The sequence below is a fragment of the Nicotiana tabacum genome, chromosome 7 (genome assembly GCF_000715075.1).
Source record: "Nicotiana tabacum cultivar K326 chromosome 7, ASM71507v2, whole genome shotgun sequence".
NCBI lineage: Eukaryota > Viridiplantae > Streptophyta > Magnoliopsida > Solanales > Solanaceae > Nicotiana > Nicotiana tabacum.
The window spans coordinates 109,096,081-109,168,169 of record NC_134086.1 but is presented as its reverse complement, the minus strand read 5'-3'; positions in this window follow the sequence as shown (position 1 = coordinate 109,168,169).

Sequence of the window (72,089 nt, the reverse complement as noted above, 5' to 3'; positions counted from 1 at the left end):
GCTGGAAGAAGCAGAAGCATCGGGCAACAGCAGGTGAAGAAACAAGAACGCAGCAGCAGCAGTCCAACTGGAAAATGCAGCCATGGCAGCAGCGACGCGAAGGAGACGAAGAAGCAACGAGCAGCGGTGCGACATGAAGGAGGAGAAGCATCAACGGGCAGTAGTGGTGGCAGAGCAGCAGCAGCGACGGGCTGGCTTGGTTGAGCTGGGTTTCGACGAAGGTTTTTCGGCGACGTGACGACGACGAAGAAGGTGAAGACGAAGAAGATGAAGATGGGGCAGCCATGGGAGCTGCGTCCATGGCCGAGCTTTGAGGGTGGTCGTTTGCTTCGTACGTTTGATGTGTGTGATGTGTATGTGTGTGTATGTGTGGTGTGTGTTGAAGGTGAGGCGTGAGGGGGAAAGCAGCGAGGGCAGCTATGGAATGGCTAGGTCGTTTGGAGCTGGAGTTCGAGAAGTAGAAGAAGAAGAAGAAGAAAATGCAGCAAGGGCAGCCATGGGACGAAGGTTTGGAAGGAGAAGAAGAAGAGGGGAGGGGGGCGAATAGTTTAGGTTTTGTTTAAGTTAGGGTTTTCTAAAAAATAAAAAATGGAAAAAAATGGGAAGGTAGGGGTGTTGGGTTTTTAGGTTATGGACTGGGTCAACCCGGTTTGAAATGGACCGAGTCGTAGGGGAAGGTTGGATATTTTTTGGGCCTGTGGTTTGAAATTGAAGAAGAGACCCAATTCCGATTTTCTTTATATTTTTGCTCTATTTTCTTTTACTTTCTAATTAATAAAACTAAAATTCTAAATTAAATTATAAACTAAATTAACTTATAAAAAATACTAATTAATTCCTAGCAACAAATATCATACATAATTAAACACCTATTAAAACAAAATTGCACAATCTGACATTGAATGCTAAAAATGTAAACGATGCATATTTTTGTAATTTTCATTCTTGTAAAACAAACTTAATTATTCCTAATTGTAGAATTAAATCCTAAATGCAAATGCGACATATTTTTGTATTTTTTTTATTAATTTAACAAATAAACATGCACAGACAAATACAAATAATTATCCAAAATGTCACAAAAATTCTCAAAATTGCACTCCAAGGAAAATCATTTTATTTTGATTTTTTTGGGAGTAATTCTTTCATAGGGCAAAAAATCACGTGCTTACAGCTGCCCCTCTTTGGCCGAAGACACGAAGGGTTTTCGTGCAAAGATAAAGTGAGCGATTTTTGCCCATCCGAGTACTCCGTGTGAAGCATTTTTTTGAAAGATTTGACCGAACCTTTGCTTCAGAGGTTTCCTACATATCCTGGGCTAAACAGGAATCAGGTCAATGTAGTTCGGGAAGTTTTGGTAGCTGGGACTACCATGAGACTGCAATGTTACTGCTGTTACTGTTGCTGCATGATGTTATTACTACTTACCGATCTCCTTATTACACCGTGCTTAAAAGAAAAATCAAGAAGCTAGGCTAGATTACGGATTACAAGATCCCATCTATCTTCCATTTGTTCTTGATGCCTTGCTTTCTTGTCACCTTGCGTCTATTTCGGTGCTTCTTTCTTCCGAGAACTGACGGGGATGACACCGACCTCTTGCTTTCCTGAACACCAGTTTGCATCATTTTGTTCTGTCCGCTTGAGGATGCGGCTTCCTGTATTATGCTGTGGATCTTTTGTTGTAACCTTCTGCCTTTCGGTGGGTTAAGGATTTCAAGACATGAAATGTAAAGACTGAAAAATATTCCCTCGTTATACAGGTGGGCGCCTAATGCAAAAATATGAAATGTATTCCCTCGTTATACTGGTGGGCGCGTAGGACATGAAATGAAAAAACAGAAATGTATTCCCTCATTATACTGGTGGGCGCCTAGGACATGAAATGAAAAAACAGAAATGTATTCCCTCGTTATACTGGTGGGCGCCTAGGACATGAAATGAAAACAGAAATGTATGCCCGCATTATATTGGTGGGCGACCTAGGACATGAAATAAAAAACAGAAATGTATTCCCGCATTATACTGGTGGGCGACCTAAGACATGAAATAAAAAAACAGAAATGTATTCCCGCAATATACTGGTGGGCGCCTAGGACATAAAATGAAAACAGAAATGTATGCCAGCATTATATTGGTGAGCGACCTAGGACATGCAATGAAAAAACAGAAATGTATTCCCGCATTATACTGGTGGGCGCCTAGGACATGAAATGAAAACAGAAATGTATGCTCGCATTATACTGGTGGGCGACCTAAGACATGAAATGACAGGCAGAAATGTATTCCAGCATTATACTGGTGGGCGACCTAGGACATGAAACGAAAAAACAGAAATGTATTACCGCATTATACTGGTGGGCGCCTAAGACATGAAATGAAAACAGAAATGTATGCCCGCATTATATGGTGGGCGACCTAGGACATGAAATGAAAAACCAGAAATGTATTCCCGCATTATACTGGTGGGCGCCTAGGACATGAAATGAAAACAGAAATGTATGCCCGCATTATACTGGTAAGCGACCTAGGACATGAAATGAAAAACAGAAATGTATTCCCGCATTATACTGGTGGGCGCCTAGGACATGAAATGAAAAAACAGAAATGTATTCCCGCATTATACTGGTGGGCGCCTAGGACATGAAATGAAAACAGAAATGTATGCCCGCATTATACTGGTGGGCGACCTAGGACATGAAATGAAAAAACAGAAATGTATTCCCGCATTATACTGGTGGGCGCCTAGGACATGAAATGAAAACAGAAATGTATGCCCGCATTATACTGGTGGGCGACCTAGGACATGAAATGAAAAAACAGAAATGTATTCCCGCATTATACTGGTGGGCGCCTAGGACATGAAATGAAAACAGAAATGTATGCCCGCATTATACTGGTGGGCGACCTAGGACATGAAATGAAAAAACAGAAATGTATTCCCGCATTATACTGGTGGGCGCCTAGGACATGAAATGAAAACAGAAATGTATGCCCGCATTATACTAGTGGGAGACCTAGGACATGAAATGAAAAACTGAAATGTATTCCCGAATTATACTGGTGGGCGACCTAGGACATGAAATGAAAAAACAGAAATGTATTCCCGCATTATACTGGTGGGCGCCCAGGACATGAAATGAAAACAGAAATGTATGCCCGCATTATACTGGTGGGCGACCTAGGACATGAAATGAAAAAACAGAAATGTATTCCCGCATTATACTGGTGGGCGACCTAGGACATGAAATGAAAAAAACAGAAATATATTCCTGCATTATACTGGTGGGCGCCTAGGACATGAAATGAAAATAGAAATGTATGCCCGCATTATACTGGTGGGCGACCTAGGACATGAAATGAAAAACAGAAATGTATTCCCGCATTATACTGGTGGGCGCCTAGGACATGAAATGAAAACAGAAATGTATGCCCGCATTATACTGGTGGGCGACCTAGGACATGAAATGAAAAAACAGAAATGTATTCCCGCATTATACTGGTGGGCGACCTAGGACATGAAATGAAAAAACAGAAATGTATTCCCGCATTATACTGGTGGGCGCCTAGGACATGCAATGAAAACAGAAATGTATGCCCGCATTATACTGGTGGGCGACCTAGGACATGAAATGAAAAACAGAAATGTATTCCCTCATTATACTGGTGGGCGCCTAGGACATGAAACTTAAAGACTGAAAAGTATTCCTCTTGTTATACAGGTGGGCGCCTGTCTTCAACAACTTGAAAATAAAATGTCATTCCTTTCTTTAGGCTAACGAGATTTAAACAACTTTAAAAATAAAGCGCCTTTCCTCTCTTCAGGCGGGCTCCTGACTTCAACAACTTGAAAATAAAATGCCATTCCTTTCTTTAGGCTGACGAGATTTAAACAACTTTAAAAGTAAAATGCCTTTCCTCTCTTCAGGCGGGCTCCTGACTTCAACAACTTGAAAATAAAATGCCATTGCTTTCTTTAGGCTGGCGAGATTTAAACAACCTTAAAAATAAAACGCCTTTCCTCTCTTCAGGCGGGCTCCTGACCTCAACAACAACTTTGAAAAATAAAATGACATTTCCTTTCTTTAGGTTGGCGAGATTTCAACAACTTTAAAAATAAAACGCCTTTCCTCTCTTCAGGCGGGCTCCTGACCTCAACAACAACTTTGAAAAATAAAATCCTATTTGAGGGCGGATGAACCCAACATATCCTATTTGAGGGCGGATGACCCCAACATATCCTATTTGAGGGCGAATGAACCCAAAATATCCTATTTGAGGGCGGATAAACCCGACATATCCTATTTGAGGGCGGATGAACCCAACATATCCTATTCGAGGGAGAATAAACCCAACATGTCCTATTTGAGGGCGGATGAACCCAACATATTCTATTTGAGGGCGGATAAACCCAACATATCCTATTTGAGGGCGGATGTACCCAACATATCTTCAAAACTTGAAAATGTCTTACCTCGAAACTTGCTGGGGATGAATTTTCCCTTTCTTCCTTCCCCACTCTGGGTTGTCCGACCCTCTTGAAACCTGGTCGAAACTCTGTCGAGGATGCTTCTACATCTCGATGATCTGCTGGGGATAACACTGCGAACCGCTGAGTAACACTGCTTGGGGATAACTCTGCTAAGGATAACTCTGCTGAGTAAAATATGTTATCTTACTCCTTCCAAAACTACTTCCTTTTAAGTAGGATGTTTCATCCCTCTGCAAACTGTTTCCTTTTGCAAAACTAGTTTTTTTTTTGCTAGCTTCTTCCTTCGAAGACTACCTCCCTTAAAACTCGTTTTGCCTTTCCCCGAAAAATCACTGAGTATACCGATTTTCACCAAACTTGTGTTGGACTCCTCGAAAATTTTCGAAATGAACGAAAATTTTCTGCCCCAGTTTGACAATCTTTCTTGCGGCGCATCTTTCTGTCATCGGTAGCATTCCCTGTCCCTGCTTCAAATCAAAGAAAATTTGGTCAGTTTGAAACGTGGGGGTTGGTTGTGATACTCCTGCTGGGAATGCCGTCAACCATTCTCCATCTATGCGTTGTCTGTCCATCTTGAAACTTGGGCTGATACCTTCCGCCCTTCTTGACGATTCATTATTCCCAAACCTCTTAACCATTTTCCTAGTCTCCTTATCTAACCTCACGCATTTTCATGGCAGCTGATGTAACTTGAAGATCGTGCATGTTCATTGAGATGATCTGCTGGGGATAACACTCCAAATCTCTGTTTATTCGTGTCATTGAAAGCAACCTTTTCTGTTGGGGATATCCTTCTTCTTTTGCGGCATAGCAAGTGAAATTGGAAAGCTGATGGCAGATTTTGAAGTCATTTCTCACTTGTTCTGACCAAACAGACTCTACTGGGGAGTTTTTCTACGGAAGGAGAAAGATAAACAAAAAGGGAACCGAATAAAAGACAAAGGAAAAGGATGACTCTTTAACAAGAGAAACTATAAATAAAAGCCTATCAAAAGCAGATACCGACTCTACTAATCATAACATGCACATGTGGCCTATCCTCTGCCGTCAGTCATCTTTCAAGATCTTCATTTGGCGATTCCCCATCTGATTCTCAATCTTATTCAACTTGTAGTGCCCGAAGGGTTTTCATTATCAAGCCTCTCTCATTTTGGTTTTTCTCTCAGCTTTCATCGCCTTATGGTGCCCGTGAAGATTTTCACCGATAAGACTCTCTCATTTGTATCACTTTCCAGTTGGGGATTTGGAGTGTTGCCGATATGACTCTTTCTGCTGGGGATTAGAGTCCTTTCTGCTGTGGATCAGAGTGTTATGTTCACCGGTAAGACTCTCATTTGTCTGACTTGGCATCTTTTGAAGACTGATCAGAAGGTCTTTCTTTGGACTGTAATGTGGGTTTTTGGATAGGCTAGAAAGAAAGGGTATTAAAGGCTCAAAAAACAAGTCAATTTGGGGTTCAAAATTACAACCTTCAGAACCATATTTGTCTACACCAAGCGTAACCCTTGCCCCAGTTTCTTGCTTGGGGATTATTATTATTATTATTATTATTATTATTTAATTTTTGTTACATTATGACCGAACCGTGAGGCGCCTACGTATCCTTTTTGAGGAATCGGGTCAAACTAGTTCCCAATTCCTCTTTATTCTTCTGACTTTCTTTTGTTTGTTTTTTTTTATGATCATTTTTCTTTACTCTTCTCCTTTTTTTCTTCTTCTCTTTTTTTTTCTTTTCTTTTCTTATCTTTTTATGTTTGTGTTTCTACTCTTTTCTACTGATTCCGAAAGAGGGGTATGAAAGAAAACAAATAAGGCTCAAAGGGTTAACGAAGGATAAAGTGTTTAGATAGCAGAATAAAATGCCTTCGTCATTCCAATCTTCAAAACATGTCAAGTGTAAACAACACAAAAGATTTGTAGCCTCTTATGATGGTGCTGGAATTGACAATTATATTCACACATTTGCTTTTTCATTTGTCACCTTGAAAGCACTGTTGGGCAACACTCTCACTCTCATTATCATGAACGACCCACATGTCAATTTGGTGAATCTTGCTCTTAACGGTTTTCTTTATGTTTTACTTGCCCCAGTTCCGCATGACTCGAGCTCCAAATAATCTCAAACCATTCTTATTTCCTTTAAATGTTCTGATCCCCTCTCCAGGGTTTTATGATTAACTTTTAAGATTAGGCCTAAACTATGTGCGCATGTCATGTCACTAGAATCGACGCTAAACGAGGTCAAAACAAAAGGGATAAAAAGAATTAAACAAAGAAGATGATTGGAAATAATAAAAGGCCGGATTTTGCATTACCGGTGAAATGGTTGAATAACAAAATAAACAAAAACAAACCAGAATAAAATCCTGAAACGACATGGACAAAACTTAAACAAACCGCTATGACAAAATGGAAAGATAAGAAAGTTTTACACAAGACAACTTCTGTATTACAACCCTAAGAATAATCTGGAGAACAGAAATGACAACAAAACAAGCCACCAAAAACTTCTCTCCTGCTAACCAAGGAACGGAGCGTCCTCCCAATTCTCGAACCTGGCATCTTGGCCACTGAGCTTTGCATCAATATTGCCAAGACCATTACCAACTTCAATATCATCAACCTCAGTCAACAAGTTCCCAATAGGATTCGAGTGCTCCATGTCACTGTCCTTGATCATAATCAGATTTTCCTAGATCATCCTTTCTATTTCTCTTTTCAAATTACGACAGCTCTCAATGTTGTGCCCTCTGACATTGGAGTGGTATGCGCATCGTGCAGCAGGATCAAATTTTCTTGCACGTGGATCTGGAGTATATGCGGGGAGCGGCTCAATCAGGCCAGCATGCCTTAGCCTTTCAAACAGACTTGCATAAGATACTCCGATAAGGGTGAGAGCCTTTCCTCGCTTCAGCAACCTCTTGTTCTTGATTGGACCGGAAACCTGATCCAGGGGGCTTCCGGTAGGCTTGTGAGGGTGGATAGACCTTTTGTGGAGCTGGGTATTTGGAAAGTGAAGCATGTCTTTGGGAGTCTCGTGGAGAGAAGTAGTGTTGGGGAGAGGAGTAGTGTTGACGAGTGATGGAGCTACTCGGGTAGCTGGGAAAGCTACTATAAGTGGGTTGGGATGGTGAGTATAGGGGATCATCCGTTATGGTGTTGGGTGCTTGGGTAAGGACAGAGTTCAAGAAGCTTGGTGGTGGCGGGGGTGGTGATTTCCCAGTCATCCATGCCTGATACATGTCTGCCACATGCTGTCTCAGCATTTACACTTCTTCTACCAACCCGTTGTTCCGTTCGACCAGTTGTTGTCGGTCATTGGTACCGACCCATTCGGTTCTGAAGTTTTGTGTCATTGTCTTTTGACTTTGCTTTGCAGGGAGGAGTTACCACAACCAATCCACTTTTTTGATATATGAACACAACAAAGTGAAGCCATCGTGTTAGTGTTATGACATTTGACAGATAATCATATATCAGAGATGCAGTGCACCTAAGCAGTTAAACCGTTCTATCACGCATTCACTTCAGTTACGCGCGTCATTCCGGCTTCTTGTAATTGTGCCCCTTTGAAAATCTCCCGCACTTTCCTTTATTTCTTATTCTTTTTTTTATTATTATTCACTTTTTCAGTGGTAGTCGAATCTTATGGAGATTGCCTACGTATCATGACCCCGCATGAATCAGACCTTGCATAGTTCGGACACATAAAAAGTAAACAACAATAAAACATTTTTGGAATTATTTAAAGACGAACAACAGGCTCGAAAGTCAAACGGCCCACATTTTCTAATCCAAAAAAATACAAATTCAAGCAAAATAAAAATGACAGATTCCTCCCCTTATATGCCGATTTTGGCCAAACGACTGTTTTTGCAAACATGGCCCCTTCCCAATTTCAAATGAATTTTGAGGCCGGGAAGATTATTTTATGACATTTCACAAACTTGTCTGTTCTTTTACGAAAATAGCCTTTCGACAACTGAAAGATACTCTAAGGCTATTTCGGCAAGAACGGTTTAAGACACTGCCGTAGCCGGCTTGGCTTATTTTGACTAAAAATCCAAACGGTATTCACCTGGACGCTGACTCTTTTTTTTTTAAATGTAAAATAAAAGACCTAGTGTTGCAAACACAGTCTTTCAGCGTCTCGGGGACAAAGATTTTAAGGCTGCGTTAGCTAACTGGTCAAAATCCTAAAAAATGACCCAAGGTGGCTGTTTATACAAAGTCAGCCTTCCGGGTATCCTAAAATATGACTCTCTCATTCTCACTTTTGGTAACATTCGGTTATTTTTGACAAAAACAGCATCACCCGACTTATTTATGACTCTTTTTATTGTTTTTCAAAATAGAAAACTCAATATTGCAAACACGGCCTTTCAATGCCTCAGGGACGAAGATTTTTAAGGTTGTGTGGGTCAACTGGACCAAATCTTAGACATGACCCAAAAGGTGGCTGTTTATTCAAAGTCAGTCTTCCGGCGTCCCTTTCGGGAACATTTGGCTATGTTCTGACAAAACAACGTCACCTGACTTCTTTATGATGAAATTAAAATTTGACATATATATATATATATGTTTTGACAAAACAGCGTCACCTGACTTCTTTATGATATTTGACGTATTTTTTTGTGTGGCTATTTTAGCAAAAGGGGAGGTTGGACCCGATTAGGGCTGCCTACGTATCTCACATCCGGTGAGAATCAAACCAGCGTAGTTCGCCCATAAACTGAACTTTGTAAACAATATTCCTTTCTTTCCAAATAAATCAAACTAAAAAAATTCAAAATTTTGGCAGGGTTTTGACACTACTTGCCATTGTTTTATATTATTATTATTATTATTATTTTTCTTAAAAATAAGTAGTTATCTCCCTATACTGCTATATTCGTTTTTTTTCTTTTTCTTTTTTTTTTCAATTTTTTTTTCAAAAATTCCCTATTTCAGAAGCCGGTCAGCATGCAGATCTGAGGCAAATAAATGTGTAAAACAAACAAGATGCAGCAGGATGGTCTTTTTCATTTCAGGTTGCTTGTCCTAGACGGACCCAACCCATGTGTTGAGTCCCCTAAGCCAAATGCAACGTGATGCAAATAAGCGTTCCTACTAGGGATCCGGCATGAACACGTTATTCTATGTTCAAACCTGGGTCGGTGTTCTAGACAGTGTACCCGAGCGGACAACTCGAGTTGAGGAAGGAGCTCCTTTTCGGGAACCAAAAGGCCAGCCGACTTAGAAACTATCCGAGCCTCTTTTATTTCAGGGTATGACACTAACAGAATAGGGAGTCTCAACCAGTAAGCACATTCCCGGAGGTGAGAAGAGAAGGTTTTCGGCACAGTTTATATACAATTCAAATAATATCAAAGCAGTAAAAAGCATCATTTTGCATATTAAGCACAGATCATATGAGAATATCAGATAATAAAGCCAAAATACAACAATTTATCAAGCTCGAATTTCTAACCCAACCGGTGGTTCTGGGTTATAGTCCCCAGCAGAGTCGCTAGAGCTGTCACACCTCCTTTTTCCGCCCCCGCAAGGGTGAAGGGGCGCAGAAGGGAGTTTTTTCCAATTAAAGGACAATCGAAACGAGATTTATTTATTTATTTCAGAGTCGCCACTTGGGAGATTTAGGGTGTCCCAAGTCACCAATTTTAATCCCGAATCGAGGAAAAGAATGACTCTGTATTACAGTCCACGAACCAGAAATCCGGATAAGGAATTCTGTTAACCCGGGAGAAGGTGTTAGGCATTCCCGAATTCGTGGTTCTAGCACGGTCGCTCAACTATTATATTTCGCTTGATTATCTGATATAATACATATTATAATTTATGTGCTTTTATCAACTTTAAACCGCTTTTATTATTATTTTTTTTAGAATTGCAACGTCGTAAAAATGCGTTTCGAACCACACCGCAATCAATGCACCCATGGTTGTTGACACGTTTTGACTCCGTTGAGATTTGGATTTGGGCCGCATAAATGCGCACTCGAGTTTAGGGATGTAGTATTATTAAAATCGTGCCTAAAGAATCTAACGCTTTATTACTTTGGAGAAGGCCATGAAATTTGCTAAACGGGCCATCTCGAAATCTAAGTATTCAATTAAACATTTATTGAGGGCCCCGCAATTGGTGCGTTTTATTGGGCGAGGCTCATCTCATTTATTTTAAAAGGACAATCCTAAAATGCCTACATTTTTCTCTATTAAATTTGTCTCTACAAAAATGAAAGAGAAAAGGTCTTAATTTATTTACATGCTTGAGTTGTTATAGTTGGGTTTCGAATATGATTCATAAAATCTGAAAATGATGCAAGCAGGGCAGTCCGTTGCCAATGCGGGCCCAGGCCCAACGTGTATGTCATAAAACAAGACCTGGGCCATCTTATTCACATGTTACTACCTAGTTACATTATATTAGACATGATCACAGTTTGTCAAATTTAAAAAAAAACTTAGCAATCTAATTTTAATCCTAGACCATTTACATGCTGAAATTAACCAATAGTATTTAACTAAACAATATTCCTACAAGTTCCGAAATGGTCTATTCGTTTGATGAACTAACGTGCTTTTTGAGACATGGTAATCATCCAACAATAATGAATTAACTAGACAGAGTTACTACACCGTTTATTTATTTTTAGGCAATATATAGATAGTTCGTCCGTTAAGCTGTCGTCAGATGTTCCACTATATATATTAAACAACTACATGATTCTGATTAGAATAAGCTAAATAATTTATATATACAAATAAAATTCAGCATATAATTAAATAAATTTAGAACTTCAACTCTTCATTTTCGTATTCATGCTTCATGTTTCAGTTTACAGTAAACAACATGTCAGTTGTGTACCTGATATTGGAAGCAAAAGAAAAGGGAGATCAATAGAAATTCGGTAGCATACAACAACAGCAACACCTAGCAACCAGTAACAACCAGCAACGAGAAATTAGTGACAGATTTTAAAATGAAGATAAAAATCCAGAAACACCGACAACAATCAACGGACAGAAGCCAAGGGAATCTTTTCATATTTGAAAGACTAATTAATGTTCAACCCTTAATTTCTAAATCCGTATATCAGAATATTTAAATTGTATATCAGGTGTATACTACTCTCTCTTTTAATTTCCAGAATATTTTTATTTGTATGTTTGGAAGTCTTAATATTTTCGGAATTTTTTTTCTCTCTTCAATATTCATCTCCCTTTTTTTCTCTATCTTTTTTCTGTCCCCCCAAAATCTGATCAAGTTTATCCTATTTATCTCTCATCCCCAACCCTTTAATCAATTAATCAAATAATAAAACAACCACTTTCTCTTACCAAACCCACTACTATATAAAAAATACAATTTTTATTTACTTAAACAACTTTTCTTGAGCCCCGCAATCCCACTGTCTTGTTTCCTATTTTTGATTAAACAAGTGCATTATTCCCCACCATTATGTATTGTCTCCCATTATGAATTATTTTAATATTATTAAAATATTATTTAATCTTAATGGACAGAGCACTTAAAATAAATAATTGTTCAGATTTTTAATTCCAAAAATACCCCTATGACCTTACTGAAATTACCATTTTAACCCTAAAAATACTGCATTTCACCAATCTACCCCGTCAGCTATAACCAATTCACCTAATCAATACTAACCAAAATATAGCAGCTATAATCAATAAATTTTATGAACAAATTCAAACTAAATGATGAACAACAAGGAAACAACTTGAATTATTTTGACTGAACAATATTTTTAAACAACAAACCTATTTTCAGATTCACCAACAATAACAAACAAATATATTCAAAGTGTGAGCTCAAATTCAAATTAAACTTAAACAAAATAAATAAACAGATTCAAATCACTAAACTCAAATAATCAATTGATCTTCAAATTAAATCCAACAAAATTACAACAAAGATACATGATTCAAACTAAATCAAAAAATTAAAAAACCAAAACATAAACTCACATTTAATCACTAGATTAAAAACGAACTTCAAACAAAAAATAAACATGAATTAAATCTATATTAAACAACAAACATGGATGATTCAAGCGATTAAACTGACATATTTCTATATTACAACTAAATTCTTTTAAACGAATAAAAACAAACCAAAGAAGAAATAATTAATTGAAATTCAACTTGAATCTAACAACAATAAAATTAAACTAACAATTTCTTTTAATAAATAAAAACACATGAACAAACTGAAAAAATTAATTAATTAAATTTCAATTTGAATCTAATAACATTAAAATTAAACTAACAATTTCTTTTAATAAATAAAAACAAGAAAAAAATGAGACAAACTAAAAAAATAAAATAAAAAACGATAAACATGAAATTAATATCAAACATATCTAATTTCAGATCCGAAAATATAAAACAAATTACGGACAAAAATGAAACTTAAACCAACTAACCGGATCGGAACGACGATGAACTCGAACGAAAACAAATCTGCCCGGAAACAAATATTGCACCAAAATAGCTCGACGACGAAGATGACCGAAGAAGAAGCAATTGATCGTGGCAGTCGCGAGGATAACGAAGAAGAAAACGCAGCCATGGCAGAAGGAGGAGAAGCAGCAGCGGCCCACAGTGGTGAAGCTGGAAGAAGCAGAAGCATCGGGCAGCAGCAGGTGAAGAAACAAGAACGCATCAGCGGCAGTCCAACTGGAAAACGTAGCCATGGCAGCAGCGACGCGAAGGAGACGAAGAAGCAACGAGCAGCGGTGCGATGTGAAGGAGGAGAAGCAGCAACGGGCAGCAGTGGTGGCGGAGCCGCAGCAGCGACGGGCTGGCTTGGTTGAGCTGGGTTTCGACGAAAGTTTTCCGGCGACGTGACGACGACAAAGAAGGTGAAGACGAAGAAGATGAAGATGGGGCAGCCATGGGAGCTGCATCCATGGCCGAGCTTCGAGGGTGGTCGTTTGCTTCGTACGTTTGTTGTGTGTGTTGTGTATGTGTGTGTATGTGTGGTGTGTGTTGAAGGTGAGGCGTGAGGGGAAAAGCAACGAGGGTAGCCATGGAATGGCGAGGTCGTTTGGAGCTGGAGTTGGAGAAGTAGAAGAAGAAGAAAACGCAGCAAGGGCAGCCATGGGAGGAAGGTTTGGAAGGAGAAGAAGAAGAGGGGAGGGGGGCGGATAGCTTTAGCATTTTTAGGGTTTTTTGTTTTGTAAAATGTAAGATAGGGGGTAAAATGGGAAGGTAGGGGTGTTGGGTTTTTGGGTTATGGACTGGGTCGACCCGTTTTGAAATGGACCGGGTCGTAGGGGAAGGTTGGATATTTTTTGGGCCTGTGGTTTGAAATTGAAGAAGAGACCCAATTCCAATTTTCTTTATATTTTTGCTCTATTTTCTTTTACTTTCTAATTAATAAAACTAAAATTCTAAATTAAATTATAAACTAAATTAACTTATAAAAAATACTAATTAATTCCTAGCGACAAATATCATACATAATTAAACACCTATTAAAACAAAATTGCACAATCTGACATTGAATGCTAAAAATGCAAACGATGCATATTTTTGTAATTTTCATTCTTGTAAAACAAACTTAATTATTCCTAATTGTAGAATTAAATCCTAAATACAAATGCGACATATTTGTGTATTTTTTTATTAATTTAACAAATAAACATGCACAAACAAATACAAATAATTATCTAAAATGTCACAAAAATTCTCAAAATTGCACACCAAGGAAAATCATTTTATTTTGAATTTTTTTGGGAGTAATTCTTTCATAGGGAAAAAAATCACGTGCTTACAGTGAGAAAGGATTTCAAAGCTCACTACCAACTTCCAAAATTGCAAAGCACAGCGTGGTCAGAGCATACTAAGGATAACATGATGTAAAAGGGGGTACAAGGAATCATCGAAAATTTCATCGGTGGAATGATTTGGTAATGTCATGGAAATGCAAAGGTTCAGATAAAGGGGTCAGAGGTGTGAAACAACAGCATGGGTATAGAACACTTGGGCCGTCAAAGGTCAGGGGTTTGAAAGTTAGTCAGAAAGTCAGGCGGTTCAAGGCCAGTGCGGGGAAGACAGTCAAAACAAAACAACGCAGTGGAAGGATCTTCAGCACGAATGCCATCAACTAACCACCATTTTAAACTGACAAAATGTTCTTTGATTGAAATAGGGGCAGAAAAGTTCGTTTGCTTTGAAGGAACTCTCCGCAAGGAAAGGCAGGCATCAAACAGGTTTGACAGTAAGTTTCTGGACCCTCCTGAAAAATAGGACCTAGTTTAAATTTTAAAACAATCATGAGTAACATAATTTAGCACAAATGTATCCCCAGAGGAATATAAGTTAGTCTGCATGTTTAAAATAGGATTCAATTAGGAGTTTTCAGGACTCTCCTGAATAATGTGACCTAGTTTTAAAGATTTCCATTGGATCACAAGATGTAGCATAAAATTCTGTCATAAGGTAGTATAGTTCAGTCATAAAAGTGTTATTTTTAGGACAAGACTTGATTTTTATTTTCAGGGCCTTCCTGGAAAATAGGATGTAGTTTAAAACCCTCTTAGATAACAGGACTTAGCGAAAGCAATACCTTTAGAAGATATAGCTTAGATCTATAATTGTCAGTTGTCAGGACCTCCCTGGATAATAGGACTTAACTTTCAAATTCTTAGTAATAGTTGGTAGAATGATTCAGTTTAACACTCACCCATGTGCCCAACCACCAAACTGGGGCAGAAAATTTTCTTTGTTTTGTCGAAGTCAGGAGCCCGCCTAGAGAGCAGGGAATACCTTCAAATGCAGCAGGCAGGAGCCCGCCTAAAGAGCAGGGAATACATTTCAAGTTGAAGTCAGGAGCCTGCCTGGATAGCATGGGAATACTTTCAAGTGCAGCAGTCAGGAGCCCGCCTGGAGAACAAGGGAGTACAATTCATGTTTTAGTTTTCAAATTTGTTGTTTTGTCTATTTTGAAGTCAGGAGCCTGCTTGGATAGCATGAGAATACTTTTCAAGTTGAAGTCAGGAGCCTGCCTGGAAAGCAGGGAATACATTCAAGTTGAAGTCAGGAGCCCGCCTGGAGAACAAAGGAGTACAATTCAAGTTTTAGCTTTCAAATTCTTTGCTTTGTCTATTTTTGAAGTTAGGAGCCCGCCTGGAGAGCAGGGAATACATTCAAGTTTTGAAGTCAGGAGCCTGCCTGGAGAGCAAGGGAATACATATTAAATTCAGCAGTCAGGCATCCACCCGGAGAAAGGGAAACATCTCAGTTTACAATTCAAGGCGGCAACAAAGGAATTTCACCAAAAGAATACAAGACAACAAGGCAACAAGAAACACAAGAGCAAGTTTGAAGATCTAGATAGGATTTTGTAAAGCATAGATCATAGTCTAGTTTAGCTTCTTTTATTTTTGACATGGTGTAATAAGGGGTTCGGTAAGCAGTAGCAGCAATAACAGCAACAGTGAAATCACAGCTTCATGGTAGTCCCAACTACCAGACATTCCCGAACTACACTGACCTGATTCCGCTTTAGCCAAGGATATGTAGGCAACCTCAGAAGCAGGGTGCGGTCAAATCTTTCAAAAATGCTTTATACGGAGTATTCAAACGGGCAAAAATCGCTCGTATCCGCTTACTTATCTTTGCACGAAAACTCTTCGCGTTTCCGAGCAAAGAGGGGCAACTGTGAGCACGTGATTTTTGCCCTATATGAATTACTCCCATAAATTCAAAATAAAACAATTTCTTGCAGTGTTTACAATTTTGTGGATTTTTGTGGCATTTTTGCTAATTGTTTCCATTTGTCTGTGCATGTTTATTTTATTTAACCAACAAAAAATACAAAAAATACTTTCCATTTGCATTTAGGGTTTAAATTTATATTTTAGGATTAGTTAGAAAATTAATTATTTCATAAAAAGGAAAATCACAAAAAATTAGTTTAATTTGCACTTTTAATTTTAGCTGTGATTATGAGTAGTTTTTCTGTTAATTTGTTTTTAATTAATTGGGTTAATTATCATTTTTGGTTTAATTAGTTTTTTTAGTTCTAGGAATTAATTTTGATTTTAATTAAATTTTGAAAAAAGAGAAAAAGAAAAAAAAAGGAATTTTGAATTAAGTTTGTTTTGAAATAAAAATGAAAGAGGATTTCATATTTTTTGGCCAGCCTTCAAATTAAACCCCAGGCCCAAATTTTCCACCTCTAACCTGCAGCCCAGTCACCCCAACCCGGTCTGGTCCCCTGTAATAACCAAACGACCCCGTTTTGCCTATAACAAATCCCAGCCGTCGAGGTTCCTTGATCGAAGGGCTGGGAAGCTGGGGTTATTTAATATATAACTGTCCTAATGACCCTACCCTCCCAAGCCCGTCTCTCTCACCCTACCCCTCAGAGAACCCCCACCGTCTCCGTCGTGCGCCTCCTTCAGGAAATTGCCTCCGCCGGCGGCGTTGCTCCGATCAACCCCAAAATTACACCCTAGCTTCTTCTCTTTCCCCTCCTTCCAAATCTACACCCCTTTTCCCTCAAATCCCAACCAAAATGCTCGAATCTTGAATTGAAGAGGAACGACCAAAACCCTAAATCGTCCAAACTGCCCCAAAATCATACCCCACAATCTCCTCATCCCCCTTATCCTAAATCCACATTCAATTCCCTTCAAATACCGCCAAAATTACTCGAATGTCAAATCTAGGGTTCTAAAGTGTTGAACCCTAAATCGGTGCATAAGAGTTTGTCTCAGGCATGAGGTTATTTTTTAAGGTCTCTTCCCTCACTAATGCTACTTACTTGCTCTTACAAAGAACAAGTGGGTGACATTATTGAGGACGAAACCAACAGTTTGATGTCCGTCTCAATTCTGTCTAAATAGGTAAGCATTCTTCACTTCTTTTAAGTTTTCTTTCAAGTTCGACTCATCTTCTTCCTCGCCTCTATCCTTTAATTTGAAGTTCATGTTAATATTTTAGACTTGAATTAATTTTTGTGCCTGTTTTCTCCTGTTAAATCTCGACCCTTCCGTTCTATTTTAATGGTTAATAAGCTAAGTGTTCTGTGTTGTTTAATTTAGTTTAAATCATTGTTTAGCTTAGTATTGATAAGTTTTATGACTGAGTGTTCTTGTTTAAATGTTGGTGTGAATGCTTGAAGATTTGATTCATGTTTTAATTTGTTTTCACTAGATTTTCGGCGTTTTCTTTAAGAACTGATTCACAGTTTGATCCGTTGGATGTCCTCTGTGTTTAGTCAGTCCTGTTTGTCACTCTTTTTAAACCTAAGAGGGGGTAAATGAATAGTTAGGAACTTCAGGGGGGCTCAAGGGGAAGGCCAAGGTTAGTAATAATTGATTGGGCTAAGGGTAATTCAGGGATTCTAGGTCAGGAAGGAATCAATTATGTTAAGAGGAAAGACTCTAGAAGATAGGACAAACATGAGTTTGTTAGGGGGCAAGAATTTTCAGATCCTTAGAGGGGTAAGAGGGTAAAAAGAATTGAGTTTGAGAGGGTTAAAATGGAAAATAGCTAGCTAAAATAGGGCTGCATTAGATGGGCCTATATAAGGACCTCTTTCTCCTTATTTAGGGTAGCGGAGACATTCTGAAAAATCTGAGAGATATAGAGAGCTGAAAATCGAGTGATTACACATGCTGCATAATATTTTACCGTTTTCATAGATTTCTAAGAGCTGAAAAGAAGAAAAATTTCAGAGAATTAGAAAATGGTTAAAAATCAGTAGAATCATTGTTCTATTGGTTTGTTCTGCTTCAAGTGGTGAGGTCTTCAATTGCTAAACAGTTTATGCTTCATTTGGGTTGAAATGACTTAAGGTCGAGTCTAGTTTGTGGTTTTCTAGTTCATTGCTTGGACTGAAACTGTTTTCTGGGCCATTTTACATCATTTTCTGGGTTGAATTGGTATACTCGGTGTTGAATCTGAGGTTTGGTTCTGCTGCTGTTGACTAAATCTGCTGACCCTCAATTTCCTTTTTGGTTAATTCATTCTTCTTCCAGGTACAAGTTCTAAACCCTTCATGATGTAAAGCCTGACTCAAAGATGAAATGGAAGCACCATTATATTTTAGCTCATTGTTTCTTTGCTTGATATTTACATTCCCTCATTTATTCATAGTATAGTCTCAGTTAACTTCCATTTCAGTAATCAAATTCTCATGTTGTAATTAATCGAGAACTGTGGAGACCATGATGTATCTAGATCTTGTTGTTTGTTTAGCTTTAGTGTTATAGATCAATTTAGCAAGCCATGTTATCTGAATGAAGAAAGTGATTGGGGAATTGTTGTGTTCTATTGCTGCCTAGTATGTGTAAGCTTGACATTCATATAGTAGTTTGGTTGAGCTTTAATAATTGAGATCTGTTGTTCGTGAAGCATGGAAACCATCAGTAGCTTGATTTGTAATGGAACTGTCTTCTTTTAAGTGGCTTCAGGGTTCTACTATCATGTTTAAATGTTAGCTTAAATTCGAAATTTGGAATATTGTAAGAGAATGAGAATGATGATGGGATTAATATGTTTGTTGGCATAAGTATATATATTCTGTGGATACTAGGTGTTTAACAATGTTAGTTTTGTGGTCATTTGATTCAAGTTAAGAAATCTGCAAATTTAAAATCAGTTGTCAATTCATCTTTCTTTAGATTAAATGTTTCCTCTATGTAATTGCTTGAACGTAATTCCCTGACCTCTTTCCCATTCGATTTGGGCTTGCTCCATGGGCATTGGGCCTGCTTTGAGTCCAAGTCGATTCCGGCTTGCCATGGTCCTCTTCAGCGATTTTAGAGGTTTTATCTTGCATGCAGCTCATGTGGACTGAGCTCCTTTTGGGCCCGAAATTGAGATGGTAACTGATCCACCAAATAGTTAAAACATAATAGGCTCTGGACTCTTTTAAAAATAGACATTAAGATTTCTATAAGGTACCTTAGATCAAGTTAGAATAAATGGAGATGCACCGTGCCAAATTGAATCACAAATTGCGGGGCCCTCTTTAATTATTTTCTTTAAAATATTTAGAATTCGAGGTGTGCCATCCACCGATAGATCACATATGGCCCTCAAGAATTAGTCTAGAAATGCTTTAATTAGAACAAATCGAGATGCGCCATGCTAAATAAAAATGACAAATGCATGGCCCTCGTTTTAATTAAATGTGATTAATTATTTAGAACTCGTGGCATGTCGTTTAACAAACTTTCACGGCCCTAGCAAAGTTAATAACGCGTTAGTTGCTTTAGGCACGTTATTTAATAATATTACCTTCTTAAACTCGGGTGCGCATTTATGTGACCCAAATTCAAATCTCAACAATGTTGAAATATGTCAAAAACTGCGGGTGCATTTATGTGACGTGGTTCAAGATGTGTTTTAACAGCGATGCAATATTCCTAAAAATGACTAAAAGCGGTTAAAGTTTTAAAAATGGACATAGGTTTAAAGCTTATTAAAATCAGATAATTAAGCTGAATATAATAGTTGAGCGACCGTGCTAGAACCACGGAACTCGGGAATGCCTAACACCTTCTCCCGGGTTAACAGAATTCCTTACCCGGATTTCTGGTTCGCGGACTGTTAAACAGAGTCAAGCTTTTCCTCTATTCGGGATTCAACCGGTGACTTGGGACACTATAAATTATCCCAAGTGGCGACTCTGAATCTTTTAAAAATAAATCCCGTTTCGATTGTCCTTTAATTGGAAAAACTCTCTTATTAGAACAACCGCAATAATAGGAGCAATAATAGGAGCGCAGAAGCAGACTCTTTCGCAGATGCGATAGTTCAACCGCAAAAGCAGTTTCGCACCTACATTCCAGCATTCGCAGAAGCGAGCTAGCTTCCAGGCCTCAAAGATCGCAGATGCGATCAGACTCATACAGAAGCGGAGTTGCACCTGCGCTCCAAAGTCACAGGTGCGAGACACCAGAACCAGACCTGTTCAAAACTATGCAAAACATCTGAAATTCGTTCGAAATAGACCCAAGGCCCCCGAAACCCCGTCTAAAGACACAAACAAGTTCTATAACTTAATACGGACTCATGTGAGGTCTCAAATCACATCAAACAATGTCGGTAAAGAAAATCGCGCCATGAATCGAACTTATGAACTTTCAAATCTTCTAGTTTCTAGAACTTATGCCGAAACCTATCAAATCAACCCTAAACGATGCCAAATTTTGCAGACAAGTCCCAAATGACAAGACGGAGCTGTTCCAACTCTCAGAATTGTATTCCGACCCCAATATCACAAAGTCAACTATGGGTCAAACTTCTCCATTTCCCAAACTTCAACTTTTCCAACTTTTGTCGAAATGCTCCAAATTACCCTACAGACCCCCAAATCTGAATCCGAACGCATGCCTAAGTCCAAAATCACCATACAAAGTTGTTGACATCATCCAAAACTCATTCCGGATCCGTTTACACAAAATTCAAATTTCGGTGAAATTCTCACAACTTAAGCTTCCAAAACTAGATTTCTTCTTCCAATTCGACTCCGAATAATCTAGTAACTGAATTCAACCATGCACGCAAGACGATACACATAATACGAAGCTGTTCAAGACCTTATGCCGCCAAACGGAGCTTAAATTCTCAAAATGACCAGTCGGGTCATTACATCCTCCCCCTCTTAAATAAACGTCTGTCCTCGAACGTGCCAAGATTCGCTTCGAAGTCATCAAATCACTGAATGCACACTTCCAACATACACCCGTGGGTGACCACACATCACCCCAATCCACATAAGCTTGACAACACCATCTCAACTGTAATTTACCCCTTCCACCAATACCTATAAGCCTTATGGCCAAAATGTTCACCTTCCATTCATTTCCAAAAGACCCGATTCTAAATCCATATCCGGAATTAGTCTCAACTAGCTGTATCAACTCATGCCTACACCCGTAGAGTACAACCACACAATATGACACATCACACATAGGCCCACAATAACATTTCTGATCACAATATCTGCCCGAAATCAAATCTAGCACCGACCATTAGCCTCATATCTAATAGGAGTCTGTTTCAAACCTCCACACTGACGATGATACAAGAACCACGAAAACCTTATAATAAACACCCGAATCAATAAGCCATAACTAACACCACTGGGCATACACCTCGCAAAGTAAAACTCAAGAAGCATAGAACAAAAATGACTGAATATGTAAAGAGAAACACATAAGAGAACTATCAAACAAGTCCGACATGCACAACTCTCTATCAATACTATTCTACGAAACAATTTACAAGGAAAGAAAATCAAGTATATGAAAAAATCACAAGATCTCACCCTAATATAACTCTCCATTGCGGCATGCAGCCTAGATCAACATATCAAATCACGAGGGTCTCGCCCTAAAATCTAAATCACAGGCCGAATATACATCATACCAATTGAAATCTTCCGCTAACTCAGTTCTGCCAATAAAATCACAACACTCACTGAACTCTCACCCCGGTAGAATACCAAATCATAAGTTGTAACCAAGAATACTCATGAATCACATCAAGACCTACCATAATGGATGACAAGAATTCACTACTAGTCTCAAAATTCTCAATAATGAATAGAAACAGATGATAGACATGGGCTATCACTCATAGAACCTCCCAACATGGCAACATATAAACAGAGTGAAAATCATGAAGCGTACCCATAAGTGGAGCAACAAATAGGGGAACTCACCCCGATAAGCAGAATAGAAATAAAATACGAAAGGTGCTGCTCTATAACAAACCAAAAGCATACATGTATGACATTATCTGGCGTAACGGACTTAAGCCTACCATATGAAACACATAAACGGACCGGGTCTCCCCTTCTTGGGCGCCCTCTACTCACCTGAATACCTAGTTGTGACACATCTGTCTGAAGTCCAGGACAATCTCTCACCATGTGGCTAGTATCTCCACACTCAAAGCAACCCCTCTCTACTAACGTGGCTGTGGGAACTGTGCGGTACGGGTACTCTGAGACCCATGAACACCTGAATTATTGTGTGAAGCCTAAAGCGCAAACTGAACTGGCTGACCCACAAAACCTCTACCATGTCACAGCCTACCTCCAAAATAAGGGCCAGCAGATCTCTCCGGTGTATGAGGACTCCTCACTTTCCTGTACTCTCTCTCTCTCTCCTGATCTCGTCTATCCTCTTGCTCCCAGTCCCATATTCCCTCTAACCGGGGAGCGATCCCTACCACATGCTAAAACGAAACATCTGACTCCAACTCCTGATCCATGTTGAACCAAATATCATACTTGAGCCCATCAATGATTCTATGGACTCGCTCTCTAACTGTAGCGACCAAGGTAGGTGTATGTCTGGCCAAATCACTAAATCTAACGGCATACTCTAATACTGACATAGTGCCTTAGTGCAACTGCTCAAACTTCGCGAGCCATGCATCCTAAAGGGAGTGAGGTACAAACTCTCTCAAAAATATCTCTAAAATTGAACCCATGTAAGTGAAGCTGTGGGTACCTAACTCATATGCCCGCCACCACTGATAAGCTGCTCCCTTAAGCTGAAAAGTAGTAAAAGCAAGCCCACTCATCTTAACAATACCCATAGTGCGGAGAATGCAATGGCACTCCTCTATAAAACCTCGTGCACTCTCTAAATCCAAACCACTGAATGTAAGAGGGTCATATTTCTTGAAACTTACAAATCTAAGTTGTTCTTCCCTAGATGCTACATCTGCTGCCCTGACCACGAGCTGAACTAGAACCACAAGTTGTGTTACCATAACGCCTGGAACCTGACCAACATGAACTCGCTGCTCTGGAGTATGGGCGGCGGGAGTTTGAGTCCTTCCCCTGGTCTGTGAAGTAGCTGGTGCAACCAGAATCAACCCCGCCTGAGCCAATATCCAAACATGCTCAGGAGCTGTGCTAAGATCTCCTGAAGTCCAGAGGTGATGACAGGCACCTCCGGTACTTGTCCCCCAAACTGGAGCTATAGCAGCTCCTCAACTACTATTATGGTAGGTGCTCTAGCTGCGGCACGTACTCCTCATCGGCCTCTACCTCTGCCTCTACCGACACCTGCTCCGGGAGCAACGTCATCGATAACTGCAGCTTGTATCCTCACTATTTGTGAGAGAAAGGAATGATAAAAGTTCAAACTCCGAGATTAATAAGCTTGCACGATAGGAATGAAGGAAATGATAATGTCCTAATAGTTCTGTAGCCTCTCAAAGATAAGTACAGACATCTCTGTATCGATCCGCAAGACTCTACTAAACTTGTTTATGACTCGTAGCACCTATGAACCTAGAGCTCTGATACCAACTTGTCACAACCCAATTTTCCCCTCCGTTAGGTATCGTGATAGCACCTAGTCTTAAGGACTAGGTAAGCCTAACAATTCCTGAATGACAACAATAATAGGGAAAATCTAACAGCATCGATATAGAAATCTTTACAAAACTTATAATTTTCCAAAACTGGTAGTACAAGTCATAAGCTCTACAGAGTTTGCTAGAAAACTTCTAAAATACAACTGTTTTGAAATAAGAGTGAACAATGTAAATACAAAAATAAGAAGGTGACTCCGAAGCCTGCGAACGTAGCAACATGTTTACCTTGAGTCTCCACAATAACGGTCCACACAGCTACAAGTGATCCAATACCTAGATCTGTAAAAAATATACAGAAGTGTCATATGAGCACACCACAGTCGGTACCCAGTAAGTATCACGACTAACCTCAGTGGAGTAGTGACGAGGAACAATCAAGACACTTACTGGTCTAATAAACTGATCAAGTATGAGTATAGGAACAACAGTGTATGATTTCTACATAAAGAATATGCGATATGACTAACGATACAGAAATTTGCAGTAAGGAGAAAACAACAAGTAACAATGGAACATCATAATAATAACACAGAAGAGTGAACAGAAATACAACCAAATCCCAAATCACAGATACTGCAAGGACAAGTAATAACTCAACAACTAAGGTAGTTCTCACATGAGGTCTTAGTCAACAAACTCCATGAAGTACCAAACCTCGGACAGATACACAACTCACGGTTCTCAAAACCCGATCCCTATCACTTGGCATCATGTGCCCTCATTACACCTCATAATCACAACTCACGTGCCAAATAGAGTCACTCTCACATAGAAGGTAAGTAAACAAAGGTATGCATCTATATTAAGGGTGTCTAACGAGCCGAGTTTAACCTTAATCGGACCGACCTAAACCGGTTAAAACCGAAACCAGCTCGGATCGGTACATGGGGGCCGAGTGGGGCTAGGTTAATAGGGTAAGGGGGTTGGTTCGTTTACGTTAAGGCTACCGGTTAACCGGCCCGGTCAAACTCGGTCAACGGTTTTTACTGTAGAACCGGTTAACCGGCCCGGCCTAGACCGATATAACAGCTACTTTCAATTTTTTTTAAATGTTTCTACTTTCTGATCGTTGGCCCAACGACTGTTTTGCACATTTAGCCCTTTTTGGGTCAATTATTTTGAAATTTAACATTTTTTGTAATTACCAATTAATCCCTTTGAAAAACTATAAATATACCCCCCCTTTCTTCATTTCATCACTCATCTCTTATTTCTCAAACTCAAATTCTCAATTCAAGTTAAATCATGCCCCATACTTCTAGAGTGCACACATATGTTTGGGAACACTTTGAGGTGGAAGAAGCAAATGAAGAAGTTCAGAAAGTAAAGTGCAAGAACTGTGGTCGAGTCTTAAATCTTCGTCCAAAGTGTGGCACAGGAAGTTTAAGGAGGCATATGAAGAGTTTTCTTGAGCGTCCTCCAGAAATTCGTATTTAAGTTGATTTGAGACAATTTGTGTTATTTTAAAATTATTAGATGTATTTATGCTTAATGTTTTAGTTTGTTAGATTAATTTGAAGTATTATTAGACGTATAGGTGCAATGTTTTCCCATCTTCATTGTATTCTTTATATTTTTACTTTATCTTAATATAACTTACAATAGTTATAAAAAATAAAAAAATTAAAAATTACACTAACCCGACTCGGCCCCTTGTACCCGTAACCTGTACGGTTCATTTTTTACCCGAATGAACCCGAACCCATTAAACCCAGTAAGCCCTAACCTGTAACTGGCTCGGTTCCCAACCCATCTAGTTCCAAAATTTGCCTACCCAGCCCAGCCCGTCCCACCCGCTAGACACCCTTAATCTATACTCAACAATATCAAGGAAACCTCTTGTCCAATAAGGGTGCTTAACTACGTGTATGCTTGTGCAAGTTCCCTAACATAGTTCATACCAGCTAGTAAGCATAAAGAAAGAACGAACAATATGTATGTATGTATGTATGTATATATATATATATATATATATATATATAAAACTAATACGAGGACTAGTGGAAGTATTGCAGTAAAACTAAGTACTGAAATTTAACAAGAACGGAATCATAGAAAGTCAGCAGCTCAGTACACATAGATAACAATAGGGGATATCCTAGTATACCGTCCCGTAGTCCCAAACGTAAATGTGCAAGGCGATATCCCAGAATACCGTTCCGTAGTCCAAAAGTAAATATGCAGAACAGGGGGTTCTCCCGGAGTACTGTTCCGTAGTCCCAAAGTAAATATGTAGGGTAGGGGGATCTCCGGAATACCGTTCCGTAGTCCCACAAATAATATGCAGTGCAACCAACAGACATAACAATTACAACAAGGCAGATACCTCGTACATCACTGCAACAAGTACAACAATAGTGACAATAATACAAAGTACGGCGAGTAAATCAACTCAAGAACTTTAAATCACAAAGAAACAGTAGAACCAGTTCACAAGGAATAACCACAGTAAAGTGTCGCGCCCACTTTTTCCTTTTTGCGGAGTTTGGATTTTGACATTCACGGGGTGTAATGACTCATTTCCTTTTGGGAATTGGGTATTTGAAGAGTCTCCACCTAACGGATTATGGTGCATTAGGGCACATAGAGCGATTAACTCTTGGGTTGGTTTGCATTACAAGAGATTGGGTAAGGGCTCGAAGTAACCCCGAGGGGAAAGTTTTAGGCACCCCTCTTGGTCCACAAATGGGGGTCCCAACCGAACTTATATTTACAAATTAGTCCATATAAACAATTGAATCAAATAAGTTGCAAGTAAAGCACGTTAAATAACACTAGTGACAAGATAAGGGTTTGAACAAGTTTAAATAAAGAAAGAGGATTTGGTAAAGAGGGGTCCTAGGTTATTTATCCTATAGGATCACCCCACACAATGTCCGGCAGACACTCCTTAATGAGGGGCTACACGTGACATTAACGCGTAGTCATCATATCCCATGTCTACCATTCTCATCCTCTTATTGCTCATGCAAAGCAAGAATTTGGTCACTGATTCCTATTGCGTGCTGCTACCCGTCCCTTCTTAATGGTCCCGAGGGAGTTGGGACCTCTACCTATAGGTAGTTCTAGACGCACCCCTAAGGTTTAGAAAGACAAAAATTCTAAGGCGACAGTCAAAAACATTTAGGACTTCACACATAATGAGAGCAATTAAGAGGCTCAGAGTTTATTAATCAAACAAACATACAAGCAACACGTCTCAATCACAGTTAAGGTCTCATTGATCAATGTCCTAAAGCATGATATCTAAGTGAATAGGCAGAAACAGACAAACTTTTTTATACACAGAAGCTATAACCTAGTAGTTGTCTAGGGATCCTTTTTAAAAAGTTTATTAGAATCGGTAACGTTAAATGACAGAGATAGCTTCAGGGAAAATACAGTTTTTGAAATGCCCTAAGGCTTGCCTATATGCAGTAGACTGTGTCTATATTAATGCAGAAGCAAACAGGTTTTCGAAATATACTCCTTTAATAACCATAGGCATGATGTCTAATGATATTAAAGCAATTTTTTCAGGAAATGTTTAACACTTACTAAGACCAGTTTTAAAAATGAACTAGGTGTAATGAAATTGATTTATTAGGCTAATTAAATTATCAGACATAATTGCGCGTAGAGATCCCTATAGGCATGATATCTAGGCATATTACTGATTTTTCTCGATTTGCAGCAACACATAAAAAGACTTATTACAACTGAATCGGAGTTGAGTCCTATAGGCATGACATCTACTGATTTAAGACATGATTTTTTGGAACCTATAAACATGGTTTCTAACATGACAGAGTGCAGAACATGATTTCTACCTAATGCAAACGAAATTAGAAGTGAGATCTTATAGGCATGATTTCTATTAGGAAAAGCAATCAGATTTAAAAGAATAAAACCCTATGAGCATGTTTTCTCTTGAGTAAAGCAGGCAAATTTTAAAAGTAAGATCCTAAGAGAAGGATTTCTACCAATTTTACCCCATAAAGTATACATCTACCCACCCTTTTACTAAATACCCCAAATACCTGTTTACAAATTATTACAGGCCAATGAACGAATTACATAAGTAAAATAGAAAATCAAGAAGCTATTTTATAGGGAGCTTGCAATTAGGCCCAAGTTTCTCAAAGCCTCCAATGGTCTCATAAGCCTCAATTCCATAGACAAATCAGAGTCTAGGTGCATCAAAGTTCCCTAAGGGTCTCAAGAGCCCCGGGCAATGTTTACACCCAGACTTAGTAACCAAAAATTGAACCAGTGCAGTGTGGAAAGGCCAGCCTCAGTATGCCAGAGTTTAGAGGGCTCTCAAGAGGATCCTAAGGCAGTACACATACTAGAGGGGGCAGAACTTATTGACTAAGAGTAAAGTGGAAGTGTAGGACACAAGTTGAAAAGGTTTATTAGAGATTGTATTAGAAAGTCTGTTTTGAAAGCAATTAGTGAAGCAACAGAGATTGTTTAAAAAGAGGTTGGAGTAGTAAACAAAGTTCAAGCACTTTAGGATAGGATTACACACAGCTAGTTTACAGAATCCAAATGAATTTAGTGGTCACACAGGGGTCAAGGGGTTTGGGACACATAGACATTTGGCTGCAAACACATAACCCAGCAAAGGGTCTTAGGACTGGTTTAGACATGCTCAGAAACAATAAACACTGGCATGGTCACAAACCAGTCATGGAAAATACAAGCACATGGGGGGGTGATAGGGGTTTGGGGATTCATAAGATGGCAAGCACACAGTAAGTAAAAGACAATTGGTAAGGCATGCTTAGGAACACAAATTAAGGGAATACTATAATCTAAAGGGAAGGGGAGACATAATAACATGCTGATGATGTAACTTAACTACAAGTTTCATAATAGAACTACAAGTAGAAGCAAATTAGAAATAAGAGAAACTGAAACAATAAGAGAAGCATGTTGTTGTTGGAGCTTTAAATTAAAACCAGGACATACCAATGAAGAGAGAAGTAAGCAGAATAAAAGAACAAGAGAGCACATATGATTAGCCTTGGCTTGCAGCTGGCTAATAGTAGCAAATAGCAAGAGAGAGAGAGGGAGAGCAGAGATTTTTTGGTAAGAGAGGTAGTTTTTGAAGACCAAGTCCCGTTTGTTAATGAAAGACTTAGGGTATTTATAGTTGGAAGTAGGTAGTAAAACAAGGTAAAAATTACAGTAACATAATAATTGAGGAACTCAGAGTCAATCAATTAGAGAATCAAGGAAGTACTCCCTTAAGTTAAGGGAATCAAATCAAATAGGAAGATTCAGTATCATATAAGGTAAGAAGAAAAATCAGTGCGTGACTAAATAAGGAAGGAATCAAGGTTCAGTAAGCATAGAGTGGTCAATTAGGAATAAATTTATAAACCTTAAGGACACGACTCAGTATAAATAAAGTATCATAGCAAATATGGTAATGAAATCAGTTAGCATAAACAGACGAGGTAAAGTCTTTAGGGCCTTAAAAGAAAATCTTTCAATAAAACCATCAATTAAGGAAATCAGAATAAATCAAGAGGGAGCCATGATTCTGTATTTTCAACATATAAATAGAGAAGATCAAACAGACGTAGCAAACATGCAAGGTCAACCATATCGACAGAAAGAAGCAAGAGATGAACAAACAAACTGAACACAATCATACAGAAGTGTCATAAGTAGGCTAGACTCAGTAGAAAACCCATTCGAAACATGACAACCCACAAAAATTTGACAAAATCAAGTAGCCATGCTAACACACAAAACCAGAGTAAAGAAGGTCTTAAAAAATTAGGGCTTTTTAACAGAGTTGAGTTAAAAAGCAGTAGGAACATAAGATCAGTCAAAACAAGCAAGGAAAGAGGTTTGATCATAAAGAAAATTGGTTAAAACAAGTGTAGAAAGAAACTCTGAGAAAACCTAATTTTTAAAGAAAGTAAAATGGTTTAAAGTCGAGGATCTTTTAGAAGAAGTTCGAGAATAGTGCAAAAGATAGGAAGGAACAAATTTAAAGCGTTAAAGATAGCATAGATCTGAGATATTCAGACGAGAGTTAGGGTTTCAAAGGAAACCTAGATAGAAATGAAAGAATTTGTTGTAAACTTCACCGATCGTAACATATATGGTGTGATTTTGCCCAAAATCACACCGGAGAAGCCATGAATAATAGAAACCCTAGATCCAAATCGTCATGGCCCAGGACCCTTGAAGGCCTTAGAGATGATGAGAAAGGCGGTGGAGTGACCATTGGAGGCTTGAGGTTTGAAGGTAGTCGCCGGAAATAACAAGAGAAAGAGGCAGTGGTTGAAGAATGATTAGGGTTAGGTTGAGAGAGAAGAGAGAAGAGAGCATCTGAAGGCGGCGGGGGTTTGGAAATGAGTAGGGTTAGGGGGTCGTTTAGGAATTTAAAAGGAAAGGGTGTGTGTGGACCGTTGATCCGGGAGATCAACAGTCAGGATTCAACCGGGTAGGTGGGTTCCGGGTTTGGGTAAGAGTTTATAGTTTCTGGGTCGGGTTATTTAATAGGAAATTGGGCTGGGGATTGGGTCCGATTTGGGCTACAATTGAAATCCAAATCTTGCTATTATTTAAATAGTCAGTTTTCCTATTTTAATTTATAATAAATAATCGGTAATTTCTGGAAAATAATTTAATGTTCCAATATGATTTAAAATACATAATTAACATTTTAAAAATATAGGGACCAATTTTACGCATATAAAATATAATTATACCTTAAAATAGGCTAACATTGCAATTATATGCAATTTAGCATAAAAATACTAAATGTAATTATAAAAATGCATAAAAATTATATTACCCATATTTTTGCATAAGTATATAAATTAAATGAATAAATCATCATAACAATAATTTTTAAAATAATTATTGAGGATATTATTAATAAAAGGGAGAAAATAAATCAATTTAAACCCTTAAAATTATGAGAAAAATAATAAAAACCTTGTGCATGCATATATATATATGCATATATATGCTATTGTGAAGGTATTTATGCATATTTAAAATATATAGGGAATAATTGAGTATTAACAACTGCCCCTCTTTACCTGGGAAGGATGAAAGAGTTTTCGGATAAAGAAATGATGGCCAATTTTGACCGGATGGGATGTTTTGAAAGACAGAGGCAGAACTCCGGTTTTCGAGTTGCCTACATATCCCTGGTTTTACAGGAATCAGGCCATGTGTAGTTCTGGATTCACCATCAGAGTATGCCGATGAAATTACTGCAAGAACAAACACGAGATGTGGAAGCGGCTATGATGAGCGGCTAAGGCTTGGGAAGGTTGGAGGGAACTGGAGCAAGACCACTCTTGCTAGGATAGTGGTTGCTTATTGGTTACCTGCAGATAAAATATGCTACAAACATATTTGCGAAAATTTAAACATGATGCAAATTCCCTTTGGACCATGAAGGTTGTCTTCAGACAGTTAAAGATGATTTCCTTGGACCATGATGTCTTGGGCCATAAAAATAGTGCCTCCGAACCATGATGCCTTTGAATAATGATATGTAAGTTCGAGAGATCCTCAGGCCATGGCACAGTGTCTTCTGACTATGAGGATGGTACATTTAGACTATGACGCCTTTGGACAAATTGGTGATATTTCAGCCCATGAGATTCTATAATATGATGTAACAAGACAGGGCTTAGTCTTGTGAAGTGGAGGGCAGAGCTTAGCCCCGATTGAAAAGCAAGTAGATAGTAGTAGAAAATAGAGCAATACTAGTGCAAATAGGGACAGTGCTTAGACCCGTGCAAATAAGGAGGCAGGGATTAGCCTTATACAAACGAGGAGGCAAGGATTAGCCTTATGAAAATATGGATTCAGGGCTTAGAATCATGCAGAGAGAAGGCGGTGCTTAGCCTTATGCAAATATGGAGGTAGAGCTTAACCTCATGCAAGGCTCGGGACAGGGCTTAGTCCCATGCAAATGGAAGGCAGAGCTTAGCCTTATGCAAATATGGAGGTAGAGCTTAACCTCATGCAAGATTCGGGACAGGGCTTAGTCCCATGCAAATGGAAGACAGAGCTTAGCCTTATACAGATATGGAGTTAGGGCTTAGACTCATGAAAGATGGGAGACATGGATTAGTCTTATGCAAATGTGGAGTCAGAGATTAGACTCATGCAAATATGGAGACAGGGCTTAGTCTTATGCAAATGTGGAGTCAAGGATTAGACTTATGCAAATATGGAGTCAAGGATTAGACTCATGAAAATGTGGAGTCAGAGATTAGACTCATGCAAATATGGAGTCAAGGATTCGGCTCATGCAAATGTGGAGTAAGAGATTAGACTCATGCAAATATGGAGTCAAGGGTTAGACTCATGCAAATGTGGAGTCAAAGATTAGTTTCATGCAAATATGGAGTCAGAGATTAGACTCATGCAAAGAGAAAATAGCAGATAAGGGTAGAGTATGTCTTAGCTAGGATATGTTCAGTGTCCAACGGCCGGATGTATGGTGAATTTGCTTTATGTACGAATGCTATCGTCAAATGTGCCTGCGTTCAAGGAAAAATCGTAAGTTTCATGAAGGGAGGTTGGTTCCTACTTCATCTGCTGGCCATGCTTTGCTCCGCTCTGGAAGCCCCCAACGAGTTCCCCTAGGTAGCACCTGATTGTTGTGAAAAAAATAGAATTTTTGAAAAACATGCATTCATTGATAAAATAGGATTGTTTTGGAAGCGCATTGATATATCAAGTAACTTTTGATGAACTAGCAACTACGACACATTTCAAAGGCATTGCAGCTCTCTTATGTTGGAATTGTAAGGGTCCTCCTCAAAATTCTGCCCCGGTTTGGTAGATGATTTTTAACCATTTGTGGATGGAGGACCTTGCTGAATCTTATTCAGCATTTTGAGAATCCTTCTCAAAATTCTGTCCCAGTTCTTGGCTAATGACTGACTTCCTGGAATGTGATGGCGCTGGCTGAAATTGTTCTGGAATTTTGAGGACCCTCCTCAAAATTTTGCCCCAGTTTCTGATTTTGGGTAAAATGAAAATTTTATTATGATATGACCGAACCCATAAGGCTGCCTATGTATCCCCTCTTAAATGGGAATCAGGTCAAGCGTAGTTCAATTATATCAGAAAAGAAAATGTGAGATAATCTAGGCATAGTATCTCTTGACTGCGTCTGAATTGATTGGTTTTGGCCAGATTTCTCCATCCATCTCTATGAGTATGAGTGGTCCTCCTGTTAGTACTATGTGAACCATATACAGACCTTGCCAGTTAGGAGAGAATTTCCCTTTGGCTTCATCTTGGTGTGGAAGATCTTCTTCAATACCAGCTGCCCTGGTGCGAACTGTCTTGGTTTGACCTTTTTGTTGAAAGCTCTGGACATTCTGTTCTGATACAGTTGGCCATGGTATACTGTGTTCATTCTCTTTCCATCGATAAGGGTCAGCTGTTCATAGCGACTCCTTATCCATTCTGCATCGTTGAGTTCTGCTTCCTGTATGAATCTTAAAGAATGAATCTCTACCTCGGCTGGGATGACAGCCTTGGTACCATAAACCAGTATGTAGGGGGTTGCCCCGGTTGACATGCGAACTGTGGTGCCGTACCCTAACAGAGCAAAGGGTTACTTCTCATGCCATTGCTTGTGATTCTCTACCATTTTCCTTAGTATCTTCTTAATGTTCTTGTTGGCGGCTTCTACGGCTCCATTCATCTGAGGTCTGTAGGCGGTAGAATTTTTGTGCTTGATTTTGAAGGTTTCACATATAGATTTTATCAGATCACTGTTGAGGTTGGCGGCATTGTCAGTAATAATGGACAAAGGAACCCTGAATCGGCAGACAATACGATCCTTGACAAAATCTGCGACGACTTTCTTGGTTACAGTCTACTTGGTAACTTCCTCCTTGATCTTCAAACTCATGTCTGGTTTGAATTTTCTGAGTTTCTGCTTGACTGGCAGACACATAAGATTGGTATGCAACTTGTGAGCTACTATAGATGTGCTCAAACCGGTCATATCGTCATACGACCATGCGAAGATATCCTCATATCCCTTTAGAAAATGGATGTACTCTTCCTTTTCTATTTGCGACAAGTGAATGATGATGCAGGCTCTTTGACGGTCTCAGCGTCTCCCAAATTTACTGCTTCTGTTTCGTCGAAGTTGGATTTATGCTTGTTCTCAAAATTCTCAACTTATCTGATAATTTCCTCGGGTATCTCATCTTCTTCCTCTGAGTCACTATTCTCATGTTGCATTGCCTCATTACATGTTACAGTTACTGGTTCATTAGGAAAAGTAATAATAACATTGTAGAAGGGAAAAGTATAAAAATAGTAATGATAATGATAAAGGATAAATGCATTTGATTAAAACTGAGAAAATTGTTCAGACAAAGCTTGGCTCGGGGGATCGAGCATTTATTTTAAAACAAAATTGCTAAAGAATTTAAATGCCTAGAACAACTATAAATTTTGCCAAGCTACCCAGGGACTCGGCGGGCTCGGGATGGTGTGACGGTGCAGTTTCTGAGAACAACTCCCTTTGCCACGGTCTGAATGGAGAGGCCTTCTTCCTCCTCATCCTCAATTATGGCACTGCAGTCCATATCCTCATCTTCCAAGAACAGGTCTTTCAGCCCAGCTAGTGCTTCTTTTCTGGTAGTTCCCCATATTGTGTCCGCCTGATGGAAAGCTTGTTTCAAACGGGGTACCGGTTGCTTAAGAGGGTAATACGGTCCACGCCATGGAGGCAACCACTCCCTGTACTCTTACCATGTGTACTGGTATCCGAGCCCAAAGTTGGTACTATGATTTTTCAACTGTACCGACTTGGTGATACCCTAGAGGTTCTTTCCCAACCCTTTGCTGGGTTCGTATCTGGACCACGCTAGTATGCCTTCTATTTTGTTACTCCACCACTTATCCTTCTCGACGACATTGACCCACTCAATGTGATGGTAGGTTTCCCCTCCTAGCCTTCTTCTATGTCTGATGGCCGAGATGGTTTGACTAGTTTAGATGGGGTTACTCCTATCTCCATGAATGATTACCTCCTGACGGTTCCATTCGAATTTTATGACTTGATGTAGTGTGGAGGACACGGCTCTAGCAGCATAGACCCATGGGCAGCCCAACAAAAGATTATATGAGGCTGGTATGTCAAGCACTTGGAATTCAACGTCGAACTAAGTCGGCCCCATCTGCAAGCAAAGGTTGATTTCCCCGATTGTGGCCCTTTAGGACCCATCGAAAGCCTTCACATTCATGCTTCCGATCTGTATTTCATGGAAACCTTTGTCCAACCTTTTTAGGGTGTCCAACAAACAAATGTTTAGACTCGAACCTCCATTAACCAGGACCTTAGCAATGAACTTGTCTTCAAATTGTACCGTAATGTGCAATGCTCGATTGTGATTCAGATCTTCGGGTGGCAGCTCATCTTCGTAGAAGATAATTTTATGGCTCTCCAGCACCTGACCTACCATGTTGGCCATTTCTCCACCAGTGATATTATTGGGTACATAAGCCTCGTTCAGTACTTTCATCAAGGCATTCTTGTGTGCCTCTGAATTCTGTAACAACGACAGGATAGATATATGAGCAGGAACTTTGTTCAGATGGTCAATAATAGAATACTCTTTTTCCTGTACTTTCCTCCACAGGTCATCCGGCCTGGTCTCAATGACAGGTTGCCTAGTAGGGGCATCCTTACTTGAACCTCCCAAGTGTTCAGGTGTGTAGACTCTTCCAATTCTAGTCATCCCTTGTGCGGCGTCAGATTCCTCTATCTTAGTCTTCCCTTTCTGCCGAGCCTCGATGACATAATCTCAAAGTATCGCTTTTGAGTTGAATGGGGTTGTGGTTGACACCGTCATAGTAAAAGGTGTGACCACTTCTACTTCGAATGGAGCGGAGGTGGTTGCGGGTGGAGTTACTTCCACCTCGAATAGAGCTGATGCAGCTACCTCAACATCAATAGGTGCCTGAGTTTGAATCACGATAGGAGTGAGTGTAACTGCAACCTTAAAGTCATCGCCTTCTCGGATATGCTCGATTGACCCCTCAAGGTCCCATTCCTCATTTGTTTCTATAACATGTACATCGTCACCTCTATGATCAGGGAGGGGATTGTTGCGGACATTAGGTACGGCTTCCTTCGCTTGTATGACCTTGTTGTCAATGAGTGTCTGAATCTTATCCTTCAATGTTTGACACTCAGTAGTGGTGTGCCCTTTCATACCAGAGTGGTATGCATAGGTATTGTTCGGATTGACCCATTGGGATGGATTTTCTAGCGCCATAACGGGAATAGGAGTGACGTAACCTGCGGCCTTTAACCTTTCATACAATTGGTCGATAGGCTCAGCAATGTCGGTGTATTGTCTGGGTGGCTTGCAGTCGAAGTTGGGTCTTGGTCTTGGAAAATTTTGGCGAGTTGGTGGTGACTGGAAGTGGGATGGTTGGGAATTATAGGTGTGATGGACAGTGGCTGGTTGAGAATATGTGGGAGATGAAGGTTGATATGTAGGTGGCGATGCTTGATATGTGGGTGGAGGTGTTTGATATGTGGGTAGAGGTGTTTGATAGGGGTGGAGGTGTTTGGTATGTGGGTAGAGGTGTTTGATATGTGAGTGGAGTTTTTGGGTCTTGGGCTACCATTACTGCCCCAACATCTCCCTTTTTCGATATGCCACCTAATTGGAGTGCGTTATTCGTGGCTTGTAGTGCCTCGAAATTTGTTACCATCCCGCTCTTGCTTCCTTCCTCGATCCTTTCCCCGAGCTTGATGATATCTGAGAATTTGTGATTTTCGATGACCATCAGTCTCTCATAATATTGTGGATCCTGTGCTCTGACGAAGAATTTATTCATCTGTTCTTCGTCCAAAGCGGGCCTGACCTTTGTGGCTTCCGACCTCCAACGAGTAGCATACTCGCGGAAAGTCTTAGTAGGTTTTTTCATGAGATTCTGAGTATAGAAGACATCCGGTGCATCCTCTGCGTTGAACCTGAATCGGTCCATGAAATCTGACGCCATGCTTACCTAATTGGACAATTTCTTGGGATTCTGGTTGATATACCAAGACAAAACGTCCCCAGCAAGGCTCCTCATGAAGAGCTTCATTCGAATCTTTTCATCTTTTCCAACCCCGACCAGCTTGTCACAGTAAGTCCTTAGGTGAACCTTGGGATCATCGGTTCTATCAAAAACTTCAAACTTGGGAGGTTTGTACCCTTCGGGCAATTCCACATCGGGTTGTATGCACAGATCTTCATAGTTCAAACCTTCTATTCCTCTATCGTCTTCAACACCTTGAACTCGGCATGTTAATTTCTTGAGTTCTTCGGCCATGTTCTTAATGAACAAGTCCTTTTCGGAGGATTCTGGTGCACAGGAGATTGGCTGGGAGAATGTGGTATAGTTTCCATGTATATAGGGTTGCCCTGATGGGTGCCAGGAACTTGGGTATAGTGATGGTCATTGGTGGAGTTTTGTGGATCGGGAATAAGTGGTGGTGTATTTTGGGGAGTGTGGTAAGTGGTAGTAGGTAGTTGGTAGGTACAGGATTGGTTGGTGCTATTGTGGTGGAGTTGGTATCGGCAATGGATTGATATTTTGTGGTGGAGTTGCGTATTGATTTGGTATGGTGGAATTTTGCGGCTGTTGGTTTTGTGTGTTCTAACGAGGCGTTGGATTCTTTGTGTTTTGTTGGTGGATATCAGGGAAGTTGAGAGTGAGTAACAAGTTTGCCAAATTGCGGACCTGCTCAAGTTCTCCTTGCAGTTCTAGTATCTTTTGTTCAAGTCTCAAAACCAGGTCATTTGGGACCGAAGTACTACGGCCATTGGAGGTCTCTGCGGTCTCAATGTTTTCCTTTCAAATTCCACTTAAGTCGTTCATATTTGACTTCCCTCTACTTTTTGTGTTCCTTAGAGGAGGAGGAGGTGGGGGCCTCTAGATCTGGTATGATATGCTAACGAGGCCAGTATGGATGAACCAACCTATGGGAATGGGAATAATAATAAGAAAATAAACAAAACAAAAGATAACAAATTAGTAGAGATCCTAAAATGTTTGAAGTATTTAAACACATATTGCGAAATATAAAATCGCATCCTAATTTGGGAGCCTCATTGTGCCCGAGGTAGGCCTAGCGACAAATGAATTTGGAGAACTTCAAATGTCAATAGATGTTTCATTTCATAATATAAAAGTAGACGAATCCAAAAACGACAATAACATAATAAATAAAACAAGTTGCTACTGCCACTTGGCCTTATTACATTTTAGGAAAAAGCAAGTAAATCTAATCTATTTAGTCTCGGAAGGGCCTCCCTCAGGTTGAATGTTCTCGTTGATGAAATCCTCCAGTTCGAGTAGGTTCATTAGTAAGAACGCCTTTGCTAAATGTCCTCCTTCATTTCCCTCGGCGTTCTGCAGTCGGTGACTCTCTTCCTCACTTTTCCTTCCAATTCCAGCAGACTGTATTCCAGATATTCCAGCTTTTCGCTGAATTTGGCGGCCCTCTCTTTCCATTCGCTGACTTGGTCATTTGATGGAAGATTCCTCCACTAGTCTAGCAAGAGTGAGGGTGTACTAACCATACAGAAGCGGGGGACCTCGTTCTTCATTTTCTACAAAACAAAATGGTTAGACCTTACCCCCCCCCCCCCAAACTCGACTATTTATACATTTATGATCAACATATAGGCCTTTAGTTCTCCAAATTAATGCACAGAACGTGGTTGCGTCCGTTGGGATTATGGAAAACTCGATGGACTTTGGATAAGGCTTATCTTAAAGGATCATTATGTGGACAACATAACTGACCCGACTAGGTTTGACCATGTTGCATGCACAATTTAAACAGAGTATGATTTCTATGGGGTTTTAGACTGGTACCCTCAAGCGGACAACTTGAGGGGGAAGGCACGGAATCGTCGATTGCATCGCTGATCGACTGGTTTTACCGCAAATAAACCTTTCCGAATTTAAGGGTAATAAATAGGAAGAGCACAACCACTCATTAAAGAGTTGCTATAGGATTTGAGATGCACGAGTGGAATATGATGTGGAGCATGATTTATGCAGCGGTTGATAACATGTAGGCAAGTATTTTCATGTAGGAAAAAATAAATACAGCATTTAAATAATTGAAAAGACAATTACAGAAAAAGGAAAACAAAGAGACAAGTTAGTTTTCAGGGTAATAAAGAAATCACAAATGCTTGAAAAAAATAGACAGTTAAATTCAGATAAGGAAGCAGGGTAAGGGATAAACATGCTTGGACAAATTTGTAAAAGACAAGTTCGTTATGGTAAAAACCTAAAAATATCCCCAGCAGAGTCGCCATGTTGTCGCGCCCTCTTTTTCCTTTTTGCGGAGTCCGGGTTTCGACATTCACGGGGTGTAATGACTCATTTCCTTTTGGAAATTAGGTATTTGAAAAGTCACCACCTAACGAATTATGGTGCGTTAGGGCACCTAGAGCAATTAACTCTTGGGTTGGTTTGCATTACCAAAGATTGGATAAGGGCTCGAAGTATCCCCGAGGGGAAGGTGTTAGGCACCCCTCTTAGTCCACAATTGTGGGTCCCAGCCGAACTTATGTTTAAAAACTAGTCCATATAAATAGTTAAATCAAATAAGTTGCAAGTAAAGCATGTTAAATAACTCAAGTGACAAGATAAGGGTTTGAACAAGTTTAAATAAAGAGAGAGGATTTGGTAAAGAGGGGTCCTAGGTTATTTATCCTATAGGATCACCCCATGTAATGTCCGGAAAACACTCCTCAATGAGGGGCTACACGTGACATTAACGCGTAGTTATCATATCCCATATCTACCCTTCTCATCCCCTTATTGGTCATGCAAAGCATGTGTTTGGTCACTGATTCCTATTGCGTGTTGCTACCCGTCCCTTCTTAATGGTCCCGGAGGCATTTGGAACCTCTACCTATAGGTAGTTCTAGACGCACCCCTAAGGTTTAGAAAGGCAAAAATTCTAAGGCGACAGTCAAAAACATTTAGGACTTCACACATAATGAGAGTAATTAAGAGGCTCAGAGTTTACTAACCAAACAAACATATAAGCAGCACGTCTCAATCACAGTTAAGGTCTCATTGATGAATGTCTTAAAGCATGATATCTAAGTGAATATGCAGAAACAAACAAACTTTTTTATACACAGAAGCTATAACCTAGTAGTTTCCTAGAGATCCTTTTTAAAAAGCTTATTAGATTCAGAAACGTTAAACGACATAAAGTATACATCTACCCACCCTTTTACTAAATACCCCAAATATCTATTTACAAATTATTACAGGCCAATGAATGAATTACATAAGTAAAATAGAAAATCAAGAAGCTATTCTATAGGGAGCTTGCAATTAAGCCCAAGTTTCTCAAAGCCTTCAATGGTCTCATAAGACTCAATTCCATAGACAAATCAGAGTCTAGGTGCATCAAAGTTCCCTAAGGGTCTCAAGGGCCCCGGGCAATGCTTACACCCAGACTTAGTAACCAAGAATTGAACCAGTGCAGTGTGGAAAGGCCAGCCTCAGTATGACAGAGTTTAGAGGGCTCTCAAGAGGATCCCAAGGCAGTACACATACTAGAGGGGGCAGAACTTATTGATTAAGAGTAAAATGGAAGTGCAAGACACAAGTTGAAAAGGTTTATTAGAGATTTTATTAGAAAGTCTGTTTTGAAAGCAATTAGTAAAGCAACAGAGATTGTTTGAAAAGAGGTTGGAGTAGTAAACAAAGTTCAATCACTTCAGGATAGGATCAGACAGAGCTAGTTTACAGAATCCAAATGAATTCAGTGGTCACACAGGGGTCAAGGGGTTTGGGACACATAGACATTTGGCTGCAAACACATAACCCAGCAAAGGGTCTTAGGACTGGTTTAGACATGCTTAGAAACAGTAAACACTGCATGGTCACAACCCATTCATGAAAAATACAAGCACATGAGGGGTGATAGGGGTTTGGGGACTCATAAGATGGCAAACACACAGTAAATAAAAAACAACTTGTAAGGCATGCTTAGGAACACACATTAAGGGAATACTATAATCTAAAGGGAATGGGAGACATAATAACATGCTGATGATGTAACTTAACTACAAGTTTCATAATAGAACCACAAATAGAAACAAATTAGAAATAAGAGAAACTGAAACAATAAGAGAAGCATGTTGTTGTTGGAGCTTCAAATTAAAACCAGGACATACTAGTGAAGAGAAAAGTAAGCAGAATGAAAGAACAAGAGAGCATAGATGATTAGCCTTGGCTTGCAGCCGGCTAATAGTAGCAAATAGCAGAAGAGAGAGAGGGAGAACAGAGATATTTTGGTAAGAGAGGTAGTTTTTGAAAATCAAGTCAAATAAGGTAAGAATCATAGTAGCATAATAATTGAGGAACTCAGAATCAATCAATTAGATAATCAAGGAAGTACTCCCTTAAGTTAAGGGAATCAAATCAAATGGGAAGATTCAGTATCATATAAGGTAAGAAGAAAAATCAGTGCGTGACTAAATAAGGAAGGAATCAAGTTCAGTAAGCATACAGTGGTCAATTAAGAATAAATTTATAAACCTTAAGGACATGACTCAGTAGAAAAAAAGTATCATAGCAAATATGGTAATGAAATCAGTCAGCTTAAACGGACGAGGTAAAGTCTTTAGGGCCATAAAAGAAAATCTTTCAATAAAACCATCAATCAAGGAAATCAGAATAAATCAAGAGGGAGTCATGATTCTGTATTTTCAACATATAAATAGAGAAGATCAAACAGACGTAGAAAACAGGCAAGGTCAACCATATCGACAGAAAGAAGAAAGAGATGAACAAACAAACTGAACACAATCATACATAAGTGACATAGGTAGGCTAGACTCAGTAGAAAACCCATTCGAAGCATTGGCAAGCCACAGAAATTTGACAAAATCAAGTAGTCATGCTAACACACAGAACCAGAGTAAAGAAGGTCTTAAAAAAATTAGGGTTTTTAACAAAGTCGAGTTAAAAAGCAGTAGGAACATAAGATCAGTCAAAACAAGCAAGGAAAGAGGTTTGATCATAAAGAAAATCAGTTAAAACAAGTGTAGAAAGAAACTTTGAGAAACCCTAATTTTTAAAGAAAGTAAAATGGTTTTAAGTCGAGGATCATTCAGAAGAAGTTCGAGAATAGTGCAAAAGATAGGAAGGAACAGATTTAAAGCATTAAAGATAGCGCATATCTGAGAGATTCAGACGAGAGTTATGGTTTCAAAGGAAACCCAGATAGAAACGAAAGAACCTGTTGTAAACTTCACCGATCGTAACATATAAGGTGTGATTTTGCCCAAAATCACACCGGAGAAGACATGAATAACAGAAACCCTAGATCCAAATCGTCATGGCCCAGGACCCTTGAAGGCGTTAGAGATGATGAGAAAGGCGGTGGAGTGACCATTAGAGGCTTGAGGTTGGAAGGTAGTCGCCGGAGATGACAAGAGAAGGAGGCGGTGGTTGAAGAATGATTAGGGTTAGGTTGAGATAGAAGAGAGAGACACGAGCATCTGAAGGCGGTGGGGGTTTGTAAATGAGTAGGGTTAGGGGGTCGTTTAGGAATTAATAAAGAAAGGGTGTGTGTGGACCGTTGATCTAGGAGATCAACGGTCAAGATTCAACCAGATAGGTGGGTTCCGAGTTTGGGTAAGGGTTTATAGGTTCTGGGTCAGGTTATTTAATAGGAAATTGGTCTGGGGATTGGGTCCGATTTGGCCTTCCATTGAAAGCCAAATCTGGCTATTATTTAAATAGCCACTTTCCCTATTTTAATTTATAATAAATAATAGGTAATTTATGGAAAATAATCTAATGTTCCAAAATGATTTAAAATACATAATTAACATTTTAAAAATATAGGGACCAATTTTACACATATAAAATATAATTATACCTTAAAATGGCCTAACATTGCAATTATATGCAATTTAGCTTAAAAATACTAAATGTAATTATAAAAATGCATAAAAATTATATTAGCCATGTTTTGTCATAAGTATAGAAATTAAATGAATAAATCATCATAACAATAATTTTGGAAATAATTATTGGGTATTTTATGAATAAAAGGGGAGAAAATAAATCAATTTAAACCCTTAGAATTATGGGAAAAATAATAAAAACCTTGTGCATGCTTATATATGTATATATGTGTTATTTTAAGATATTTATGCATATTTAAATATATAGGGGAAAATTGGATATCAACATAAAGAATGCTAGGAGTAAAGGGAAAAGTTCAACAAGGGAAAACTAATATGTGGCAACGGTCCCGCTATATACAAGTCAACAACAAAGAAGCCAACATTAGTCAAAATAGTTCTAATTAAAGGCAAGTCAACTAATATATAGGTTGTCTAAACTCCTTTTAAGGTTGAGCAATTTCGAAGGATATTCAACAATTCAAATAAGGGTAAGCAGTAGAGGATAATCATAACTCCAATTAATACTAAACAATTATAGGATGAGATAAAAATAATTTTAATTAAAGATAAGCAGTTATGAAAAGATAGAATGACGATAAAAGATGCAAAATCTTCAGTTAAGTCAAATAAGATTCAAATAGGCAATAAGAGTGAGTCCTAAAACAATTAATTCTAATTAAAGCATGTAGAAGTGAAACTAGCAAATAGGAACTCAAACGTATCAAGAACAACTTCGTACACAGTGAATATAAGGATCGAAGAACCCTAAAGGCCAACTTTCCACAAATAAGTCTGATCATGCACCCATCACCTCGCGTACAAGGACTACAGTAATCATGGAAGACTCAAATCCTAAGGGGAAGTCCCCCACACAAGGTTAGGCAAGATACTTATCTCAAAGAAGACAAACTGATACTCTAAAATGAACTTCTCCAATGAAAAGACCTCCGGACGGCTCAAATCTAACCAAAATAACTTAAAAGCACAAATAAAACTCATAAGAAACTATTCCGGACCATAAAGTCTCCATCTTTAACAAAATCTAAAGATCGGTCAAAAGTCGACCCCCCGAGCCCGTACCACGGAACCCGACAAATTTTACAAAACCCGAACAACCATTACAATACGAGCTCAACCATATAAAATTATCAAATTCCGATACCATTTGGTCCCTCAAATCATGATTTTTTTAAAAAAAACAACAACTTCTTCCTCAACTCAAAATACAAATTAAATGATAAAAATGAAGATAAATCATGGAATATATTAGATACTAGGTGAAGAAAACTTACCCAATCGATTTTCTTGAAAATCCCCAAAAGAATCTCCCAAAATCAAAGTCTAAAACTCAAAATATGAAGAAAATGGCCAAACCCTCGTTTTAAATGGTTTTGTCCGGCACTTCCACATCTGCAGATACATAAGCACATCTGCGCTATCGCATTTGCGGGCAGACACTCAGATTAGCAAACTTGACTTACAGGCATGGGTCCTCATCTGCGAATAATATAGCCGCATCAGCGGCGCCGCATAAGCGATAATAGGAGCGCAGAAACGGACTCCTTAGCAGATGCGATAGATCAACCACATAAGTTGTTTCGCTCCTGCGTTCCAGCATTCGCAGAAGCGAGCTAGCTTCTAGGCCTCGAAGATCGCAGATGCGATCAGGCTCACACAGAAGCGGATCCGCACCTGTGCTCCAAAGTCACAGGTGCGAGACACCAGAACCAGACCTATTCAAAACCATGCAAAACATCTGAAACTCATCCGAAACATACCTGAGGCCCCCAGGACCCCGTCTAAACACACAAATAAGTTTTATAACTTAACACAGACTCGCGCGAGGTCTCAAATCACATCAAACAATGCTGGAAAAGTAAATCACACCATGAATCAAGCTTATGAACTTTCAAATCTTCCAACTTCTAGAACTTGTGCTAAAACCTATCAAATCAACCCGGAACGATGCCAAATTTTGCAGACAAGTCCCAAATGACAATACGGAGCTGTTCCAACTCTCAGAATCGCATTCCGTCCCTAATATGACAAAATCCAACTATAGGTCACACTTCTCCATTTTCCAAACTTCAACTTTTCCAACTTTCGCCGAAATACTCCAAATTACCCTACGGACCCCCAAATCTGAATCCGGATGCGCGCCCTAGTGCAAAATAACCATACGAAGTTGCTGACATCATCCAAAACTCATTTAGGAGCCGTTTACACAAAAGTCAAATTCTGGTCAAATTCTCACCGCTTAAGCTTCCAAAACTAGATTCCTTCTTTTTATTCGACTCTGAATCATTTGGTAACTGAATTCAACCATTTACGCAAGTCGATACGCATAATATGATGCTATTCAAGACCTTATGCCACCGAACGGAGCTTAAATTTTCAAAACAACCAACCGGATCATTACAATGTGAAGGCAATGGCTTCAACTCCAAGGTACGAGGCTCTTTAATATATGGCTTTATAGGCGGAGTTGTCCTATTTTCAAGATCCAAGGACAATTTTTGGGGTGCATAATTATACGACCCCATTCCTTGCAAAGAGTTCACACATTCTATGAAGCCATCCATCTTGTCATCATCAAAGTTAAGCAAGACGGCCCCCAACATATCACCACCATTGATCGTAGAACTTGTTTCATCAACAATAACATCGGTCACCAAGTCCACAAAAGAGCACACCTCATTGCTATTTGGTTGCCGCATGGACTTACACACATGGAATACCACTTTTTCATCACCAACCTGGAAGGCAAGTTTTGCGGCTTCAACATCACAAAGAGCCTTCCCCGTATAAGGAAATGTCTCCCAAGAATAATCGGCACCTCATAATCAACTCCTCAATCTAGAATGACAAAATTCGTCGTAAGAATAAATTTATCAATACGAACCAAGACGTCTTCAATCACTTCCAAGGGCCTCTTCATAGTACGATCGGCCTTTTGTAATCTCATAGAGGTGGGTATTGGTTTCCCAATTCCTAAAGTTTTGAAAACCGAATAGGACATCAAATTGATACTTGCCCCTAGATCACAAAGAGCTTTAACAAACTTGGTAACTCTAATTGTGCAAGGAATCGTAAAAGCACCGAGATCCTTTAACTTAGGAGCTACTGAATGCAGAATTGCACTCACTTGATGAGTGACTTTGATGGTTTCAAAATTCATTGACCGCTTCTTTGTCATGATATACTTCATTGTAACGACCCGACCGGTCGTTTTGAGCATTTTCACTTTTCTCGATTGTTTGAGGGCATGAGTAGCTCCGTATGATGTATAATGACTTATGTGACTCGTCGGTTTTGATTTTCAGGTTATTCGAAATTTATTTGGAAGAATGATTCTCACCTTGAAGCTTTAAATTTGAAAAGTTTGACCAAACTTTATTCTTTTAGAAATTTACCTTGGATTGGATTTCTAATGGTTTTGTTAGCTCTGTTGGGTGATTTTGGACTAAGGAGTGCGTCCGGATCGTGATTTGGAGGTCCGTATTGGAATTTGGCTTGAAATGGCAAAAGTTGGAATTTTAGAAAGTTTGACCGGGAGTGGACCTTTTGATATTGGGGTCGAATTTTGATTCCGGAAGTTGGAGTAGTCCGTAATGTCAAATGTGACTTGTGTGCAAAATTTAAGGTCAATCGGATGTGATTTGATAGGTTTTGGCATCGGTTGTGGAAGTTTGAAGTTTCAAGTTCATTGATTTCGAATTGAGGTGTGATTCATCGTTCTGATATTGTTATGTGTGTTTTGAGGCCTCAAGTAGGTCCGTGTGATATTATCAAACTTGTTGGTGTGTTTGGATGTGGTCCCAAGGGGCTCGGGAGAGTTTCAGACAAGGTTCGGATCATTGTTCTTCATGTTTTCATTGCTGAGGAGTTGTTGGTTCTAGTGTTTCTGCACTTGCTTCTGGTATTCCGCAGGTGCGATGGCTACAGATGCGAGCCAAGCATCACAGATGCGAGTTTTCGCTGAGGGGTGGAGGTCCACAGAGGAGGAGGTATTTGCGCAGAAGCGCGACCACAGGTACGGTCCTGGCCATCGCAGAAACGGTTTTCTTGCAAATGCGAGTTCTTTATCCGCAGAAGTGGAGGCTGCAGATGCGACATTTTTACCGCAAATGCGGAAATTGCTGGGCAGAAGGTATAAAATCGAGGTTTTGGTTATTTCTTCATATTTTGAGATGTGGGACTTGGATTGAGGCGATTTTTGGAGCACTTTTCATCGGAAGGATTGGGGTAAGTGTTCTACACTTAGTTTTGATTATATTTCATGAATCCATCTTTATTTTTGGCAATTGGTTGATTAATTTAAAGGGGAAATTGGGGGTTTTGACCTAAAGTTTCATAATATGAAATTTTGAGTTTTGAACACCGATTTGGCGTCGGATTTGAGTGAAACTAGTACGGTTGGACTCTTAATTTAATGGGTTGTCGGATTTACTGTGTTTGGTTGAGTTTCGAGGCATGGGCCCGAGTGTGATTTTTGGTCGGATTTGGGATTTGATATAGAATTCGATCTTTATCAATTGCAATTGCCTCCTTGGGCTTTATCTGATGTATTTGAGTTTCTTTTGGCTAGTTTTGAGCCGTTCGGAGGTCGCTACGCGCGTGATGGCATTCTTGGAGCATCGCTTGACTTGCTCGGTGTCGAAATTAGCTTGTTTAAGATAAGTAACTCTTCTAAACTTAGTGCTGAGGGTATGAAACCCTGAATTATGTGTTATGTGATTGGTGTTGAGGTGACGCACATGCTAGGTGAGGGGCGTGCACCCTATGAGTTGTGACTCAGTTGTTTCCAGGGCACTGTTTAATGGCCCACTTTGTTGATATTTGTGTTTTTCACCATGTGATAAAGTAATTGAGTTGTACATCATACTAGATATCATGTTTAGGCTTTATGCTAATATTGTTGGGACCCCTAGCAGTCGTTTCTTGCTGTCATCTCATTGTTTCATTGATATTTTGTACTCAGTCACATTCATGCATTCATATCATATCTCAGTCTCAATTGTTACTTATTGATACATCATATCATTATTCCGGGTCAGTTTTTATGACATTCTGAGTTCGTGGGTGAGACTAGAGAGATTGATGACTGAGTGAGGTCGAGAGCCTGATTATGAGTGACAGTTATGGGATCGGGCTGCTGTAACATGTTTTATTGATTTATGCCATGATTAGCTTGTTATAGCGCTTGGGCTGAAGGATCCCCTCTGGAGTCTACACACCCCCAGTGAGTGCGGATGATATTACTGAGGGATGGATTTCCCTGGACATGGATTTGTCCGAAGTACTTGATACCTGAAGATGGATTTCTCCACAGGGTTGGACTGCCCTTTTTTTCCTCGGTACTGGGTGGCTTATAGTCAGTGTTGTATATGTTCTGGGATGGATTTCCCTAGGCCGTATGGGCCATATACAATACCGAGTGGTTGAGTATGATGAGTGAAAAGTGTGATACAGTAATGTTAAGTACTCTGAGAGTGTGAGTACATGATTCATCTCTGAGATAAATGGCATTGGCATGCATATATGGGATACATGCACAGAGACGCATTTTCCTCATGCTGTACGGTATCACATTGTTCATGACTTTTTTTTCACATATTGATATGTGAGCATAGAGTGGTATTTCACACTTATTATTTGGAAAGGAAATGAAACATTTTTATTGTGGAAAGGATTTTTTAGGAAAATTACAGTTTTCTAACCATCTCATAATTTTTTGATGATTTCGATAAAGGATTTGGGTTTTCACTGATATTATTGAAAAATGAAACTATTTTTCGGAAAACTTTGCAAAAGTTTACCATTTTTATCTCTGATATTATTTCCTTGTTTATATGCTCTATGTTGTATGAACTGTTGTTGGTCATTGGTGGTGGACCCGACCTATGTTACAACTCGTCACTACTCAACTTGAGGTTAACTTTGTTACTTTTTGAGTACATAGGGAAGATTGTACTCATACTGCACTTCCTGTAAATTGCGTGCAGATCCTGAATGTCGATGTTGTTGCGTTTGATGGTTGTTGGATTTGAAGGCGTACCTGCGTTCCTGTTGTAGCTACCTCTTGTTCACGGTAACCTTAGATATAAAATTCTATTTATGTACTTTTCAAACAGAAGATATATTTTCTTCATATCGGCTTTGTAAACTCTATTTTTAGAAGCTCATGATTTGTACTACTAGTTCTTGGGAAATGTAATAGATCCAGATAACTTATTTTGTTTTATTGAATTATTAGCAATATTTAAATTGGATAGTTATTAGTTGGTTTACCTAGCGGGTTGGGTTAGTTGCCATCACGACTAGTTGATTTTAGGTCGTGACATTCATAAACTTTGCATAACCGGGCATTTGTTCTAAGGCTTCAGCTAATGGCACATTGATTGAGAGACTCTTCATCATTTGAATGAACTTCTTGAATTGATTCTCACTATTTTGCTTGGCAAAACTTTGAGGGTATGGAGGTGGAGGCTTAAGCAATGGTGCCTTAGCCTTTTGTACAACCGGCTCTCGTATATCAATAATGTAATCCCTAGACGGGTTCACCTCCTATTCAGTCTCTTCCACACTATCATCAATATCAATCCTAACTCCATCATTAGGTTGCTCCACATTGTTCGAGATTCCTCTTCTCGCACTACTTGATTATCATCAACAAGTTGCATTTGACTTGAGGTGGGTGCATTCTAACCTCTTCCACTTCTTGTGGTAACGGCCATGGCATGCTCCGTGTTGTTTTCACCCTTTGGATTTACTACTGTGTCACTTGGTTGTGCCCCCCCTTAGGACGAGAATTTAGTACTTGAGAGATTTTCCTCATTTGAATTTCTAGGTTGTGGACTGATGTGTTTTGTAAGGCAAGTTGGGCATCCGAATCGGCATTGTTTGCCATCATTTGCTTGAACATATTTTCAATACGCTCCATCTCATTGTTTGAAGAACTCGGATCATGTGAAGAATAATGAGGTAGGTTGCTCGGTTGTTGGTACATCGAGAGCCTTTGAAAGCCCGACCCCCTATTTCCTTGATTGTTGTTCTATCCACCTTGATTGTTACACCCCCCCCCCCCACCATCACCATCAATTTCCTTTATTATTTCCGCTCCAATTTTCTTGATTGTTGTTGTTGTTATGCCAATTCCCTTGATTGTTGTTTTCGCTCCAATCGCCTTGATTGTTAGAATTCCAATTGCCTTGATTGTTTTGATGTCGCCATTGTTGTTGGTTTGGTCCTTGGAAATTTTTTCTTTGCCATTGAAAATTATTCACATATTGCACTTCTTCTTCTTGTCCATTATAGGAATCATCTTGCTCAAAAGAACTATCTTCTTGCACATAGTTCTTCACTCGATTTTGCACTTGTGGACCCTTGGTACTTCTCTTATTCACCATTATGTTCACTCCTTCCATAGAATTGAATTGCTTAAGATTTTGCACTTAATTAAGTTGAGCCTTTGCTAGTTGATTCTTGGTAGTATTCAACCTGGCAATGGCTTGCCCACAGTCATGCAACTCTTTTGTGAAGGTGGATCATATTCGGGCCACCTTGTGGAATATTGACCCGGGATTGCCCAGCCGATGACGTTTCCGTCATCTCATCCAAAATCTCATACGCCTCCGCATGAGGCGTAGTCATAAAGTTCTCACTGGCAAGTTGATTCACTACACATTGGTTGGTTGGTGTTGATCCCACGATAGAAGGTTTGTTGAATCATGTTTTTCATCATATTGTTGTTGGGATATTCCTTAACCATTGTTCTATAGCGCTCCCATATCTCATTTAGTGGTTCATTTGGCTCTTGCTTGAATGCCAAAATCTCATCTCAAAGTGTAGCCATATGCTCGATAGAGAAGAACTTAGCAATATTTTTTTCCGCCAACTCGTTCCAAGTGTGAATTGAATGGTTCGATAATCGTTCTAATCAATCTAAAGCTTTCCCCCGTAGAGAGAAGGGAAAATGTCTTAGCCTCAATGCATCCTCGGAGACATTTGTTAATTTGCACCCCCAACAAGTATCCACAAACCCCTTCAAATGTTTATATGCATTTTGAGTTGGAGCACCGGTGAAGAAACCCCATTGCTTAAGAAAAGTGAGCATCACATTGGTAATTTAGAAGTTGCATGCCCTGATATGGGGAGGGACTATTACACTAGCATATCCTTCATTGGGTAACACCTAGTGTGGAGCCGCTTGTGGTGGAGGTTATGGTAGAGCGTGGACATTGTAATGAGGCACTCGACCTCTTCTATTTGCTTGAGGTTCACGAGGTACCTCCTCAACTTGATCATCCTCGATGTCCACATCCCCCAAAGACATATTTTCGAGATCATTGTTTGCTACCATGATTGTACCTAAAATTGTTTCACACAAGTTAGTAACACAGAAGGAAAAGTAGATATTCCAAAAACAAACCAAAATATATAGCTAACACCATTTTAACACCCCGACAACAGCTCTAAAAATTGATGACATCGATAATACACCTCAATAAGAGATATGATATGGTCGTATCCAATATATATTACCCAACTATGAGTCGGGGTCGAATCCACAGGGAGTTATAGGGGGTGTTAGGAGTATACACTTGAAGAAAGCGAATGGATTAACTCAATTTGTACTTCTACAAAAAGTTTTGATTTCTACTTCTACTATTACTCTAACAATGGTAAGCTAAAGAAAAGAAACTAGAAATGAATGATTGTTTTTGGTGTTTTTTAAAATAGTCAAAAAGCCTAGGGATGTGACCATAACCTAGGTGTTCGCCTAATGGGTTAAAGATGTTAATACTAGTTTTGTTGATTGGGGTGTATTATACCTCTCAAATCTACATTAACCACTCAATACCTCTCGGTCAAAGAGTAATTTTGCCCAATTTGGCTTTCTTAAGTCTAAATGGGTATAAAACAAAATAGTTGATATGAGCTCAAATCGGGTTCTTACTATCTCTAGCTTGAACCCTTAATTAGGCTAATCAAATTCTCAATTAGCCCAATTTCTTGTTAGCCAAGTTAACCTAGACTAGGTCCCTTTATCTCAAGTAGAGACAAAGTCAAAAAGACATGGATCAATATTTGCAACCATTAATTCTAAAATTGGAGCATGAACCAAGCTAAATAATCAACACCCAATCATACAAAAATTAAATTAAATAACTGTCACAACCCAAATTCTAACCATGTCGTGATGACGCCTACCGTGATACTAGGCCGGCCACTTATTTCCAAATACTCCATTTTTCAATTAAAAACTTAAGGAAAATCATAATTTTAACATAAATTCAATAAGATAAAAGTAGAAATCAAAATCTAGCAGAAAGAAACACAATCCCGACATCGAGTGTCACTATGTCATGAGCTAAAACTACTACATCTATTCGAAATAACATGACAAACATGGTCTGAGAATATCCAAATAAATATACTAAAGAAAGATAAGGAAAGGAGAAGGCGGAACTGCGGTCGCCAAGCAGTACCTCGCAATCTCCACAGAAAGTCTCCAACTGGTGTGCTCAACAACCGCTGTCGTGCCCCGAGATACCTGGATCTACACACATGGGTGCATGGGGTAACGTGAGTATACCAACTTAGTAAATAACAAGTCCAAACTATAGACTGATAGTAGTGACGAACCAAACCTCAACAGGTTGCAATAGTTAATTGTACAGAAATGTAACTTCTCAATAGTAATTAAACACAGCATGAACAATACAGAGTATAAAGCTTAGGAACTTCTAATTACCAATGCACAGATATCATGATCAATGTTACGTATAATACTTCCACTCATAGAGCTCAACCACTCGGTACTGTATATGGCCCATTAGGCCTAGGAAAGATCCATCCCGGAATATATATACATCACAAACTATAAGTCACCCAGTACCGAGGAAATAGGCCAATCCAGCCTCATGGATGTCACACCTCCTTTTTTACCACCCGAGGGCGGATATAAGGGAGTTTTTCCAATTAAAGTGACATTATTCGAAATGGAATTATTTTATTTATCAGAGTCTCCACTTGAAATAGTTTATTTGGTGTCCCAAGTCACCGGTTCATTTTAAAATCCCAAATCGAGGAAGTTTTTATTTTTAAAAGTCCGCGAACCAAAAATTTGTAGATAAGGAATTCTTTTAACCCGGGAGAAGGTGTTAGGCATTCTCGGGTTCCGTGGTTCTAGCACGATCGCTTAAACTATTAATAATTGGCCTATTATCTTATTTATTACATGTTTTAAACCTATTGTGCATTTTTCACTTTATAACTAGTTTTGGTTGTTTTTAACCGCTTTTTAGGATTTATGTAATTATTTCTGGAACAAGTTACGATTGTCGTACACTTGCCGTTTTGGAACACACCGTAAATCACGCTACATGAAATGCACCCGCGATTCGCGATATATTTATTTTATTATTATTCGAAGTTGTTATGATCGGATCACATAATGTACACCCGAATTTGGAAAATTAGGCATCGTAACTATGTCACGGGAACCGTACCCATAATCACGATGGTTTATTAATCGAGCCTAAAGCATGCTACGGTGTTTGTGATTTTGTTATCCTTAAATTGAGATTATTGCAAGGCCATGAGATATAGATAATATTATAGAGGCAATTGATAAGCTTTGGACCATTATCTAGCATGCCCATTCCAAGCAAAATTAATTCATGCATGTAAAACGAAATTAACTATGAGATATTTCAAACGAATACATGATTACCAAACTTATGACATTGATTTATTTTTAAAAAAATCTTCACTCAAATTTTACAACAAAAAAAAAGTGAAGTAGCACCCTATTTCTGAAATCACACAATACTATCTCAATTAATTGCTTTACACCCCTTATGTTTTTGTTGTCACCAATCCGAAATTTTCATCCATCCTCCAACCTCATCATTTATAAAAATCTAATATGAACACAACTGATACCAAGGTGGAAGAACTGAAGCTAATTATCAACATGATTCCTATTTGGCTAACCACTTTACCGTTTGGTATATCTGCAGCACAAGCTGCAACTTTTCCTTATAAAACAAGGTGTGACAATGAATTGGAAAATCTTATTCATTTTTCATAAGGGGCTACTGAGATCTACCACATACTCCAAAGACCAATTTCACCAAGCATTTAATATCTATGTGCAGATTACATGGTTAACCAAGTAAAATAGTTTGACAAAGTATTGAGATGAAGAATATTTAAGCAGATTTCTTATCACTTAGAACATCCAGCAGTACAATTACATGACTGAAATTGAGGTCATATCTCAAAAGCCAAATGAAGACCTCAAAATAACCAAATGAAGGTAGAACTCGCGAATCAACAGAGCTAGGACAACATAACAGCAACAAGACTAGCGAAAAACGAGCCGAAACTTGACAACGACGGAACTCATTAACAAGCCCAGATAATCGACATCAAAACTTCAATTGCAGTATTTTGCTTCAATTATTTTTGAACTTTGAGAATAACTTCGAATTTTTGAATCTGAAATTCAAATTTTCCAGCGTGCTTTAGTGGGATTTTCGTGTGTGTTTGGGAAATGGGGGGCCCGATGGTCTATTGTTTTTTAAGGTGAGGGGACCCGATTTTTCTTGCTAAAAGGGGGGATCTGATTCTTTACTGAAGAAGAGAGGAGTGTCTGTTGTTCTCTTGTCTAAGGGTCTAGCATCTGATCTTATTATTTTTGTATCTTAGCTCTTATGTCTGTGGAGAAATGAAGGAGAAGAAAGAAGAAGGGACCCCTAGGTGTTACGCCGTTTCTCTAGGGGAAGGAGATTCCTATCGCTTAGGTCTAGAACATGGGGAAGCTATCTCTAATCTGATGTTATTTTTCTAGCTCTAGGTCTTTTAATGTGAGGGGGTCCTATTGGGTAGGTGGGATTTGGGCTTGGGCTAAAGGGTAGGACTTGGGTTAATTAATTGGGGTCAATTTAAGGATTGGCCCAATTTTGAATAAACAAGACCAAACATTTTTTTCCTATTTTCTTCTATTTATTTTTCCCTTTTTCTTTTCTATAATTAATTAAAAACTTAAATTAAGCTATTTTTTGTAGAAATTAAATTTTTTATTTATTAAAACAACTAATTAACTTAAAACTAAGTAAAACACTAATTTCTAAAGACTAAAAGCTAAATATGTAAAAACGACTATTTTTTGTGATTTTTTCCTTAATAATGCAATTAACTTAATGTAATTAATTCCTACATGCAAATTGAACCAAGATGACATGAAATTAAACGTGACAATTTTATGATTTTTCTATGTTTTAAAATATAAAAATGCATGAAATGCAACTAAATAAAGAAAAACTCCTAAAAATTAAATAAATTTTTTGTCTATTTTTAGGAGTTATTTTCATGTAGGGCAAAAATTAGGTACTCACAGCTACCCCACTTTGCTCGGAAACATGAAGAGTTTTCGGGCAAAGATGAAGTGAGCAATCACGAGCAATTTTTGCCCGTTGAAACTCCATTTGGAAGCATTTTTTGAAAATGTCTGACCGAACCTTGCTTCAAATGTTTCCTACATATCCTTGGCTATAAAGGAATCAGGTCGGTGTAGTTCGGGAAGGTTTGGTAGCTGGGACTACCGGAAAACTGTGATTTCACTGCTGTTGCTGCTGTTCTGCTTGTTGAGCTCCTTATTACACCAAAATTGAAGAAGAAAAACTAAACTAGCTAAGCCTATCAACTACGAGTTACATGATTCCTATCTATAAACCTTCTAAAGCTTGATTTTGAGTCTTGGAGGGTTCTTCCTACAGACTCTGATCTGAATCTTAATGCTCGTTAGTTGCAACCGCTGGTTCATCCTTCTTCAGCTTTTCGGATCAAGGCGGGACAATGCAAAACTTGTGACTTCAATCTTATCTTGGGCAGTGCGCATCTTTTCTCCGCTTCTACACTTAGAGTTCAACTTCTTTTCTTGTTTTTCTTTTCTTTTATTTTGGTTGAGACTTCTTCTTTTGGTCATCTCAAACTTTGTGCCTCACGGTGAAAACCTGTTCAGGCTCCAAAGCAAACAAACGAACGACATTTTCTGCCCTAGTTTTTACTAGGAAAATTTCGTGACTTATTTGTAACAAAAATCTAAACTATTTCTTTATTGAAAGTGTTGATACCTAATTTTCCCCTAAATATCTTCAATATGAAAAATACCTTCAAAATAGTATATGTATGCATATATAAGCATGTCCAAGGGTTTTATTATTCTTCCATAATTTTAAAGGTTTTTTAATTGATTTATTCCCCTTTTTCATCCATAAAATCCCAATAATTATTTTCAGAATTATAAGTTTTGATAATTCCTCTATAGTATTTTTATATTTATGCCAAAATATGGCTAATGTAATTTTTTACATATTTTTACAATTTTATTTAGTATTTTTAAAGCTAAATTGCACATAATTGCAATATTAACCATTTTAAGGTTTAATTGTGTTTTATACAAAAAATTAGATCCTGTATTTTTAAATTGTTAATTGGGTATTATAAATCACATTAGTACTTTCAATTTATTTTTCAAAAATTATTTACTATTTTTTATAAATTAAAAAGGGAAAACTGGCTATTTAAATAACAACCCCTTTTGTATTTCAATTCTAGCCCAAATTGGACCCCAATTCCCCAACCCAATTTTAATTTAAACCCGACCCACATCCTTTAAATCCTACCCAAACCCGTATCCCCACCTACCCCATGCAATCTGGACCCTTGATCATTCAGATCAACAATCCCTAGCTCCCCTTCCTAAATTAAACCAAACGAACCCCCTAACCCCACTCATTTCTTCACTCAACCGACTCTCATATTTCTCTCTCTATCTCTGGTTCTCTATAGAACCTTCTCCCCTCCCCTCCTCTCCGATGAACTTCACCCACCTTCTCCGGTCGTCTCCTTACCTGAATCCGTGATGGTCTTACCACCCACCAGCCTTATGGCTCCCTCTTGAATATGTGTCACCATTTTGAGGCTCTCAAGAGAACCAGAGGTAGTTCACTCGCTTCCCATGGTTTTCCATGCCATTTTTCGGCCATCCATGGTCGTTCGAGTAAGATCTATAACTTTTCCGGCTAGATCGGTAACTTTCCAAGGTTTCTTACTTTTTCTGGGTTTTCCAAAACCCTAGCTTTAAGGTTTTTCCCATCTTCTTTCAGATCTGCCTTAGATCTGCATATATTATGAACCTCTTGGTGTTGTTCTCAAAAGGTTTCCCCGATTTTTTCAAAATGACTCTTCGTCTACAAAGATTAGGGTTTTCTTAATCTCTTTTAAAAGACTTCTCCTCTGATTTTCAGTATTGTCATATGATTTTACTAGGTTTAAACGGTTTGTTTATGTTTTCTTCTGTCTGGTTCATCGTGTTGAAAACCTTAAGTAATTTTGGTTTGTTTGGGGTTCTGAAACTGTCTTTGTTTATTTTATATGTATACCTGTTTCGATTTGGGTTCTTTATGGTTAGATCCCTTTTCTTTGTTTGTCTTGAATGATTCTGAGTTCTTACCAATTTTTAACCCAACTTTGTTAAAACCCTAATTTCTTAAAGTTTTTCTTCACTTATTACTATGAGTTTAAAGGCTTTCTTTACTTGTTTCTGACCTTCTTTACCTATTAGTTTGGTTTTCCACTATGGTTCTATGTGTTAGCCGTGACTACTTGACTCGTTGATTACCATGTTTCAAGTGGGTTCTTTTACCACTGAGCCCTTAGCCTACTCATGTTGCTGGTGTATGTTTGTGTTCATCTGGTTTGCTTCTTTTGTCAATATGGTTGACCTTGCATTTCTGATACTCCGGTTCATTCTTCCCTATTTATATGTCGAAATGCAAAATCATGACTCCCTCTTGATTGATCTTGATTTCCTTAAGTTACGGTTGATTGCAAAGGTCTTCTTATAAACCCCTAATTTTACTCGTTTGTTTGAGTTGATTGATTCCCTTCCTTTATTTGTTGTGATATTTCACCCCTGCTGAATCCTTTCCCCAAATTAAGTATATTTTGTACCTAGACTCAATCGTATACTCTATATTTTTACTATCCCTTATATGGTCAAAAATCAATCTTTCTCAAATTGATTTTCTTTCCTTAATTATCCCTGTTAGTATCCGTTTGAGCAGTAATTCCTTTATTAAAGGGAAGTACTTGTACTAATTGGATTCTAATGGTGACTACTTCTATAATTGTGCAAAACCTTTACTTGTTACTTTATTTTCTACTCGTTTTCAAAGCTATAAATACACTACCCTCTCTTCTCTAAACACACGAACAACTAGTTCAGAACACACACTTACACACTCAAACTTTCTCTTCTTTCTTTCTCTACTACTACTTGTGCTACTGCTTTGTCTAGCCAGCTGAAAGCCAAGGCTAGACTGCGGGAACTCTGATTGCTTTACTTTTCTGCACTTTGCTTCTTCAACTGGTATGTTCCTGGTTCAAATTTTGAAACTCAATTCTATGTGTTCTCTTGTTTGTCAATCCCAGTCTCTTGCACTAACTTAATGGCTCATGCTGTTAAATTGTATTTCTTGTTTACTGCTTTACTCAACATGCTTAAAATTCTGCCCTCCTTGGTTCAAATGTAATCAACATGTTTACTTGTTCCTGTTTATGTCCCTCAACTAGTATGTCTCCTAATGTACTTGATTAATCCTAGTTCATGACTAATTAGGTGTTTCTGATTTGGGTCCTCTATGTTCTCAACCCCTACTCCCTTGTTTGTAACTGCTGAAGTTGTACTTCTCTCTGAACTTGTTCTCTGTGTGTTGTTGTTGCTCATGTCCCCTTTCCCTTTCAGAAACTGTTTTTCAATAATACAACTCTTCTGTTGTTTTACAAACTCATTTCAAACATGATGATTTCAAAACTATTTTCCAACTCAACTACTTTGAGTCTATGTCAAGCACTCTCACATGCACTCATAGACTACTAGGTTTTGCCCCTTGTGTGTGAGCCTTGCCTTGGGACCCTAGAGCTCCCTCTGAACTTGGACATGTAAGAGTTGGCCCTTCCACACTGCACTCACTCTGTTTAGTGATGCAATCTAGGTGTGAGCATTGCCCGGGATCCCTTGAGGTCCTTAGGGAACTCTGACATACCCAGATATGAGAAAGGCTATGGAACAATATTGGCATTTAAGGTGGTTTATTACATAACTCAGAGAGGAAGTCAGAATCAGGCTTCCTATAGTTGTAACTTCTTTTTTTGCATTTCTTATGTAATTCAATCACATGGTCTGTAATAATTTGTAAACAAGTATTGCGGTGGCTAGTGAAAAGGGATAGGGTAAATAAGAATGTTAAGTGTAGAAAACATGTTATAAGGTTTATGTTCCTAACTCCGCAATATAAACCATGCTTAAGGTTCATGCATGTATTAGAAATCATGTTCTTAGGTCTCATGTTTATTGTTTCAACATGTGCACCTTTACAACATCATGTTTTAAAATCTGCTAATAATTAGAACTTTATTATTATCTGCATTCCTGCCATGTGCACTTAAAAATCCTGCTCTTAGGAAATTCTGCATTCTTGCCCTATGCATTTAGAAATCCTGCTCTTAGGAAATTCTGTAATCTTGCCATACACATTTAGAAATCCTGCTCTAGGAATGCTGCATTTTATATATCATATTTTAGGATCTTATATGCACTTACACTTAGTGTAAATTGTTGATTACAAAAGAGGTAAAAATAGCTTCACACTTGATTCTCCCGTTTGAAATAACTCGTAATAATCTCTGCACTCCACTAGAACAACATGCTCTTAGGGTAAAAATAAGCTCCAAAACGTCTTGTAATAATTTTGAATAGTTGATGTATACTGCTTTACGCCTTGGCAGGCCTTAGGTAATAACTTAAATAAAACTGGAACTGCCTTTGTTTAATTATTAACTGTTAAAATCAGTAGGCAAAACTGATTCGAACTTCTTTTCTGAGTAGGCATAAATCGATATGCTGAAATTGAAATAAAAAATAAATAAGAAGAGGAGCCAATTAGATACAAATAATGAATCGTAATAGAAATAGAAAATAAAGTTCAGGTTTGAATTCCATAGAATAGATAATATGGATGGGATTGTCATGTAATAAATCTGGTTCTGATGTTACCACTTAAACACCCTATTTTAGGATTTTAAATTCAAACATTAACTGTGTATGAGTCATGCTCTCTATGTACTTTATTCGTGGAGGTATATCTGAGCCTTCCATTTGTTTGTGTTTTCTCCTTTTAAATGCAGTCCTACCTGTTTTGTATGTCGTCTTAGTATTGTTCCTTAAACCTGAGGATCTGCCTAGAACCCCCTAATAGGATAGATTTCCTAAATTCCTCCATGACTGATAGGAAGGAATGGGTAACAGCATGCAATAGAGGTCGAGGCCAACCTTCTCTCTAACTACCTTCACGGGGAGGGAAAGGGTAGATATGGATATGATGACCGGTGCGCTAATACCATGTGTATCCCCTCTTTTGAGAAATATCATACCGGGTATTGCATTGATGTGATCCATATTACAAACAAACATAGGACACCCCTTTACATTCATAAGCAGGCTTAAATTGTAAATCTTTTCAAAACCTTGCTTTTATTAATCTCTTTCAAACACTTGTGTATTTAAATCCCCTATTATTTGAGCCTTACTTGTTTATTTGCTAATTGCACAAATTCACAAAAACTGTCTGGCCTGGAACCACATTAGTGGATCCTGAGGGGTGCCTAACACCTTTCCCTTAGGATAATTTCAAGCCCTTACCCTATCTCTGGTTATCAAACATAGTTGTAGATGAACATTATGGGTGCCCTAACGCACCTTAAAATCGTTAGGTGGCGACTCTTCAAAAAATGCAAACCCCGTTCCCAAAAGGAATGAGTTGTCCCATACCCAAATGTCATAAATCTGGTTCCACGGAAGGAAAAAGGGGGCGCGACAGCATGGCGACTCTGCTGGGTATTTCTTTTAGGCTTTTACCATTTCAGATTGTTCTTGTGAATTTGTCCCCCCCCTCCCCCCGCATGTGCAATTACTTGTTTTGAATTTCTTTAAGCATTTAATTTCTTCTTCAAAAGCAAAACTATCATATCTTTCTTGTTTCCTCCTTTACTGTTGCTTTAAATTATAAAACTGTTGTATTTATCGCTTTCTTAACATGCAAATACATGTCAACATGCCTTTAATTATTTCATAATCATGCTCAACATCATACTCCACTCGTGGCAAACAAATACTATAGCAACACTAAATGAGTTGTTGCGCTCTTCCTGTATAATTACCCCCTAAATTCGGAAAGGCTTATTTGTGGTAAAACTTGTCGATCAGCGGTGCAGTCGAAGGTTCTGCGCCTCCCCCCTTGAGTTTTCCGCTCAAGGGTACTAGTCTAAAAACCCATAGAAACCTTACTCTTCTTAAATTATGCATGCATCACGGTCAAACCTAGCCGGGTCAGTTATGTTGTCCGCGTAATGATCCTTTAAGATAGCCTTGTCCAAAGGTCCACTGGGTTTCCCTAAACCCAAACAGACATCATCACATTCTGTGCATTTATTTGGAGAACTAAATACTTCGTGTTGATCATAAATGTATAAATAGTTGAGTCTGGTGAGGGTAGGGCCTAACCCTTTTTGTTTTGCAGAAAATGAGGCACGAGGTCCACAGTTTCGGTATGGTTAGCATGCCCCCACTCTTGCTAGACTGGTGGAGGAGTCTTCCATCAAATGACCAAATCAATGAGTGGAAAGAGAGGACCACCAAATCTATAAAAAAGGTGGAATATTTGGAATAAAGTCCGCTGGAATTGGAAGAAAAAGTAAGGAAGAGAGTCGTCGACTGCTAGAACACTGAGGGAAATGAAGGAGAACACCTGGCAAAGGCATTTTTACTGGTGAACCTACACGAACTAGAGGATTTGATCAACGAGAGCATTCAACCTGAGAAAGGTCCTGCTGAGGCCAAATAGATTAGGTTTAGTCGCTTTCCAAATGTAATAAGGCCAAGTGCCAGTAGTGACTTATTATTATCTTGGGATTCGTCTATTCTTATATTATGAAATGAAGCATTTATTGGAATTATAAGTTCTCCAAATCAATTTGTCGCTAGGCCTACCTCGGGCACAAAGAGATTCCCAAATTAGGACGCGATTTACATTCCTGCACTATGTGTTTAAATATTGCAATACTTTTTATAATCTTCACTGACTTGATTACCTTTTGTTTTCTTTTATTATTCCCCTCCCCAAGGGTTAGTTCGTGCACTCTGGAATCATCATCTTATTTCACAAGATCCAGGGTCCCTCCACCCACTCCTCCTCTTAGTCCTGTTAAAAGCAAGAACAAAGGCAAGATGGAAGATTTGAACAACACCAGGAAGGAGAACACGACTGAACGGGTAGAGGCCACTGATAGCCAAGGTATTCGGGTTCCAAACGAGAATGTGTCACAACTTGAATCGAAATTGTTGAAGTTCCAGGAAGAGCTCGATCAGGTTCGGTATCTGGCAAACCTGTCATTTTCCCTCAACACCCCAGATATCAACTTCCCCAAAACTTAAAACCCTACACCTCCTCAAAATATCCCAAACAGTAGAATCATCCCGCACATCACCATCACACAGCTCCACCAAAGAACCAATGTAACACTTGTCATACCCCAAACAACACTCCACTACTCATCCCAGAACCTTAGAACTTCACTAACAACCATTTCCACACCCATACACCGGGCCACCATAACACTCCTATCTACGTGGAGACCATGCCACACTCCACCCAACTATCTCACGCACACTTGAGTCCGATGAAAAGGATCTACTTATCAGGAACCTGGCAGAGGAGCTTAAGAAACTGACTTGCCGGATCCAGGGCGTTGAGGGAAGCAAAGGAATCAATGGGCTGAACTATGAGGATCTTTGCATACAGCCTGATGTCGAACTGCCCGAGGGGTACAAACCTCCTAAGTTTGAGATTTTTGATGGCATGGGTGATCCAAGGGTCCATCTGAGGACATATTGCGACAAGCTGGTTGGAGTAGGGAAGGATGAAAGCATTCACATGAAGCTGTTCATGAGGAGTTTGAAAGGAGATGCATTGTTTTGGTACATCAGCCAAGATCACAAGAAGTGGTCAAGCTGGGTAGGCATGACATCTGACTTTATGGACAGAGTCAGGTTTAATACAGATAATGCACTAGATGTGTTCTATATTCAGAATTTGAAGAAGAAGCCCACAGAAACATTTTGCGAGTATGCTACTCGCTGGAGGTCCGAAGCTGTTAAGGTCAAACCTTCCTTAGAAGAGGAGCAAATGAACAAGTTATTTGTCCGGGCCCAGGACCCGCAATACTATGAGCAGCTAATGATGATTGAGAACCACAAGTTTTCCGACATTATCAAATTGGGTGAAAGAATTGAAGAAGGTATCAAAAGTGGTATGGTTACAAACTTTGAGTCTTTGCAAGCTACAAAAAAGGTTTTACAGTGTGGTGGTATGTCCAAGAAAAGGGACGTAGGGGCCGTGATGGTTGCACAAAGGACCAAGTCTCCCCTTAAATACCAAACTTATCCAACACCTCCACTTACATACCAGCCAACTCCAAATTACCAAGCACCCGCACCCTCATACCAAGCTATGCCACCCACTTATCAGTCATTTCCACCTCCTACATATCAACTTACCTCACCCAGATAGTCCCAACCCGCTCATGTCTACCAAACCTATAATGCTCAACCATCCTACTATCAATCACCCCCTACACACCAAAACTTCCTTAGACCCCGACCTAATTTTGATCGCAGATCTCCAAAACAATATACAACCATTGTTGAACCCATTGACCAGTTGTTTGAGAGACTCAAAGATGCTGGTTATGTCACGCCCATCCCTGTTGCAACCCCTGTGAATCCTTCTCAGTGGGTTAACCTAAACAAGTCCCGTGCATACCACTCCGGCAAGAAAGGGCACACCATAAATGAATGCCACTCCTTGAAGGACAAGATACAGTCCTTGATCGATAACAAGATTATTGTGGCAAAGAAACCCACTCCAAATGTCTGCAACAACCGTTTGTCAAATCATAAAGGTGGAGGTATCCACATGATTGAAATAGGAGATGACTAGGATCCCGATGGATCAATCGGGTTAAACGCAAAAGGTGATGACCCAAAGAAACTGACAGTTACTCTTAATCCAATCATAGTCTAGATCCAACCGTCTGAGGACGCTGAGGTGAATATGCCTGTACCTCTCAAGTTTGAAGAAACGCCATCCGCAAAGACACCGACACCAATTGAGGTTGAATTCGTGTCTCCGGCAAATGCAACCACACCATTTGAGGTTGCAGTCTTTCCACCCAAGGCATATGTTCCGTTCAGAGTGAGGATAGCCGCGCCGATCCTAGTGGCGATGTCAACCATGACACCATTCTATACAAATGTCGTACCCTGGGACCATACAACCGAGGCGACAAGGAAAGGCAAGGTCATGATTGAAGAAACTGTCGCAACACAGGGTATGACGAGAACTGGTAGAGTCTATTCCCCTGAACATCTAGCTGAATCAAGCAAGCAGGCCTCCAATCAGCCACCCCTCATTGAGACAGGTCTGGATGATCTTTGGAGGAAGATACAGGCCAAGGAATATTCGATCATCGACCAGTTAAACAAGACGCCAGCACAAATATCTATTGTCTCTTTCTAAAATTATTATTTTTGATAATTCATCTATTATATTTTTATATTTATGCCAATATATGGCTAAGGTAATTTTATTACATATTTTTATAATTTTATTTAGTATTTTTAAAGCTAAATTGCACATAATTGCAATATTAGCAATTTAAGGTTTAATTGTGTTTTATACATAAAACGGATCCTGTATGTTTAAATTATTAATTGGGTATTATAAATCACTTTAGTACTTTCAATTTATTTTTCAGAAATTATTTACTAATTTTTATAAATTAAAAAAGGGAAAATTGACTATTTAAATAACAGCCCCTTTTGTATTTCAATTCTAGCACAAATTGGACCCCAATTCCACAACCCAATTTTAATCTAAACCCGACCCACATCCTTTAAATCCTACCCAAACCTGGATCCCCACTTACCCCATGCAATCTGGACCGTTGATCATTCAGAACTCTAAGTATTTTTGGTTTGTCCGGGTTTCTAGAACTCTCTTTGTTTATTTTGTATGTATACCTGTTTCGATTTGGGTTCTTTATGGTTAGATCCCTTTTCTTTTTTTGTCTTGAATGATTCTGAGTTCTTACCGCTTTTTAACCCAACTTTGTTAAAACCCTAATTTCTTAAAGTTTTTCTTCACTTATTACTATGAGTTTAAAGGCTTTCTTTACTTGTTTCTGACCTTCTTTACCTGTTAGTTTGGTTTTCCACTATGGTTCTATGTGTTAGCCATGACTACTGGACTCGTTGATTACCATGTTTCAAGTGGGTTCTTTTACCACTAAGCCCTTAGCCTACTCATGTTGCTGTTGTATGTTTGTGTTCATCTGGTTTGCTTCTTTTGTCAATATGGTTGACCTTGCATGTCTGATACTCATGTTCATTCTTCCCTATTTATATGTCAAAATGCAAAATCATGACTCCCTCTTGATTGATATTGATTTCCTTAAGTTACGGTTGATTGCAAAGGTCTTCTTATAAACCCCTAATTTTACTCGTTTGTTTAAGTTGATTGATTACCTTCCTTTATTTGTTGTGATGTTTCACCCCTGCTGAATCCTTTCCCCAAATTAAGTATATTCTGTACCTAGACTCAACCGTATACTCTATACTTTTACTATCCCTTATATGGTCAAAAATCAATCTTTCTCAAATTGATTTTCTTTCCTTAATTATCCCTGTTAGTATCCGTTTGAGCAGTAATTCCTTCATTAAATGGAAGTACTTGTACTAATTGGATTCTAATGGTGACTACTTCCATAATTGTGCAAAACCTTTACTTGTTACTTTATTTTCTACTCGTTTTCAAAGCTATAAATACTCTACCCTCTCTTATCTCGACCATTTGTTTTACGGATTTTGTCCAAACCCGTGGAACTCTGATTGCTTTACTTTTTTCTGCACTTTGCTTCTTCAACTGGTATGTTGCTAGTTCAAATTCTGAAACTCAACTCTATGTGTTCCCTTGTTTGTCAATCCCTGTCTCTTTCTGCACTGACTTAATGGCTCATGCTGTTAAATTGCACTTCTTGTTTACTGCTTTACTTAGCATGCTTAAAATTCTGCACTCCTTTGTTCAAAATGTAATCAGCATGTTTACTTGTTCCTGTTTATGTCCCTCAACTAGTATGTCTCCTAATGTACTTGATTAACCCTAATTCATGACTAATTATGTGTTTCTGATTTGGGTCTTCTATGTCCCCAACCCCTACTTCCATGTTTGTAACTGCTGAAGTTGTACTTCTCTCTGAACTTGTTCTGTGTGTGTTGTTGCTCATGTCCCCTTTACCTTTCAGAAACTATTTTTCAATAATACAACTCTTTTGTTGTTTTACAAACTCATTTCAAACATGGTGATTTCAAAACTATTTTCCAACTCAACTACTTTGAGTCTATGTCAAGCACTATCACATGCACTCATAGACTACTAGGTTTTGCCCCTTGTGTGTGAGCCTTGCCTTGGGACCCTAGAGCTCCCTATGAACTTGGACATGTAAGAGTTGGCCCTTCCACACTGCACTCACTCTGTTTGGTTATGCAATCTAGGTGTGAGCATTGCCCGGGATCCCTTGAGGTCCTTAGGAAACTCTGACACACCCATATATGAGAAAGGCTATGGAACAATATTGGCCTTTGAGGTGGTTTATTACATAACTCAGAGAGGAAGTCAGAATCAGGCTTCCTATAGTTGTAACTTCTTATTTTGCATTTCCCAAGTAATTCAATCACATGGTCTATAATAATTTGTAAACAAGTATTACGGTGGCTAGTGAAAAGGGATAGGGTAAATATGTATGTTAAGGGTATAAAACATGTTATTAGGTTTATGTTCCTAATTGCGCAATAGAAACCATGCTTAGGGTTCATGCATGCATTAGAAATCGTGCTCTTAGGTCTCATGTTTATTGTTTCAGCATGTGCACCTTTACAACATCATGTTTTAAAATCTGCTAATAATTAGAACTTTATTATTATTTGTATTCCTGCCATGTGCGCTTAGAAATCCTGCTCTTAGGAAATTTTGCATTTCTGCCCTATGTATTTAGAAATCCTGCTCATAGAAAATTCTGTAATCTTGCCATACGCATTTAAAAATCCTGCTCTAGGAATTCTGCATTTTAGATATCATGTTTTAGGATCTTATTTGCACTTACACTTAGTGTAAATTGCTGATTACAAAAGAAGTAAAAACAACTTCACACTTGATTCTCCCGTTTAAAATAACTGGTAATAATCTCTGCATTCCACTATAACAACATGCTCTTAGGGTAAAAATAAGCTCAAAAACATATGGTAATTATTCTGAATAACTGCTATATACTTCTTTACGCCTAGGCAGGCCTTAGGTAATAACTTAAATAAAACCGTAACTACCTTTATTTAATTATCAACTGTTAAAATCAGTAGGCAAACCTGATTCAGACTTCTTTTCTGAGTCATGTAATAAATCTGGTTCTGATGTTACCACTTAAACACCCTGTTTTAGGATTTTAAATTCAGACCTTAACTGTGTATGAGTCATGCTGTCTATGTACTTTATTCATGGAGGTATATCTGAGCCTTCCATTTGTTTCTGTGTTTTCCCCTTTTAAATGCAGTCCTACCTGTTTTGTATGTCGTCTTAGTATTTTTCCTTTAAACCTGAGGGTCAGCCTAGAACCCCCCTAATAGGATAGAAGTCCTAAATACCTCCGGGACTAATAGGAAGGGATAGATAACAGCATGCAATAGAGGTCAAGACCAACCCGCGCTTTAATACCTTAACGGGGTGGGAAGGGTAGATATGGATATGATGACATGTGTGCTAATACCACGTGTATCCCCTCTTTTGAGGAGTGTCATACCGGGTATTGCATTGATGTGATCCATATTACAAACAAACCTAGGACACCCCTTTACATTCATAAGCAGGCTTAGATTGTAACTTTTTTCAAAACCTTGCTTTACTTAATCGCTTTCAAACACTTGTATATTTAAATCCCCTATTATTTGAGTCTTACTTGTTTATTTGCTAATTGCACAAATTCACAAAAACTATCTGGCCGGGAACCACACTAGTGGATCCTGAGGCGAGCCTAACACCTTTCCCTTAGGATAATTTCAAGTCCTTACCCTATCTCTGGTTGTCAAACACAGTTGTAGATGAACCTTATGGGTACCCTAATGCACCTTAAAATCGTTAGGTGGCGACTCTTCAAAAAATGCAAACCCCGTTCCCAAAAGGAATGAGTTGTCCTATACCTAAATATCATGAACCCGATTCCGCGGAAGGAAAAAAGGGGGTGCGACAGAAAGAAATAAAACCAGGGTTGTGTATCCTTGGGAAAAAGAGATTAGGGAGTGGAGCCCTATATCTATAATGAAATCAATCTGGGAGTGGAGACCCTATGTTGGAAAAGTGACTAGGGAGCAGACACCCTATGTCTAAAATAACTTCAACTAGGGAGTGGAGACCTTATGTTAAAAAAACGACTAGGGAGTGGAGACCGTATGTCTAAAATAACTTAAACTAGGGAGTGGAGACCCTATGTTGGAAAAGCGACTAGGGAGTGGAGACCCTATGCCTAAAATAAAATTAACTAGGGAGTGGAGACCCTATGTTGGAAAAGCAGACTGGGGTGTAGAGACCATATACCTGAAATAACTTCAACTAGGGAGTGGAGACCCTATGACTAAAATAACTTCAACTAGGGAGTGGAGACCCTATGTTGGAAAAGAAGACTAGGGAGTGGAGACCTTATGTCTATAATAAAATCAACTAGGGAGTGGAGACCCTATGTTGGAAAAGCAACTAGGGAGTGGAGACCCTATGTCTAAAATAAATTCAACTAGGGAGTGAAGACCCTATGTTGGAAAAGTGACTAGGGAGTGGAGACCCTATGCCTAAAATAAAATCAACTAGGGAGTGGAGACCCAATGTTGGAAAAGCGGCTAGGGAGTGGAGACCCTATGTCTAAAATAAATTCAACTAAGGAGTGGAGACCCTATGTTGGAAAAGAACATAGGGAGTGGAGACCTTACGTCTAAAATAACTTCAACTAGAGAGTGGAGACGCTATATTGGAAAAGCGACTAGGGAGTGGAGACCCTATGTCTAAAATAACTTTAACTAGGGAGTGGAGACCTTATGTTGGAAAAGTGACTAGGGATTGAAGACCCTATGTTGGAAAAGCGACTCGGGAGTGGAGACCCTATGTCTAAAATAAATTCAACTAGGGAATGGAGACCCTATGTTGGAAAAACGACTAGGGAGTGGAGACCATATGCCTAAAATAAAATCAACTAGGGAGGTGGAGACCATATGTTGGAAATGCGACTAGGGAGTAGAGACCCTATGTCTAAAATAAATTCAACTAGGAAGTGGAGACCCTATGTTGGAAAAGTGACTAGGGAATGGAGACCCTATGTCTAAAATAACTTTAACTAGGGAGTGGAGACCCTATGTTGGAAAGGCGACTAGGGAGTGGAGACCCTATGTTGGAAAAATAACTAGGGAGTGGAGACCCTATGTCTAAAATAAATTCAACTAGGGAGTGGAGACCCTATGTTGGAAAAACGACTAGGGAGTGGAGACCCTATGTCTAAAATAACTTCAACTAGGGAGTAGAGACCCTATGTTGGAAAAGCGACTAGGGAGTGGAGACCCTATGTTGGAAAAGCAACTAGGGAGTAGAGACCCTATGTCTAAAATAAATTCAACTACGGAGTGGAGACCATATGTTGGAAAAGCGACTAGGGAGTGGAGACGCTATGTCTAAAATAACTTCAACTAGTGAGTGGAGACCCTATGTTGGAAAAGCGACTAGAGAGTGGAGACCCTATGTCTAAAATGACTTCAACTAGTGAGTGGAGATCCTATGTTGGAGAAGCGACTAGGGAGTGAAGATCCTATATCTAAAATAACTTCAACTAGGGAGTGGAGACCCTATGTTGGAAAAGCGACTAGGGAGTGGAGACCCTATGTCTAAAATAACTTCAACTAGGGAGTGGAGACCCTATGTTGGAAAAGTGACTAGGGAGTGGAGACCCTATATCTAAAATAAAATCAACTAGGGAGTGGAGGCCCAATGTTGGAAAAGCAGACTAGGGAGTGGAGACCTTATTTCTAAAATAAAATCAACTAGAGAGTGGAGACCCTATGTTGGAAAAGTGACTAGGGAGTTGATACCCTATACCTAAAATAAAATCAACTATGGAGTGAAAACTCTATGTTTGAAAAAGTGACTAGGGAGTGAAAACCCTATGTCCAAAATAAAATCAACTAGGTAGTGGAGACCCTATGTTGAAAAAAATGTAACTAGAGATTAGGGACCCTAGGCTACCATGATTTTGAATTTTTCTTCTTCTTTTTTCTTTGTTTTTAAGAAAAATGAGTAAAAATGCAAAAAAGAATTCGGAGGAGATTTCTCTTTTGGATTTATTATTGCTGCAAAGCTGTTTCTAGCCCTTGCGCAATTTCTCTTTGATTGCACCTACTTCTTGCAAGGTTGCTTTGTATTGCACCTGTTTCATGTTATCAAACAAAGAACAATTGTTAGTTTGAAACGGTGGTTGGTTTTGTGGCCTTGATTGTTTCAATCAGTTGATCTCAGCTCTCAACTACAACTGCTTGTTTCTAAGTACCGATTTTATTTCAAGCCCTGGAGAACCTCTGGTTTTTCCTGACTTTGCCATGACGGTCGGTCGGTGGAACTCAATATTTTCGACTTTATCTTGCCTTTGTAGGCCTTTCCCTTCTAATTTCTCCTTCTTCTTTTTTTCTCTTTTTTTTCTTTTCATCGGAGCATTGGGGGACTTTGGCTCCTAAAACTTTGTCGCAACGGCTAGTCGCGCGGGACTTAACCTTTTCCAGCTTTATTTTGCCTTCGTAGGCCTTTCATTTTTTGCTTCTTTCTTTCAACTTCAATTTCAGAGCATTTGGGGTACCTTGTCTTTTCAAACTTTTGCCGAGACGGTTAGCCACTTGGGACTTAACTTTTTCAACTTCATTTGCCTTTATAGGCGCTTTAATTTGATTTTCTCCTTCCAAGAGTTTTAAATTTCAAAACATCAACCAGCATGGCCAGTCGAAGTCGACTTGATGCCTTTGCCGAGGCTGGGTGCCTTATTGCACATTAACTCATGTCAAATGAGAACCCTATAAATCAGTCTTGTCATCCCTTTTTTGTCTTAGTTTTGGAATAGAGTTAGACCGAAAGGGATTCAATGGAAAAATAAATAATGGAATGGATAAATGAATTTAAACAAGAGGTATCTCTTTTGGGGAAAGGAAAGGACTTATCTGGAGTACATGCGGACTTCGATGAACATGACATGCCTTTTGGGTTGGATGCCTGATCTTTGTAAACCATCCGACTCTCAGAAATTCATTACAATTTTTTGCCTCAAAATCAAGAAACCTTGCCAGGACTCTGTCGGTGCCGATGGCTGTGAGGATCCTCTTTTTGATCAGGGGTGCCCTTTGCGGGTTTTCACGAGCTGACCTCTCTCATTTCTCTTCTCGCCATCGCCTTATAGTGCTCTTTGTGAGTTTTCACTAACAAGACTCTCTCATTTTCAATTTCTCTGCTTACCATCGCCTTAGGGTGCCTGTGTGGGTTTTCACCAATAAGACTCTCTCATTTTATTTCTCTCATTTTGACTGTATTGGATCCAAGTAGTTGTATTCTCTAATCCTTGAACATTGTCATCAATTGATCGGAAGGACTTGAAAGGATTTGGGTAAAAGATGATTTGGACTGAATTACAACTTTGGAACTATTCAGGCGGGATCATCGCCAAACCATTATAACATTTGCCCCAATTTTACTTTTTGGCGGGAATTTAGATTCTTTTTTTGGTGTGACTGAACCCCTAAAAGAGGATGCCTACGTATCCTTTCGGAATCAAGTCGAACGTAGTTCAGGAAACTTTGTTTTTTTGATTTTCTTTTGTTTTTCTTTTGTTTTATTTTCTTTTCTCTTTATTTTCCTTTCCTTTTTCCTCTCTTTTTTTCATTTTATTTTCTTCGTCTTTTCTTCCCCCTTTTTTTTGTATTTTTTCTTTTTCTTCTTT